We start from the raw sequence: 66,166 nt of genomic DNA on the forward strand, positions 1-66,166 counted from the left end.
ACCAAGGGGCTGTGGCCAATGGGGTCCCCTAAGCTGAGGTCAGTATCCTGGAGGTTTAGCCAGGTGGTCAGTTACTGAAGGAATTAAAAGGAGTTTGTCTGAGTGTTCAGGGCACACATACCTGTAGCCAGGTATCAGAGGCCAGGGATTTTAAGAGAAGGGACCTCCAAGTATAGGGCATTCCAGCCCAAAACAGACCCACGGCAGACCCCACCCACCACCTGAGTCAAGGATAGACAGGACTGAGCCCAGAGGCTGGCTAGACCTGGGGGACACTGGGGTATAAGTGATGCTGCCATGGCCCCGGGAACCCTCGGTGCCCAGGTTCCTAAAGCTGGCTCCACCTGGCAGTGTGTTTGGTTTCACAAGCCCAGGGTTGGCCCAGTGTGTTCTACCTTAGGTGGAACCCCTCATTTCCCGCCCCCCCAGCCTTCAAATCTGACCTCCATGGGGCTGAGACAAGGAGAGGAAGTGTGACCAAAAGGTGGAACCTGAGCTGTTTATATTGTCTTTCATGTTGTGTTCTTGTGAACACATTTCGTTTAATGACTGAAATTGGTCAGTTAACCTTACATTTTAAAAATGCCTAGTGGCAGAGGTGGAGGGGGATGGATGGGCTAATCCCAGGGGGCTCTGGCAAGAATGGGGTTCCCACAGCAGGTGGGCCAAAGGAAAGGCTAAAAGGAGCCACTTAACTGTCTTCATGTTGCTTTTATGGCAGCTACTTTTGCTCCGGCCACTGGGTCTCAGTGTCCTGGTTTGTGAAACGGGATATTGCATCCAATGTGTGGCGAGTGAGAACAGATAACGATAAGAAATGCCTGAAAGTCTCTCCTCTCTGGGGGAGGGCTGGTGAGGTACTGAGACCTGCCCTGACCAGAGGCCCCTGGGCAGAAGTGGACAGTGCCAGGTCAGGCTCAGTGACCCTCGCTCCGGAACTCTCCAGACTCCTTAGACACTGCCTCTTTCACCATTCTGTAGGCTCCTCTTTGCCCTCTGGCCAGCTGGGCTTTCCATCCCCCTTTCTCCCCCTGGGCAGGCCTGGACAGGCTATGGGCCTCCAAGTCATCTGGTCAGTCGGGGAGGAGCCCAGTACAGGTCATGACCAGGCATTCACTCCTTCCCAGCCTGCCCACCTCACTAGACCTGCATGGCCTCCCCTTGCCCCTGATCAAAGTCTTCAGGCTCTCAGGGCCCTTGGGGAAGGTCGACTGGGCCCAGAACCATCTGCCCCTGCCCCAAACTCCTGCCACCTGTGCCTTCACCAGCTTTCTTGTTCTTCCTTTGAGTCCTGACCCTTGGCCAAGTGCTCCACTCACAGAATCTACTCAAAACACCCTCCCTTCCCCTCCAAGGATGAGGAAACTGAGGCTCAGAGAGGCCTCCTAGTTGTCTACTGGCAGGCCAGGTTCCAGAGCCCAGTTGCTCCACCACTCAGTGGCCCTGCCTTCCATAGCCCACCTGGCTCTGTGCTTCTTTATCCACTCACCAAAACTTCCCATGGCCTCAGGGAAACTAGGACTACAGGAGGGGGACTGCAAGAAAAATGAAGAGAGGCTTTCTGGTGGCTGGGTGGCAGACTTGCCAGGCCTGACACTGGTCCTGGGTCCTCTGGAAGAACGGCCCTTATGGGTCCCTGTGTGGAGGAGGTTCCCCAGGGTTCTCTAGGGAGAGAGGAGGGAGAGAACAGGGCTGGGTGGGACCTGAATCCCAGGCTTGAAGGGTCAGAGGCATTTGCTGCTCACGTGACACTGGGGCTCAGGACCTGAGCAGGCAGGTGTGGGCCCAGCTGCTCTTGCTCTGCCCAGGTGTGGTCCCTGGAGAGCAACCCTCAGTGTACCCAGCCTGCCCCCTAGTGGCAGCATGAGGAAGCTCCGGAGGACTTTGAAACCCTTCCAGAAGAGGGGGCCCTACCAGTTGGTGGGCACCTGCCCTCAATCCATTTCTCTCTTCCTGTGCCTCTGCTGGGCTGTCCTCTCCTGCAGCAGCAGCTTTCTTACTGGTCATCATCCTTAGGTTCTATCCTGGGTTGTGAGCTCACAGGGATCTGATAGTTTGAAAAACTGTGAAAGCTGAGAAGAGACACTTGTACCCCCATGTTCATAGCAGCACTATTCACAATAGCCCAAAAAGTAGAAACAACTCAAGTGTTCTCTGACAGATGAATGGGTAAACAAAATTTGATACATCCATACAATGGAATATTATTGAGCCTTAAAAAGAAATTAAATTCTGATACATGCTACAACATGGATGAAACTTGAGGACATTATGCTAAGTGAAATAAGCCAAGCATGAAAAGACAAGTTTACTATATCCGGGCCACTTACATGAGGTCCCTAGAGCAGTCAATGAATGCATGAAAAAGTGGAACAACAAATCAATGTTTCTCTCTCTCTCTCCCTTTCTCTAAAATCAATCAATAAAAATAAGATAAAATATTATTTTTCTTTTTTCTATCAACATTTTAATATGGGGTTGAACATAAGACAGAAAAATAACATTCTGGTCACTTTTTTTAAGAGGCAAGCTTTCCTTGAGACTTTCATACATGACAATGGATGAATAATGTTAACCTCTTAAAAAAAAATTTAATAATCACAGAAAGGCACTTCTCCAAATACATGTCATAGTTAATGACAACTCCAAACCAGCTTGTCACAGTCTAGGGGCTGCTTGTCCTGTTTTCCTTTGGAAACACCTGAGTTCAGTTAAGCCCTGATGCTCTCAGAGGCTGGGGGATGCTAAAGGACTGCCATCGGTTTCACACAGTGGCTTTCATGGAGGCGAGGAGGGGTGCTGTGAAAGGGTCTGCATGCTTGTTTCTCTTCTGGCAGGTGGTGGGCAGCCAGAGGCCACTACCCCTTTTGATAACCTTGCTCACTCTCCATGAAGGGACATGTGGTCCAGTAGGTGGGCTGGGACAAGGCCTCTGTGGCCGCCTGACTCCCCATAATAGAATCCCTTGTCATCCACAGGCCCATAGACTGTGACCAGGTCTCCAGCCTTCAGTGACAGCTTGCCCTTCATCTGGCCCCCTGCTTGCCCATCCTTGGGGTTATAGTCCAGAGCTGCCATCATGGTCACTGGAATGCACAGTGGGGGTCTCCTGGGGTTCCCTTGGGGCAGAGAGAAGGAGTCCTGGGGGTCAGTGAGCCCCCCAAAGTCATCTAGGTGGGCCACAGAGGGCAGGTGTCCTTGCACTGGCAAATGCCACCTCCTATCAGTCCTCTCCATGCCCTCCTCCACCTCAGCCACCAGGTGCCCAGGGATGTTGCCCACTTGACCGTTGCATTCCCCATGGTAGAAGCCTTGGGAGTCCTGAAAGCCCCACACTCTCAGCAACTGCCCTTTCTGGAAGGCCAGCTCCTCCTCTGCAGCCTTGGGGTTGGCAGACATCACCAAGGGCTCATAATCAAAGAGTGCCACAAAGACCCTGACAGAAGTGTCCATGCCCGCCTCCAGCAATGGGAGGTCTCCACCAGACATCTTAATAACTTTGCTGGATGAAGTTGGACAAAGTGCAGAGCTGGGCTCATGGAGCGGTCTCTCTCTCTTGCTCCTCAGAGCCTTACCTCGCCTACTCCGGGTCCTAAGCTCCCTTCTCTGCTCTTGCCTCTCTGTGGCCCATGGACTGAAGCACACTACCTCCTCCTCCTCCTGCAAAATGTCATGGAAGTCAGACACCAGTCGTTGGCTGGTGCCCATTTGGGAAGGTGTGAACACTTGGGCATCGTGCTTTTGTCTAAGAACCTTCTCAAGGGCAGCCTTTTCCTGACAGGCTTCTTTCCTGGGCCCATACTCAGGGGACAGATGGACGACTCCCAGAGCAGGGCTTTGGCTGGTGCCCATGTGCCAGTAGTGGTCTTCTCCCCCCTCAGACTGGCCACTGGGCAGAGGCCGCCTGTGGTTCTGTGAACTCTTCTGAAAGAGGTCTTCTATGCGGACCTCCCAGGCCTCTGTGGGCCCCTGGATTTGGCTGCCAGCCCCTGTAGTTGGACATTCCTCTTCTGAACTCAGATTGGGCATTGGGGAGTGCTTCCCTGGGGGTTCTTCAGGGTATGCTTCTAGGAACTTGGCCAGGGGTTCCCCACATCTTTTGGGGATGTGGGAGCTGGCCTTGGCACTCAGTGGAGCCAGCGCCAGCCTCTGAGGGTAGATGGGGAAGGTGACTCTGCAGGGGGATGGGTCACCACAGGTGTAACTAAAGGGGGAGGTCTCTGTCAATCTGTTACAGTTAAAACTGTCATGAGGGATCTGAGCTGGCACCGAATCCAGTGACTCGCCACAAAGTGAAATGGTTCTCACAGAGACCTTCTGGCACATGAGGGGCAGCTGGAGCTGGGACAATTCCAACAGGGTGCTCCCAGCAGTGGCATCAGTGATCTCTGCAACCTTGAGCCCATCAGCATACACAGCATAGCCAGTGACCTGGACTCCGTTGGAGAACCCGACCGAGTCGATAGTCACTGGGAGCCAGCTGACCACCAGGAGGCCTGGTAAGGTGTGACGCTCTACCAGCACGTCCAGTGGAGGGTCAGGGGGTCCTGCCAAGGGTGTATCAAAGGTGACAGTGGAGGACATAGTTTCCCAGTGCACCTGCATCAAGTCCCATGGCAGCTGCACCTCCACCTGCACCTGGTACCGTGTGCTGGGATGCAGGCTGTGGAAAGTGTAGCTGCTCACACCCGCTGGGGTCAGGGCATGCTTCTGGTCATTGAGGTACACCACATGTGGGTGGCTGCTGCTGCTGTAGACCCAGGTGATCTCGGCCGACGTGGCCGCAACATTCCGAAGGTGTAGTTGCTTGGGGGCCACACAAAGGACCCCTTTAGCCCCTGGAAGGGATCCAGAGAAGCCCTGCTCCTCCACACTCTGCAGTGAGCCCAGCCAGCCATCTTCTGTCTTGGCATCTGAGATCTCTATTGCCACTTCTGTCTTGGACACCATTTGGCATGTCTCCCTGTCCACAGCTCCCTTAGCTTTCCCAGGCAATAAGCTGCAACTAGTGTCTTCCTTTGAAGCTTTGCCCTGTTCAGCTGGGAGTTGAACAGGGTCAGGGTCAGAGTCAGGTGACACTGGGGGCAGGCAGCCAAGGATGTCACTGTCTGGAATGTGCTCCACCAGGTTGGAGGGCACAAGGCCCCGCCGGCCATCCTCAAGCTCCCCTTCATAGAAGCCATCTTCGTCCATGTCCCCAAAGATATATACGTAATCCCCAGCTGTGAGGGGCAGCTCACTCTCGGGGTGCTCATTGGGTCCCTCAAATGGGTTGTAGCTATATCGAACCAGGAAGACTTTGAGCTTGGGGGTGGCAGGGACCTCTGAGTCTCCCACTTCCAGGGTCAAGGACACATTGTCAGGATCCAGATCCTCCACCTCACTGGCTGTGTCCATGTCCAGAGTAAGGCAAGATGGCACGGTGGCCCACATGGATTCCACCTCAGAGGAGGAGTTTGACTGGGGGCTGGTTTTCTTGGCCTGGGCTCTACAGTCCAGAGGTTGGCTGTCCGGGACTGTGTCAGGCACTTGGGGGACACTGGCTGGCTCCACAAGGGCAACTGGGCTCTCTAGCAGAGAGGCTTCCTTCTCCTGTTTGTCTCTGCGAGGCTGTGAACCTTGGTCTTCAGGCCCTGGCTGGAATTTGGTCCTTCTGCTATTCCTGCCTTGGGAATCCAAGGCTTGGGAGGTCTCCCAGGATTCCTGGGGACGGTGACCAGGCTGACACTGCAGCACCCGCATCTCCTCCCGGTTAGCCTGGAGATCACGCAATGCCTTCTGCAGGTCATGCAGCAGCTGTTGCCTGTACTCCCCGCACGTCGCCTGCTGCAGCAGCAGCTGCTTCACCAGCAAGCCGGAGGCGTCGCGCTCCTGGCACGCGCGGCCCAGCTGCTCGCGTACATCGTTATTCTCGGCTGCCACCTTCCGCGTCCAGTCGGCTTGGGCCTGCAGCCGCGCGTTTTCCTTGGCCAGCCAGGCGCCCTCGCGTAGCACCGCCTGCAGCTGTGCCTCGGCCTCCTCGCCGCGCCGCCGCGCCGCCGCCGCCTGCGCCCCCAGCTCCTCGCACTCGCGCCGCCGCGCGCCCAGCTCGCGCTCCAGCGCCTGCACCTGGCACAGCACCTCCTCGCTGGGTGCCCTCTGGCCGCCCGCCTCCGCCAGGGCGCGGCTCGTAGCCTGCTGCAGAGTCAGCTGCCTCTGCAGGCGCAGCACCTCCCGCTGGGACTCTCGCTGCAGCCGGTCCAAGTCGCTGACTTTGAGCCACTGGGCGCTCGCCGCGTCCCCACTGGGGTGCGGGGTGCTGCCGAGGCCGGAGGCGACGCGCGCCTGCAGCAAGTGACACTCGTGCTGCAACTCTTCTATCTGCTTGTCCTTGGCCAGCAGCGCGCTCGCCTGCTCCGACAAGTCCCGGGCGCGCTGAAGGGCGAAGGCCTGGCACAGCTCCAGGCCAACGCGGCTCTCCCCAGGCACAGGCGCGCTCACAGCCCGCAGGTTAGTTTCTTGCAGCTTGCGGGCCCGGTCCTCCAGGCGGCGAGCCAGGCCAGTTAGCTCCGCGTGCTTCACCTTGAGCCGCTTTACCTTCTCCTCCGCCTTGTCTGGGAAACCCGAGCGCCGCAGCCGCATGTTCTCTCGCAGCAGGCCGGAGCAACGGCGCGCCAGCACCTCCAACGCCTCGGACAGTTCCGAGTTCTGCTTCACAAGCTCGTGGTAGTCCAGGCTCAGCGGCGACAGGGTCAGAGCCTCGCAGGGCTGGCTCCCGGAGTCTTTTCTTGTACCGTCGCTAGGTCCCCTGTGCTCCGATGGTGGTGGCAGCGGCGGGGGACTCGGGGAGTCCAGGATGAAAGTGTCTGGAGAAGAGGAGGCCCGCTCCTCGGATTCGGGGGCCTTGGGACGACGCAGGGTGCTGTCGAGCGAGCGGGAACGCGTTGGTGCTAAGGAATCGAGGGAGCCAGCGCGCGCGGGGAGCCGGCTGTCGCGGGAGTTGGAGCCCGCTGCGGGCACCACGTCGAGGGAGCGGGAGCGCACGCGAACGCTGGCGCTCAGGCCGTCGAGGGATTCGAGTCGACAGGCGAACTTTGGGGGATGGTGTGAGTCGCCGGCGGTCTCGGGGTGCGGCTCTTCCGAAGAATGCACAGCCTGGAGATCCGGGGTGTCGGGCAAAACCGGGTGCCAGCGGAAGTGCTCCAGAACGTACTTGAGGAAAAGCTCGCGCTCCACATCGAGCGCCGCCTGCAGGTGGCGGATGCGCGAGGCCTGCTCGCCGTCGGTCTCCCAGCGAAGCTGCGCCAGCACTTCTTGCAGGCGACAGCGACACTGCGCGGCGGGGAGTTCGGGCGCCCCCGCGCGGCCGCAGTAGCCGCGGTTCACCAGCTCCGCGGCCAGCTGGCGCTGCAGCTCCCGCGCCTGGCGAACAACGCCGTCGCGCTCACGGTGCAGCAGCTGCCGCAGCTGCCGCATCTCGGCCTCCTTCCAACGCAGCAGCTGCCGGATCTCGCCCTCGCGCTCCCTCAGCATCTTCTCCTGCAGCTGCCGCAACTCCCGACAGCTCTGTGCCTCCCACTTGGAGCGCAGATGGTCAACCAGCTGCTGCCTCTCCCGCTCCGCTGCCTCCCGCAGCTGGCGCGCCTCGGCCGCGAAGTGCCGCCGCTCCTCCCGCCCGCGCGCTCGCTCCGCCTCCAGCTCGGCCCGCAGCTTCTCCAGCTCCCGCTTCTGCTCCTCCAGCACCGCCGCCGTTGGGCCCGGACTAGCCAGCTTCTTGGGTGTCGCGCGGCTGCCACCGGAAGAGTTAGGCGAGTCCTTGGTCATGGTGGCTGCTGCCCGGCCAGACGCCTGAAGTCGCCTGGCCCAGGCCTCCGCTCGCCAACGGCTGCCGCCCCAGCGGGCCAACCGCCCCGCGCGCCCCTTCCGGCGCCCCCGGGGGTCTCCGCGCGCCCCTTCCGCCTCTGGGCGTGTTCTCTCATCCTTTGCTATGGGTGCACAAGCCCTCGCTCCTCTCCCAGCTGCCTAGGCCGGGGATAGGCTCTCGACACCCCTGCTCAACCCACCCCGCGTCCTTCCCGGGCTATCCAGGGGTCTCTGGCTCCAGGCCTTTCCCTGTTCTTGGCACCATGGCCCTTGAGACAGACCCAGACACTCTCCCAGGCACTGTACAATCCCTTTTAGGCCAACAGGCTGGTGGGAAGTCAGGCTGCTCCTCTGGGCCTGGAGAAACAGGCTCCGTGTGTGTCAAAATCACAGATGGGGCGTGAGCAGACCTCACCTGGCCCTGCCATGGGTTCAGGTAGCTGAAAACCTGCAACAGGATATGCCCAAACTTGGGGGTGGGCCCTGGGCCCCCAGCTAGGGGAGGGTGCATCTGGTGGTGCCTGCAACCCGACTTTGCCGACCCTTTCAAGTCTCCCTATGGTACTAAGCACCTGCATACATTATCTATTTAAACCTCCTATGCCTACAGATGGGAACTTTTATTTTTTTGTAGTGAATTTCATTTACTTATTTTTATTATTATTTTTGTTTAAAATATTACAGATGTCCCTTTTTCTTCCCAATGACCCATTCCACCCCATTCCACACCCCTCCCCCAGATGGGAACTTTTGAGCCCATAACCTAGGCTTGGTGCTAGCTGAGACAGGAGAAGGGCTTCTTCAAGGACCAAAGTCCTTACCTGCAAAATTCTTGTTCCAGAGTCCATGGGGATTCAGACTCTATCGGCTCATTCGTAGAGTTGCAGCTGTGAGGACCCCTCCCCAGTCTCACTCCCCGGGGGAGTCACATTCTGCGTCTGCAGAAGGAAGAGGTTCAGGTGCGGGGAGTGAGAGAATGGGGCTGCCATGGGGGCCAGCTTGCCCTTTGGTGTGGCCCCGGAGTGCTGGGGTCGGCCTGCTTCTACAGAAGGTAAAGCTAGAGGCCCCTATGGGCCCAGCTGGGTCCCCACACCACCTCCCAGGAAACAGCAACACCAGAGAACTTTCCATGGTTCTCCAAGGGTAGTGCAATCAGCTGGTTAGGGCTGAAGGACCTCTGGAGTTAAACAGCTCTTCAGCTTCTTGTGCCACTTCCATGTCTTCATCTATGAAATGGACCAATAATGCAGCAGCTTTCTGGGCTGTGTGACCTCCCAGAGTTCCCTGACCTCTCTGAGCATCCATTTCCTCTGTTTGTGAGGTTTCAATGAAGTGAGAGCACAGAGGCCTGGTTAGCAGCTGACTAATTTTAATCCTAGTCCCCTTTGGCAGGTAGAAAAACCGAAGACTGCAAAGCAGGGATTTGGCTGAGACTGGGCAGGGCTGCCATGGTGGAAGCAGCACAGGTACTCTCTGTGCTCCCTGGACTCACTCTGGATGCCTTGTGGCAGGTGGGAAGCCTTAGAGACCTGGGTTTCTATCTAGGCTCTACCACTTTTTGACTGGGTAACCATGGCTGGTTACTGCACCTCTCCCAGCTTCTACACAATGTGTGTATCGATAGCAGCAGCCTCCCAGAGTTGGAGGACAGCAGGACTCTTTCAGCTGAAAGCTGGGTGTGCAGTAGGAGCAGCACCACAGTTTGGGTAAGTTCTCATCTTCCCACTCAGGGCTTGAACTGGACCCTCACAAGCTCCTTCCAGGAGTCTGAAGAATATTCCTGGCTCAAAGACCTTTGGGCATTTGCATGTGTTGTTCCCCCTGCTTGGGATACCAACCTTGCCTGATACAAAAATAACAATGTCCATGGTAGATCAAAAACCTGCTAGGTGCCATGCTAAGTTCTTGCCATACATTATTTAAATATGATTTTATTGATTTCAGAGAGAGGAAGAGAAAGGGAGAGAGAAATAGAAACATCAATGATGAGAGTCATTGATTGGCTGCCTCCTGCACGCCCTCTACAAGGATTCGAGCCCACAACCCAGGCATGTGCCCTGAGTAGGTACCAAACCATGACCTCCTGGTTCATGGGTCAGTGCTCAACCATTGGGCCACACTGGCCAGGCGCCATATATTATTTAAACCATCCAATTTATAGATGAGGTGTCTCAAGCCCCAATGGATTAAGAGTTCTGCTCAAGATAACCCAGCTGGTTAGTGGATCCCACACAACCCCTAGTTCTATGCACTCACGTACTACTAACCTTGTCTTGTCCTTTGGCCTCAGCTTATCAGTTCCTCCTCCAGGAAGCCGTCCCTGTCTCCCCAGGACTCTAGTGCCCTCATTGCTCTACTGGCACCTCTTCCTTTTGGAGCAGGGGCGTGTCTGATACCCTTGTGTGTCCCTGCCCAGGGTGGGCTTAGAGGAAGAGTAAGTAAAAAGTCCCTCCCCAGAAAGAAGGGGTGGGAACCCAGGGCCAGGCAGGCAGGAAGGGTATGAAGGGCACTGCCTGACCTGCCAACCGACCTGGCAGTAAGGGCTGGGGCCCCAGACTCCAGGGTGCTCATCAGGGCCTTGGGCAGAGGATTCAGGCTGGGCTGGAAGTGAGGGTTTGGCCTCAGTAAAGGTTTTGGTGGGGTTCTGAGCTGCAGAGCACACACACACACACACACACACACACACACACACACACACACACACAGCTTCTCTCAGCTTGGCTACCTATGTAGTTAGGAGCTCAGGAGCCCTACTTAAATCTGCCTCCTCCCTGCCCTTTTTACCCCAGCACCAAGTGGCTCCTGAGATGAAGACTGATGTCTGGTACCTGGCCATTTGCATCCAGGCCATATTGTTGTGGTCACACTGGAGACCTCTTTGCTTCTGGGTCTATGGTGTAGACCTGGCCTTCGCGATACCTAGAGCCTGTCACAACTCAGGCTCTGCGGCTCTGACGCCCACACAACCCCTTTGAGTGAATCTTCCATTCCCCAACAGCTTCTCTTCTGTGACTGATCTTCCCGAGTTGCTCCTGGTGCAGGACAGACAGGTCCTGTCACTTACAAAGTAATTTTCCCAGGTAGCTGGACAGGTGCTCTTGGTCCCATCTCACAGGTGGGAAGAAAAACTGAGGTTCTGAAAAGCAGGTGCTGTATTCATTCAACATGTGGCCCTGTGGGCTCCACCCTTTTTTTTTTTTTTTTTAATCCTCAACTGAGGATACTTTTTCCATTGCTTTACAGAGAGAGTGGAAAGGAGAGAGAGAGACATTGATATGAGAGAAACACATTGATTGGCTGCCTCCTGCACATGCCCTGACTGGGACCGGGGTTCAAGCTGCAACCGAGGTGCATGCCCTTGGTCGGAATCGAACCTGGGACCCTTCAGTCTGCGGGCTGATGCTCTAACCACTGAGCCAAACTGGCTAGGGCACCACCGTTTTTGCTGTACTCATATTTTCAAACCAGGTTCCCTTGAATCACTGATGTGCCTCAGGAGATGCCTTTGGGCCTCAGTGAGTAACAGGAACACAGGGAATCATGGCTCCTGATGGTCTCTTTGAGAGGTGAGTGGATGTGTGCGGGGGGTGGTAGGCAAGATGCAAGGATGGCCTTAGTTTTGAACTGGTGCTGGGCCACTGGACATAGTAGCTGCGGGGAGGGTTTCTGCAGGCAGTCCTCACTACAGCTCTGACAGAGGGGGATCTGGGGGTGGGTGGGAGCAGATGGCTTGCCAGAGCTGTACTGTCACTTCAGGGTGGTGGGTGGGGCTCCACAACCGGATGTCCTGCTGCAGCTTAGAGTAGAGCCTCCAGCAGGTCAGGAGGGCAGGCTGCCACCAAGGAAGAGGACTCTGGGGTGAGTCTCTGGGGACCCCACAGTCACCACCCAGCAGCTCCCCATGCTGGCACCACCTATGGCATGTCACTTGGAATGTGGTTGTGTGGATGAGCAAACCAGGGTTTCCCCAGGGCCGGGCTTCTGCCATCCCTGTACCCATCATGTTATACAGTGATTGTCCCATTCACCTGCCTGTCACCCCCTTCGGCTCTGAGCTGGGAGGATAGAGACTGGCATTATTTCACCATGTCATTGCATTCTCTGGGTCTTGGCTTTCTTGCCGATAGCATGAAAGGGATGGATTACATGGGTGGTTCTCAAACTGGGTTCCTTAGGGCTCCAGGTTCCTGGGAAATACCATAGGACTGTTAGGGTTGGAGAGGATATGCCAGGAGTTGAAGGGGAAACACAGTCTCTACTGCTTCAATAGTGTCCTTTATGAGACTCTGAGAGGACTTTGGTTTAACAGTGTTTTAAAGAGGTATGCTGCTAGAAACAAATTTGAAAACCTCCCGGTTAGAGATCCTTCTGTGAATTATATGCGAACGCATATGCTACCCTAACAGTCTGTGATTCCACTGACCCTGAGAGAAGGCACGTGCCCCCTTCACGTCCTGGTTCACCCCACATCGCCAGCCCTGTATTCCATGCGGCCTCTCCCCACAGCCCCAGCTGATCACCTTTGAGCCATTGGTCATGGGGCCTGGAATCCTGGGGAGTCTGGTTCACATCCTCCTGTGCCAGCCTGGCCTGGCCCCGTTTCAGTTCTGCCCCCCAATCACTGGGTTTTGCAGAGCTCGCCTGACCTTGATGAAGGCCATGGGCTCCATCCTGAGGGCCCACCAAAAGGTTTTAAGTTTCCTAACTTCTGCAGCTGTGGAAGTCCCGGCTTTCCACTCCACCTCCCTTATTTTTGGGTCAGTGTGTTCTCTGTCTGTTCTCTGATGTCGTCTCAGTATCTGGAACAGCACCTGGCACATGGTAAGTGCTCAATAAATACGTGACTGAAGAAGACAGAGGCAACCCGGCTGGCACGGCTCAGTGATCCAGGAGATCATGGTTCAATTCCTGGTCAGGGCACATGCCTGGGTTGTGGGCTTGACCCGCAGTAGGAGGCGTGTAGGAGGCAGCCAATCAATGGCTCTTTCATCACTCTTTTATCTCTCTCTCTCCCTCTCCCTTCCTCTCTCTGGAATCAATAAAGATATATTAAAAAAAAAAAAAAAAAAAGCAGACAGGCTAGATGTGACGACCTCTTGTCCTCATGGAGTTTACAGTCTAACAGGGACACAGAGGTTAAACACAAACATGGCAAAGGAACGTGGTGAACTCAGAGCTTGGGCACATACTGTGAGTGAGGGACATGGTACTGATGTGGAGAAGCAGCCCATCAGTGCCGGTTCCCCGAGAAATGAGGTAGGAGAGTGTATGAGGTCTGCACAGAGCTGAGATCATATTTCAGGCAGAGAGAACTGCAAAGACCTGCAGTCTGGCTTCCTGCACTGGCCCTCTCCCATGCCCACCCCACACAGGGCAGGCCCACACTCCTGTGGCACTGACTCTTCATAATTCTGCCATGGTTCTCCTTTGCCTGAGGAGAAACTGGAACTTGGAGAGGAAGGGTCACTTAGCAGGATCCCAACCAGGTCTTCTCACTCCAGGTCATGGGAAGGACTGGCACCCCCACCACTGCCCCTTCCTGGATGGGGCTGGATACCTGGAGAAGGGCCTTGCTGCTCTCTGCCTCCGCTTCCTGGGCCCTGCAGCCTGCTCTGGATGATCCACATCCTCTTGGGCAGGGAGGGACACTGTGTGCCAGCTTTCAGCTCTCTGGCTGGGGGCCCTGGCCTGCTGGACTGCTTCTGGTCCCGGCAGCCCAGGCCTAGATCCTCAGGCATGTGCCTCTGTGGGTGGCCAGCCTGCCCCCACCTGTACTTTACATGCCTTGTTCCTGAGTCCTTACCACAGCCAGGGAGGCTGGCACTGTCCTCTGCATTTAAGGAAACTGCCCAGGATCACACAAGGACTTGTGCCCAGGCCTGTGTCTGGGCTCTGAACTAGTGCCACATAACCTCACCCACTGGCTCTGGCAGCCAGAGTCTAATTGTCATCCCCAAGCCCTCAAATGACTACTGCTTCCTGAGGACCCTGTTGCTCTTGGCAGCATCACAGTTTTCCAGCTAGCCAGTGTTGCCAGGACAGACCTACCTTCCATCTTCTGCCATCTCCACTTCTCTCCCCTCTGGACCTATTCCAATCACCTTTCCTTCTCAGCAGCCTGAAATACGAGGCCTTGCCTACCTCCCCGCTAACATCAGTGGCAATGTCTATTGTTTATCTGGTCATTTGGCCGTTGCTCTGGGTCAGGGGACAGTCCTTTATCAAATGCTTGTTGAGTGCCTAACCTGGTCAGGGCGAGGTGGGGCCAGGCATTGAACACAGAGAACCTCCAATGGGGTTTGCTGAAGGGAGGAAGGAATGAGGGAGCAAGGAAGCGAGGGTAGAACAGGAGGAGGGGAGGAGGGAGGGAAGGAGCCCTTTAGGTCAGCTGAGTCTCCCGGATCTTCACTTGTCCCTCACAGTCGAACTGCAGACTTGGGCTCCAGCCTCTGACCAGCTGCATGACTGAGAAAAAGAATGACTCCTTGAGCCTCAGTTTCTTCCTCTGTAAATGGGACTAATGATAGTTCTGACCTCAGAGAGCGGTTAGGGTAGTTAATGCTTGTGCATTTGCACTTAGCCCAGCACAGCAAGCTGTCAAGTTCCCCAAGTGAGCGTGGTAAGTTGAGTCCTTAAGAATGACTAGCACTTGCCCGGCTGGTGTGGCTCAGCGGTTGAGCATCAACCTAGGATCCAGGAGATTGCGGTTCGATTCTCGGTCAGGGCACATGCCGGGGTTGCGGGCTCGATCCCCAGTCGAGGGTGTGCAGGAGGCAGCCGATCAATGACTCTTTCTCATCATTGATGTTTCTATCTCTCTCTCCCTCTCTCTTCCTTTCTTTCTGAAATCAGTAAAAAAATATTTTTAAAAAAAGCATGACTAGCACTTGCCAGATGGATAAGGGGGTGTTAGGGAGAGGGAATGACAAAGGCATCACAGGCAAGGGAGCAGCATGATCAGAGGCAGGGGTGTGGTGTGGCTGGAGCACAACTTGTGGAAAGAGAGGGATTCAGGACACGAAGCTTTGGGCCAGGAGAGCGAGGACAGACAGAGTCTCACCAGCATGGACCAGATTGGGGTCTACCTCCTGGAGCCTCCACTCCATTTCCAAGCTGGCTAATACCAGGCAAGCCACTTTCTTAGGGCCTCATTTTCTTCATCTGTGAAATAAAATATCTTAGCATTGTTCTGTGGTACCAACGCACAGTGGTGGGTGCAAATGTCCAGTGCCCAGTGGCAGGCACACAGTCAAACTTATCGAGTGTGAATGCCCATTGCCAATTTCCTGTCTTAACAGAGTCACGCTTTCTTTCCCCTGCAGTCAATGATTGGCTGCCTCCTGCATGCCCCAAAGTGGGGATCAAGCCCACAACCCAGGCATGTGCCCTGACTGGGAATTGAACTGTGATCTCCTGGATGTTCAACCACTGAGCCAAGCTGGCCAGGCAGGGTGAGGCCACTTTTGATGGGAGGGCTCTAGAGGTGGCATACAAAGGTCTAGTCTGGCCCTGGCCAGGTGGCTCTGTTAGTTGGAGCATCACTCCATAAACCAAAAGGTTGTGGTTTCAATTCCTGGTCAGGACACATACCTAAGTTTTGGGTCCAGTCCCTAGTTGGGGTGCGTATGGGACGCAACCAATCAATGTTTCTCTCTCATATCAATGTTTCTCTCCTTCTCCCTTCCTCTCTCTCTCAAATCAATAAACATATCCTCAGGTGAGGATTAAAAAAAAAAGGTCAGGTGTGAATGACCAGGGTTAGCTCAGTGAAGGGTGGAGCTGGTGTGACCAGAAGCCAGAGCAGGAAAGGGGCCCCAAAGACCAGGCAGCTTCCACTGGGAGTTGGTATATTTCCTGTGTGCTTATTTAACAAGGGCACTCTACTGCTCAGGGCCTTGGTTCCCCATCTGCAAAATGGGTGCAAGGGAGCCATCTTGCAGGGCAGTGATAAGAATGCAGGAAGATGCCACAGCAAAGGCTAGTTCTTGGCACTTGACCTCTCCCGATCCTAGCCTCTATTTCCAGTTTAGCATGTTGAGGTCAAGAGTAGCATTGTGCTTCCTCAACTGGCTTGGAATTCTTCAGGGCTGGATCCCTTTCCCTCTGTGGTTCTCCATATGGGCAAGCAGCTCCCAATAAAGCTGTGTTCTTTTCTTTGATCTGGGCCCACTGAGACCCAGGCCCAGTGCACACAATAGGACCATGGAGTCAGTCCCCAGGCCAGACTTCCAAGTCCCCTATGGCAATAGGGAGGTAGCTGGAGTCCCTCATACATTTGCCAGTTGTTAATTGAGCACCCACTGTGTGCTGGCCCCGGGGGGAAGATAAAAGACAGACAGGGTTCTTGACTGCATGAGGCTTGTCATCTCGTCTCTCACCCACTCCCTCCTAGTGTCAAGGCTGGGCTTCCAGGACACCATGTAGGAGTCCAGTTCAATTCCAGGCTATACATTTCCAGTGCCATTTTCTTTTTTCCAGGGAAACCGATTACTGTTAAAATGGAGAAAGGCTCCTTCATAAGGCCTAAGTTTGTTCTGAACCTGTAGCCTCTTTGCCTGCATTGCCACCTGAGGTCCTAACTACCATCATCTCTTTGCCTGAATGACCTTCCAAAGGTTTGCCTCATGCCTTTTTAAGCCTCCTACCTGTTTCCATTTCCATTATCCAGTCAGAATACTCCTTAAACACTTGCATCTAGCTACCTGGTTGCTACCCATATCCATTACCGGGTTTTCTCAGCACACAGAAGAAAAGTCAAATCCCTCCCCTTCCTACAGGGCCCTCCAGTCTGTCATCTGCCTCCCTCACTCCCTCTAATCCTTCTTACTCCACTTTGGTCAGTCACCACCCAGATAGCCTCATGGTCCAGTCTCATTTCCCCTGCTTGAAACGTTCTCCTCCAAGCCTCCCAGCTGCTCCTTCCCATCCTTCAGATCCCACGGTTGGCTGTGGACAGGAGTTGGGCTCTGCTCCTAGCTGGCTGCATGACCTTGGGCAAATCATTGGGCTGCTTCACGCTTCTGATTCCCACAAAATGGGGCTGTTAATGGTAACCAGTGTTAGCTATCATTATTTATACTACTTCTTCAGTGAGGCTTTTCGGACTTCCCAATTAAAAGTAGGTCCTCACAGTCACTTTCGCATCACCCAGTTTTCTTTTCTTCACAGCTCTTAGCAGTGCCTGAAATAATCCTGGTTATTGAATGATCTTATGCAACCAATATTTATTGTGCACCTACTATAGGCCAGGCACTGTTTGTAACTGCCATCGCACTGGACACCCCATAAGGACAAAGTCTCTGCCTGCTTCGTTCCCAGAGGCCTCCCTAGCACAGTGGCCTGCACACAGTAGGCGGTTTGCACATCCGGTGCCCCACCTCCCCCGCCCCTCCCCCGCTCCAGGAAGTGCCGGGGCTCCAGCCGCCCGGCCGGCCGCGGTGCACACTGGGAAAGCAGCAGCACCAGATCCAAGATGGCGGCCAGCAGGAGGCTGATGAAGGTAAAAGCCATTCTCCGGCGCCGGCCGGGCGGGGGGTGGCGTCGCGGGCCCGGGGCCCCCGCAGTGGGCTGGGGCTCTTCAGGGCGCCGCCGCCTGGCCTCCCACCCTGAGTGGCCCCGCCATCCCCCCGGGCCGTGCGCGAGCTGAAGGAGCTAACGGGGCCGCCTAGGCCTCAGCCTGGGCGTGAGCGCCAGGCCGCTCTCCGAGCCGCCGTCGGTCCCTCAGATCGGCCCGGGGTGTCCACTCAGCCCGGAGCCCAGCTGGGTCCCCCGCCTTCCAGACCGGAGCGGCGTTGATGTGGGGGCTCGGCCGGGAGACCCAAACCGGGCGCCTGCGGGTAAGGCCCGAGCGCTGGAGCCCGGGCCGGGAGCCCGCGCCGCGGAGCCGCCCCGCCCTGGGCCTCAGCGCGCCGGGCTCGGAGCCCCGGTTCTTTGGGCCGAAGCTCGGGAGACAGGGAGGCTTAGGCTTGGGAAGGAAGGAGGATGCTGGGCGACGAAAGTTAGGTCAGTTTTTAGTGGGTCGTTTGAAATTGCGCCGGGTTCTAGCAAACTGTCGCCTTGTGACTGCAGAGTCACACAGCGGTTAGTTCCAACTCCAAGAAGGCGTGGGGTCGGCCCCAGTCGCGGCGCGGTTCTCCTTCCCCGTCTCCTTCCCTACCCACCACTTAGTCATCCCGATCTCCTTTCCCTGATGAAGCAAAGTGCCATTTTAGGGGGTTGAGGGTGAGGGTTGGCTTCAGTCGTTAAGACTCAAAACCAGCCAAAGTTTATAAAAATAACTTGGTACGTTGTATCTTGAATGCGGCGGGGTGCTTTCTTGCTCATTGGCTCCTTTGGTGAGAAACACAGATGCTAAACTGGCTTAGTTCTTTCGGCGACAGTGGTTGCCGGCGTCCTCCAGAGCCGACCTCGCCAGGGTTTGTGAGTCGGCTGCCGGGTAATGCTGGGCCGGAAATAAAAAAAGTCCCAGAAGCTGGTTTCCTGAGGGGGGATGTAAAGAGCTAGGGTTCCTCCTGGACAGAGCAGTGTTTGGTAGATCTGGACATTGAACTTGGAGTCACAACCTCTGGACCCTCCCCTCCCTCCCTGAGAACGTTTCCTTTCTTTTGTTCACTAAGGGCTGGAGACGACTTTTAACTTCATAAAACTCGATTGGAAGTGGGCACAAAAGAACAGCCCTCATCTCTTCTGTCAGTGACACCACCATTCACCCAGTCATCCAGATGAGAGGACTCACTTCCCTTCTCAACACCCCAAATGCCTGTCAGCCTTGTGAATTTTACTGTAGAAAGATTTGAGTGTGGGCCTTCCTTCCTAATCTTACTGAAATTGCGTGGATTCATACATACCCTTATCTCTCCCGTGCCATCCTGAGTGCTGTCCTCTGATTCCCCTTCAGGGACACCAGAGTTCCTTTTCTAAAGCAAATATTTAATCCTTTCACTCCTGTTGGAAACCTCTGTGGTCTTACTGTCCTTAGTAGTTAATCCTAACTTCTTACTTGGCATGCAAGACCTTTCTTGGGTTGGCTTAAAGTAGTCTGTTTAGTCTCCCCTCCTGCGTCTTGGCTTCCCACTGCCCTTTCACTTTCACAGTGGCTACTTAAAAAAAAAAATCTTTACTCTGTACAGCTCTGTACTTCACATTCATGATCATGTTTATGATCAACCCCTAATGAAATGCACACTATTCCCATTTCGTAGGTGAGAAAATGGAATGCAGAGAGATTTGTTGCCTTGCTCAAGTTTTTCTAATTAGAGAGAGTGAGCTGTGATCTCAGTTCTGACTGCAAAGCCCCCTGCTTTTACTTACTTTGTTATGTGGTCTCCCTTTGCATACCTGTTTGCTCTACCTGAGAAAAGCTACCTCCTCTTGACTCTCCTCCCTTCCAGGATAGTCCTAGGTTCAACTCCAGTGCCAGCTCCACTGTGGGGTGTGTGTGGTCCCCCTTCAGAATGAGTTGTTTCCTCCTTTGTGTGACTATACACGCTTGTTTCCTTCTTTCCTTCTGCCCTCCTTCCCTTTCTTTCAGAATTTTTATGAGTTCAGTTGAGCCAAAAGTGACAGTTGCCAAGAAGCAAGATCTCAAATGTTCCTACAGTATTTTCTTTATGTTTCTCTTTGAGCATTGTCAGAATCTGATTTGTGTTAGACTTGTCTTTCCTACTGGGTCTGCCTTCCTCAAGCTAGGGATCTTGACCTAATTCATCATGGTATCCTCTAGCCTAGCCCAGTTGCCCCAACTTGGGGTTCTCAGGCTCCTAGGAGTCTCAGAGGGCAGTTACTATGGCTTTTGAATTTTTGTGGGTGTGTTTTTAAACAAGTGGGAGCTTAGAAAAAATATGTAACATTGCCTGAGTACCTATTAGGTGCTAGATCATTTACATAGCTCTTTCTTTTTAGTAACACTTAAATTTTGTATATTGTAATCTTTATTCTAGAAATGAGAAAATTGTGAGGCTTAGATATAGGCTGAGTGTTGCTTAAGGTGGAGTAGCAGACCTGAGTGGGGAGAGATGAGAAATCCCAAATTCCATGCTCCTTGTCATACTTTCTTATTCCAAGGATGCATGGAGGGGTGTGTCATTTCTTGAGTTGTGGATGGAAATTCTTTCAATTTAATAGGGGAAATGATGGTTCATGGTGTTGATCATTGGCTCTGAGAGTCAGTGTTTAAACCTGGTTAGTTAAAAAAAGCAAGGATTGGGGCAGGTTGGTGAATACATGGGGTGGAAATAAAAGGGACGTTCAATGGTGAAAAGTAAGCATGTTGAATAATCAAGTGGATTACATCTTTAAAAACTTTAGATTTCCTCAAAAACTGTTTTCCAGGACACTCAGTCAGTCAGAGATTTCTTTGTAACAATGACTGTCTGCAGATAGTGTAAAATACTTTATTAAAGGTAGAGTGATTTGCATGTATGGAGTGGAGAATCTATTTTAGGCAAAGTGAGTATGATAAAGTATTAATTTTTTAAAAAAATATATCTTTATTGATTTCAGAGAGAGGGAGAGAGAGAGAGAAACATCAGTGATGAGAGAGTTGTCATTGATTGGTTGCCTCCTGCAAGCCTCCGACTGGGGACAATGCCTGGAACATACTCTGACGGAGAATCGAACTGAGATCTCCTGGATTCCAGGTTGATGCTCAACCGCTGAGCCATGCCTGGCTGGGCAGTACTAATTTTTTAAAATAACATTTCCTAAAAGCAGCAATTTTCAACAGGTGTGCTACAAGAATTTTTAAAACATGCAGTTCTTGGCTATTTAGTCAGGGGCACTGACCTTTTTCCCTTAGATTATCAAGTAAAAAAAATGACTGCAGCCAACAACAATAGCTGTCGGTGTGACTGAATCAAAATTATACCTTTTTTTTGGTCAGATTGGCAAAAAATGTATTTTTTTGTTGTGCTGCAGAATTTTAGTAATTAGTTTACGTGTACTATGAGGTGAAAAAGGTTGAAAATGCTGGCCAAAAAGACTAGCCATTCCTTTTTTTGGATTAGCCTTTTTCAGAACCCTTTTTCGGAATTACAATGTTAATAAAACATTAAATATGTGTTAATGTACAAGCAGCTAATTCAACATTGATGGCAACAACCAGATTGTAACTATTGCTTCAATCAGGAGGGAAGTAGCTACAAAAGTGAAACCTAAAGGTGTGGCTAAGGAAATTGATTGCAGTCTGATCATTTCTTTTCAGCCTCTCAGTTGCACACATCTCCCCTAAGGGCCCAGGCCCTCCAGCTGAGTATCTTTCCAGAAGGACTTTCTCTTTGGGAAAATTTATGAATTTAGGAGAGGAGTGACATTTTATTAGTTGTTATTGTGTAACTGCTGAGATGAGTATTTGAGATTTGTGGTATTCTTTTAATGCTGTTTAAATGATGTTTACTCAGTACTCCATATTGGTATACTTTCAATCCATAATTACTTGTGAATGAGTAGGAGGAGTCACTAAATAACAGTTCATTCCTTGGAATTAATTATACTTAGCAATGAACTAGTTTGCTTTTGAGTACAGGTTTATATTCTATGAGGTTGGATAACTAACCCAATAGAGCAATGAGTGTGTCTGGTACTGGTGTGTTGTGTGTGCCAGGAGGTGAAGGGAGTTTTACAAATGATGTTATGCCATTGTAAGTGTCCTGAATCCACTGGGTTTTTGGGAATGGAGAAAAACATTGCACTTTTTATCCTGAATTCGTGCATCCCAGTAAGTTGGGACAATTTCAGCCTCCTTTAACGATATACTTTGTAAATATTTCTCTGTTAAAAGATAATTGGGACATTTTAAAGGAAAAGAGTATACTCGGTTATTGCAACATTTGGTACCTTTTCTTAAGGTTTATACTAGAACAAAAACATTTGTCTCAGGGTGCTCGGACTTTTTTGATCATGTTATGACTCCTAAGGGGCTGTCGACTTCACGTTTTATTTTACCAGTACAATTGAAAATATTCTCATTCCTTTGAGAAATATCACTGAATGTTTGAGATAGTTCTGTTTTCTTTGCTGCAGCAGTAAGGTAGGAAGTCAAACTTAGAGAACCATGAAGACATCCCTCCTGAGCCCAGACTCTATCCAACCATCTTGAGAGTTTTCCTTTGAATGTCACATAGACCTGTAAGCGGTTAAATCTAAGCTCATCCTGTGCCCTGCCCTGCTCTCTTGCTTTAGTTAGGTATTGATCCACCTGTCTACTTAGTCGCCCAAGGAAGAACCTGGGGAGGCTACCTCGCCTCTTTCTCCCCCATCTAGCTACTTGTCAGATTCTGCTGAACTATATGCTTTTATCCCTGCTCCCTACCTGTCTTTTCTCTATTCCCCACTGCCACTCCCTTAGTTCAAGCTGTCCCCATTTGTGGTGGCGACACCCGCATCAGATTCCTCAGTGGTTTCCTCTTATTCCTCACCAGTCTGTCCTCAGTTCTGCATGATCCCTGACCAGCAGTGCATCCAAGAAAAATAAATGCACACGTTTGGGCCCTGCTCTCAGAGATTGGAACCAAGTTGAGTAGGTCAGGACTCTGTATTTAAAAATCTGCATTCTTTACCATATTTCTTCAAGGTCTAGCCTTGACAGTCTTTTCTCCCCAGTTGCCCATGGAATCCCCTAACATGGCATTCTCTGCATACCCTGGGTCTCTTGATGGGTGTACCTGTCTTTTTTCAGCTTCAAGGGACACCACCTCTGGGCTCTATCCCTGAGCTCAGTAAGGGAGAAGGGCATGTACCTAGAACAAAGAAATCCTGGTCTGTCCACTGTATGCTGGATGTATATGCCAGCTGAATAATGGTGTACAGGGAGGGAACGATCCTCTGACATGGAGGAGATGGAACTTGGTCTGGCTTTTCAGAATGAGTATGGTTTTGTAGTTGAAGAGGAGGGCCTGGCAGCCAGTGAGGCTGAATAGTTTTCACCCGTCAGAATGGATGTGGGCCATGACGATGAGAGATACTCTAAGGAACCCCAGGAACAATATACGTATCTCTCAGTACGGCTGTATGCTTCTGACCTTGTACTGTCCCCTCCTTGGGTTTTAGTTAGGCCAGCCTCTGAGGTGCTCGCCAAAAACACTGGGGAACTGGCCTGGTTTTACTGTAGGCTGGCATGTCCAATACACTTGACCCTCCAGAACTAGGAGCCCTCCCTCCCTCTGCCTTGGCAGGGCTAAGTTCTCCAGCCAGCCACTGGAAGAACTGCCTTTCCATGAAGAGGTGTCTTGAAGGGAGATGCTGATGAGTTTAAGGACAGGTGGCAGAGAGATGCCATAGCTTTTCAGTTGAGGGATCGGGTGTGTCCCTTTCTACGACATCCATGAGAAGTAGCAGGCCCCTTACTTGTGTCTGCATGTGTCTCCTCTGGCCAGCCCATCCTGTCTGTTCTTGAGGGCATGGATAATCTTAATCCTCTCCGAATTTAAAAAGCAGGGAGGAAAGGGTCTCTCATTTGGGGCAGAGCTATTGAGAATACAGTTTAGCTGTTAAGAGCTCAGGCTCCGGAGTTTGAGTCATGGGCCTGTAGCATCTTAGCTGAGTGAACCTGGGCAAGTTACTTAACCTCTCTGCACATTAGTTATTTCAAATGAATTAATAAGTGTACTTGGTACATATTAAATGCGAGATACATGTAAATATTATAATTGAGAGTGAGGAAGACATGTTCCAGGGCAGTGAGGAGAGCAGCCTGGCAGGAGGGGAGGATTTGGAGAAATTATAGGAGTGGTGTTGAGGCCAGGTAGTTGCAGGCCTGCCTGGACATGACCTCACCACTGAGGCAGAGCCCATTCTCTTACCTGCAGTGCTCTATCTCTCTCTTTTTTTATATATATATATATCTTTATTGATTTTAGAGATTGGAAAGGAGAGAGAGAGAGAGATAGAAACATCAATGATGAGAGAGTCATTGATCAGCTGCCTCCTGCACGCCCCGGACTGGGGATCGAGCCCGCAACCCGGGCATGTGCCCTGACTGGGAATCGAACCCCGATCGCTTGCATCCTAGGCCGACTCTCAACCGCTGAGCCTTGCCCGCTGGGCTCTCCTACCTCTTGAAGTAACCTGTTCTTAGGGTTAGTGAAAGATTTACTGAGACAGCTGTGTGAATGTCTTTGTTTTAAAACGTTTACTTTTTCTAACAAAATCAAAAGGCTCTGGAATTCAAAATTTGTCTTTCCACTATCTCAGAATTTCTCCCTGTTCTGAATTTGCTCTTCCTGTTCTGAACATACATACAGTGTAGTGACAGTCGCTGTATCCAGAGATGAGCCCAGGTGCTATGGAAGGCAGCAAAAGGTGCTGAGCTGGGAGGCAGGGGTGGTTTGAAGGAAACTCTTGAATAAGTAGTTGCAGTCCCGGAAATAATAGTGTTGTCTTTTGTTTTCTGTTTCAGCCTTGAAGCAGAAAGGGTGAAAGGTTGCTTCTGGTGGCTGTTCCATTTCTCCTGCCACTCTACAGTCTTTTTAGAATTCCAGAGCTTTGAGAGGCCCCTTGACAGACAGGAGGCTGAGACTTATAAGGTGCCACCCACAGGCTAGCAGTGCAGCCAGGTGCAGTTACTGCCCACCTCTCCCTGCTCTCAGGGTCTTGCTCCTGTTTTTCACACTGCTGCTTTGGTTTTCAAGGGGGGACAGGGTGGAGAGTAGGATTCATTTTGGGTCAGGTGGTGGTTTGGATTTTGTTCTATTTTTAACAGTGCCAGGTCTGTGTTGATTATAGTTTTCTGTGCTTCATCATCATGTCAGACTTTGCTTGTACTTCTTACTAGTATAGTTCAGCAGAGAGGTGAAATACTGCTTGGACAAGTCCTAGCCCAGGAGGCACCTTTGCCACCAAGGCAGTCACTAACATCAAAGCCAGTGCTCACGGTGCTGCTCTCTGTCTAAGAGGGGATGCTACCTGACTCTGTCAATGGGATGAGGGAGAGGTTGTATGTAACTCAGAAGTTGAACAGCCTCTGAGCCCTTTCTGAGGTGGTTTGGTTTGTAAATGTCTTCATACTAGTGTACCGGTTAAGAAAAATCAGCACATGTAAGCTAAATTTACAAAAGGATCCACCACGTTTTACACAAGCAGTTGCCATTCTCATTTGTCCTGTTTGAGGCTTTGTCACTGGGTCTGGTGTGGACAGACTTGAAGAGGTTGTATCCCAGCCCTTGAGCTCTCAACCTGGTGAGGGGTGCTGGACTCTGGAGTGTGTAATGTAGGTCAAGAATGCCAGGCACACCCATGTTCAGATGGAGACAGAAATACATTCCAGGAGTGAGGCTGATGGCTGGAAGCTGACTGTGTGTAGAGCTGGCATGAGAGCTCGCTCAGCTGGGACTTGGACCACACTTGCCCAGAGGTGTGTAGGTAGTGCATTCCTTGAAGCCTATGCTAAGTGTTCTCTTCAGTCATGTCCTCTTAGAATGACCTCTTTACAGGTGGCCCACCTCCCTGGAGCAGAGGTAACAGGGACCTGAGTTCAGATCTTGATTTCTGCCTTGGACTGGTTTGTGTCTTCACCTTGAGCCTCAGAGTTCTGATTTCTCCGATGAAACCTTCATAGAGTTATGAGAATAGCTAAGTGTATTAGTTGTGATAATAACTAAGTGTAAGATAGCTAGCATACTGCTGACCCATGGAAGGGGTAATGTGTTGATGTGGGTCCCACCCCCTTTGCTGAGTATTAATTAAAATAGAATTGTGTTTGGGGGCTCTGAAGCCTTATATTTAGATTTACAGTATTGAATTACATTGAAGTCATGATTTAGTGTCATTGCCACTGGTTGCTTTGTACAAGCTTGGAAAGTGCATTTCTGTCAAAATTAGTTACTTTTCTACTGTTACACAAAAACAAGAGTAGCTCTTCCAAATTACTAATGCCCTACCAATTGTGTAGCTGGTATTTTGAGAGTGATCCTATATTTAGGTTTAAGGCAGATTTGAGTTCTTTTCCTTCAGACACCCGGCTCCATCTGCCAGGTTTCGTTTTGCCTGGCCGGGAGGAGCCTAGAAATGTTCCTTATACAACATAAACATTTAATGACTAGCTGTGAAGGGCCAGGGCAAATACTGTATAAGTTCATGCTTTTGTCATTATAAATCTTGGAAAGTACTTTTCCAGGGCAAGCTAAGCCCTCCCAGGATCTTGCTCCAGGAATAGGAGCCCCTGTGCTGCCCATTTCCAGTGTAAGTGCTCACCACCCTAACTGCTTTGTGTGGCTGATATGTTTACAAAGGAGTAATTTCTGGCTCTGGCTGTAGTTTGGCCCTACCCTGTTCAAGGTCTGTGACTTGGGCCTTTCTGAACCTTGGCTTTACCATCTGTAAAATGAAGCTGATACTCCTGATTTGCCTATCTCAGGGTATTGTGAGCTTCCAGTTATACCCTATGTGCTGTTCATTTTAAATGTTGCAGGGTGTTGTCGCAACCAGCCACTTCATTTCACCCTTCTCTTTTCTCAGTATCTTGCTGCAGCTTTTCATGTGGCTGCATTTGGTGCATGCTTCTTGCACCAAAGGCATGCACCTTCCCTAGCATCTATTTATGTTCTTTGTTGGGATTTTGAAGGTGATGACACCTTAAGCTGATGCCCTCCAGAGGTGGCGGCGGTGGTGGTGATGTGCTGTTATCAAGCCCCCACCTTACATTTTGTTTTGTTTTTTCTTTTAAAATTGAGATATGATCGCCCGGCCGGGCATGGCTCAGCGGTTGAGCGTCGACCTGGGATCCAGGCGATCGGGGTTTGATTCCCTGTCAGGGCACATGCCCGGTTGTGGGCTTGATCAATGACTCTCGTGTCGTTGAGGTTTCTGCCTCTCTCTCTCCCCGTCCTTTCCTCTCTCTGAAATCAATAAAGATATATTTTAAAAATAAATAAATAAATAAAATTGAGATATGATCTATTAGGGCATTTCTGAAAGCTTTGTGCTAACTACCATAAACATTTCTAATTTAAAATCCCATGAGTTCTGGTCATAGGCTGTTGATGCCATATTATGTCTATGTCCTGTTATGTAGAATAGAGGATATATGTTGGTGCCTTGACACTGTCTTAGATATTAAGAAATGTGGTGATACAATTATGGAAGGGAATGAAACTACCATTAATTGATTACCTACTGGGGTGTTAAGTGTTAAGCACTATATAACGTTTTTTGTAATTCTCACAAGGGCCTTGTGAAGTAGGTCTCCTACCATTTTTCTTTTTCAGGTAAGATAGTAGACCCGGAGCTTCAGGTTGGTGTGGAGGGTCTGGGAGGTTGAGCCCAGGCCTGTCTGACCCAGAGGCCTCTGCTCTTTCTAGTCCACTGATGATTTGGCAGCTGTTGAAGTAACTACCTGCCAAATCAAAATATGATTTCTATATAATATGTAAAATAAATGTTGAACAGAATGGTTAGGGATTGGAATATTCTGATCCTTTTGCCTGTAGGAATCTTCAGAATAGAGAACAGTAAAATGAGCACTGTAACCATAATCAGCATTCACTTTTTACAGTTGTTTTTATTGATTTTTAGAGAGAGGAAGAAAGAGGGAGAGAGAAACACTAATGTGAGAGCAAGACATTGATTGGCTGCCTCCTGCATGCCCCCTACTGGGGATTGAGCCCACAACCTGGGCCTGGGCCCAGGCTCGGGCCCTGACCAGGAATCAAACCAGCAATCTTTCGGTGCACAGGATGACACTGAACCAACTGAACCACACCAGCCAGGGCAGCATTCACATGTTAAAAGTTAAGAACTTACATAGCTTCTGTGTGGCTGGCTCAGTGAGAGATGTTTGCTCTTTTAGAAGCTTATTTCTGACAGTGAAAATGATACTCAATTAATCAGGGCCTCAGTGTCTTCCTTGCTAAAAGACGGGTTGGATGAGTGCAGTGGTTCTTAAGCAGGGGTGCATCTCATCGTCACCTGAGGATCCCCAGGCAAAGGTGCTCAGCTGAACTCAGGATTTTCTTATTCTGCAGTTCTAGGGTGGGGCCTGGGCATGAGCCCATCTTTCTCTCTCTTCCATCTCCTACCCCCTTTGCCTGTGACCCAACCCCACCTCTCTGGGTGTTGAACAGCTTCCCCAGGGGCTTGGGCACATACCCTGGTGGAGTCCCCAAAGTTAATAATCACTTGAGCCAAACCCGGTTCCCAACTGCTTCCCTAACACTTTCCCTTACGATTTCTTCTATGTCTTTGAGTACATTTCGCACACACGAACGCCTGTTCTCTTCTCTTTAGAAGTTCGACTTTCCCCATCATTCAAGGCCCATCTCAGAGCCTCTCTTCCATGAAGCTGTTGCCTGCTGGGCCTCCCGCGCTCTGACCTGCAGGCTCCTAAAGCAGCGCTTCTCTCTCCCAACCCAGCCTCAACAGCCAAGAAGATGGCGTTCGACTTTACTTCCTGTAGTTCTTTAGGGGCACAACGCACCTTTTCCTTCTTTGCAAATAAAAGTTACAGAATGATAAAGAATATGCTTTTGAAAACTACAAGCACCCACTACCTTGAGACTTGCTGGTGCAGAGCATTGATCTGACATCTGAAGCAGCCCTGACTCGCACAGGTGATTTTTCCTCTGTCTGTCTGAATTTCTTAAAGAGGACCGTGGCCACAGCTAATTAAGAATCATGGCTTCTGAAGGCTTCTCAGTTAGGCCATGTGTGAGGATTACTCTGGGAGATTTTGGACAGTTTTCCAGGCCCCATCATAGACCTCCAAAGAAGAAAAAAAGATTTTGTTAAATACTTTGTCCAAATGTCGATGCAAACATCTGAGTTGTGTGACAGAGTGCTTGCTGTGTACAGCTGTATGCTATCCTCTCACTGGTAGAGCTGAGCCTTCTGTGCAGGACTTGGAGCAGTGCACTCCTGCTGGGGCCAGGGCCATCTCCCTGTTAGTGCCTGCAGAGCTGTTAGGCAGTGGTCTGTTTCTGCTGCCTGCCACACTTTGGCCTGGAGTCTGGCCATCAGGCTCTCTGAGCTGCAATTTGAGGAATGAGCTTTACCCCCTTTGAAGAGTTGAGAAGCACACCCAGGCTCTTCCACATCCTGCAATACACAGACCCCCGTCTGGGCCCAGAAATGGACCTCACTGTGAGAAGCATCACTCTTTCTCCCTCATCACTTACCCTGGCTGGGAAGCCTGCTTACCCCCACCGGGGTAAGGAATGTGTGAGTTGGCTTGTTCTGCTTTCCTTTGAGCTATCTCTTGGTTTGTCAGCATTGCGCCATTGGCCCAGGGCAGCTGACGGGACTGTTGCTTGCTCTGTGCAGAACCGAAACAAACCTTTGTGGGGCATGTTTTGTAAAGTTTCTATCATTCTTAGCTATGGGCTTCCTGACTTTGTTCTTCTAGAGCGGGGCCTCTCTCACACTTTTTCTTTGTCGGGTCCTTTCATCCATCATTTGAAGTTTTAAATTTGAACTCTGAATTTACACTGGTTTCTTTATGTTCCTTCTGCAGTTCTTTATTCTCAGGATCATTTTCAGTTATAGGGGTGCAGCTTTGCTTGAGGGTTCGTCAATCCTCTTGAGTCATCTTGCCTTTTCAAGTTTCATACCTTAAGATGAACCTGTTTTTTTCTCTGAATGACTTGAATCCATCTTCTCTAAGTTGTTCTCAGTGGAGGTATGATTGGCATTTTGGGCTGAACAGTTCTTGTCTGCAAGACTATCTTGTGCAATGCAGGACTTTTAGTTAGCATCCTGGCCCCTGATAGTGCCAATGGTTCTCAGCAGCTGGGCTCTTGAGGACATTGGGAAATCTGGGTGGGGTGGTATCACAATGCCTGGCATCTGATGGGCAGGGCTAGGGATGCTCAAGTGCTGAGTCCTGCTGGATGCTGGCACCACCCTGTTGAGAAACTGTCTTAGGGGGCTGCCCGCCCAACGTTCCCTGGAGATTAGGGGCTTGCTTGCATGTTTGTTTGTTTGTCTTGGTTTCTTTCACTTCTGCCTTATCTTCCTTGTTGGTTAGAATTATGCAAAAGATGTTGCCTCTTCCGTCTTTGGTGAGGTTAACTTGACAGCAAGGTAAGTTTAACGTTTATCTAATAGCTGCGCTTTGGATTCTCTGAGCCTCCTAGCCCAGCCACCATTAGTGCCACCCCTTCTTTGGCCAGTAGGTGTGTGGTCTCCTCTTCCCACAGTGTGGCTTTTGTCTTTGTTTATATATCTCTTGCTATCAAAGCACCAATAGGTGCCCTTCCTGAACCCGTGTGCACGGTGCCCACTTGTTCTTCCTTTTCTCTTCAGCAAGATGTAGTTTTTCTTTTTTTAATCCTCACTTGATATTTTTTCCATTGCTTTTTAGAGAAGGGGGGGGAGAGAGAGAGAGAGAGAAACATTGATGTGAGAGAGACACATCAATTGGTTGCTTCCTGCACCTTGCCCCAACCAGGGTATGCCCTTGACCGGAATCGAACCTGAGACCCTTTAGTCTGAGGGACAACACTCTAACCACTGAGAAAAACCACCTAGGACTTTTTTGTTTTTTCCCTTTATTTTTTTATAAGATGCAGTTTTTCACAGCTATATTACAGTTGACACCCATCTTGGCATGTTGTATTTATCACCCATACTTCATGTTGTTAGTACCTAGATTTCTGAAGCCATAAAATAATTTCATTTTATTTAAAAATATATTTTGTCCCATGGACAGTGAATATTCTCCTGTTGTTTCTTCTTGTTTGATTGTCTAATTTCAAAGTTCTATCTGGAATTTTCCCCCCATCTGCATTTTTGATAGCTTGGTAGGACTCAGCCCATAAGGACATGATATCTTGTGTCTCTAGCCAGGAATCTTAACTCTAGTATCTTGAGCCAAGTACCAGAAAATCAAAATACATAGAGATCCCTTCCCATTCCAGAGCCTTTTTCCTTCCCCAAGCCCCAGCTTCCCATCTGTTCACTAACCTGATCATTAAACAGGTGGCAAAGCATGACCATAAGCTTCTGAAGTTTTCTGATTCCTACCCTCACGGAATTTACATTCTGTTTGGAGAGGAGTTGGCCAAAGTGGTAGTGTGGGTGTGCGGCCTTTTCCCTAAATATACCCAGACTGTATAATTCCCAGGTAAACATTTCTGATGAGTCCCAGGCATTAGTAGGAGGACCAGTTAGCAAGCTGAGTGGTCTGTCAGGTTCCATGCTTTACCTCTTGCAGCCTCAGGAAAAGGGGCCAGGCCACCCCTTCCCCTACTGGAGGGGTCACAGCCATTGCTGCTAGCATTTTCCTTCACTGAAGCTGAACATTTCTTAGAAATGGAACTCAGTCTCTCAGTGGCAGTGGCTCTTGTCTCACTGTAGCTTATTAAAAATCCTTGTTTCAAACTTTACCACCCCACACTTGCTAGACCAGAATTTCCCAGACTGGTGTCCAGACCTAGACATTTGCAGTGGATAGCTAAGGTTGACAAGCAGCAGGACCCTGTGGGAAAGAAATTTGGGCCTGTCATCTGCCACGAAGTGTCAGTGTGTCTCTTGCATATTCATTCGACACCTACTCCATGCTAGGCATACTGCACATCCTCCAACCTAGAACCTGTAGCACTAGCTCAGTTCCCCTTCCTTGGAAATTGTCCCTAGGGTGCCTTGTAAACTGTGGGCTGTGTGATCAGAATACAGGGTGTGGAGATCTTTTGGGCTTGATGTGGGGACTGATTCAGAGCCTCCATGCCATTGTGAGCTGGAGCACCAAACAAGGAGGTGCCTCCCAGGTCTGGAGGGCTTCACGGGTTGGACCACCAAGGAGGAAGCCAGGCCAGTGATTAAGCTGTCCTTCCAGCCCAGCAGAGGAGGCGGGGCACAGCTGGGCAGTGCTCCAGAGTTGCAGAAGAGAAAGCACCCAAAAGATGTGGTGGAGGCTGTTGTGCCATGGATAAGAAGCCAGATTAAGGAACTGGGGGGGCAGCACGTCACTCCAGGTATCTGAGAATAGAGGATGTTGGGCTATAACACCTATTGGATGTTAACTTGAGTTGTTGAGAAAACAGCAGGAAATGTCAGGCTGATGCACAGTTGAAAAACAACTGATAGACAGTTGTAGACTAAACACATCTCAGGCAGGGCCTTGAAGTAGTCAGGGTGGTCATTCTTTCTGGATGAAATGTTGTATGCTGCGTTGACTGTATAATAATAATCCCTTATATTTGCAAGGGGTTCTGTTGCTTACAACATGGTTTCCCCTTCATTGTCTACAGCTCTGGGTCTTGCTATCCCTGTTTTGCAGCTGAGGAAACCGAGGCTCAGTGAAGGTTTTCTGTCCCCCTCCCATCCCAGACTGGATAGTTGTTCTCTTCGCTGTGTGCCCATGCTGAGGTGGAGTCCTGAAATCGCACTTACAGCGTTGGGTAGAAAACTTTGTGGGTATGTGTGTTCTCCTGGTCCCACTTTATTCATCTTTTATCCTCGCCGTCTGACATATAGTCAGTGCTTAATAAATCTTGGTTAGAAGAAGTCAGGTCTGTAGTACCTTTCTTGTGCCCCTGTTGCGTGGTGACAGCCCAAAAAGGAGGTGGTGCTTTCTCAGGAGCACAGTTATTTACCCTGTTGAGTACCATGGGTTCACTAAGGTGGGGGCTTGTCTTGGTCTGGGGCATGGGTAAAGGGGACCACCGTGGCCCTGGGCCTCTTAACCAGACCAGGCATGGTCTAGTCCACACTCTGAAATTTTATCATCGGTGGTGTTGGCACTCGGTTTTTAATTTGAGGGAGTCAGGAGGGATCTTAATATGTGGTGCTTTCCCCTATTTGACACCCCTTTATGCTTTGTCAATCAACAGGAGCTTGAAGAAATCCGCAAATGTGGAATGAAAAACTTCCGTAACATCCAGGTTGATGAAGCTAATTTATTGACTTGGCAAGGGCTTATTGTTCCTGTGAGTATTGAACACTTCACTTCTTATCAGATTATTCTTAAGGTGATATGTGTGCTGTTGGGCTCGTCTCTCTACTCCCAAGGAGACTTTTAATATAGGCAACCAACAGATGCACAGCAGCAGGTAATAAGGTAGGGCCTATAGCCTCGGTTCCTGAGTAGAATCCCAACTTTGCTCTGGTTTTGTAACATTCTGGGGTCCCCGAGCTTTGCAGGTCTGCTGTTATCAACCCGGAAAAGGAGTGGTGTGGTTGTCTGTGCTCCTGTCTTCCCTGGCTTCGCTTAGCCTGACCTCATTTGTCTAGACAGGGCCGCCTTCTCTGACCTCTCTCAGGAGACGGTGGGTGTTCCCAACTAGATCTTCTCTTTGCTTTCCTGCCTGGGCTTGCATCTGTGTCTAACCCTCTGTACACCTGTGTTCCAGGCTTTATTCCTGGTACCCTCCAGTATGTCCCTACCACTTGTCTCAAATCCCTTTGCTTCATGGCCCACCTGTTCCCTTGACCAGGTATCTTTTCTGGAGCTTGTGCCTCCAGTGTCTGCCCCCCACGGTGCCAGCTCCCTGTTTCACTGACTTCTGCCTACGGACATGCTCCGACCTCCTCCTAAGTGCAACTTTCCTGTGACCTTACTACCTTCTGGATTTGGTGTCTGCTCTTTCTCCATCCTTTCATCTCCTCACCCCTCAAGAGACTTGTTCTATACTAACTTCCGTTTGTGATCCCAGCTTCTTCCACTCTCCTGACACTGCTTCACACCAAGCACACAGGCTCCCCTCAGTCCTCACACCTCTGACTCTGCAGCCCTGGAACAGTGTACCCCACTGGCTTCTCAAGCCTTTGGAGCCCACTCTATGTCCCAGCCCCCTTTTCTGTAACCAGTGTGCCATTTGCTTCTGTCCTGCTGCTTCCTCTTAGCCCTTAGACATGGATCTAATTTAGTGTCTCGATTTTCTCTCATTTTGTTTTATTTCTTGGGATCCCTGCTTCTTCAATATCATTGGTTACTAGGTTATTACTGTAAGTGAAGAAGTCCCTTCTCTGCCTCCACTCCTGCCTTCTCCCCAGAGCCTCACCATCTGTCCATAAGGCAGCCTAACTTGACATTGTCTGCCTTCTAGCCTCCCTTTCTTACACTGGGGCCTTCTTCCTATGTGTTTCCTTTCCTTCGTGTTCTTTGCATCCACCCACCTTTTCTCCTCCACTTTCCCCATTTGAGCCACAGGTCCTTTCCCTGTGCCTGACCCTACCCTACATTGTTGTGTAAAATCTTTTCTTATGGGCACGTGGCTACTTTGCCAAAGCCAAACATGAAGCCTGCTTACTATAGATGCTTTCTTCTTGCTGCTGATGTAGGTCATGACTTCTTTTATAGTCCCTGGAACTTGAATGGCAAATATTGGTTTTGCAGTTTATTTTCATAATCATTTGGATAACTAAGGAAACATACTTTGTAGTCTTCCAGTACACATTCAAAATTTTTAAATCTGGGAGATTCCACTCTGGTTTGGAAGATGGAGTCTTTTAGGTTTCTACAGGCTTGGAGGTGTTGGAGCTTAGGGCACTGGGTGTGGCTAGCGGAGAAGCTCCTGACTGGGGAGGGTCAGCTGGTGACTCCAGCCCTTCCCTGCCATAGGGAGCTGGTAGGTGCTAAGTGGAAGGATGGCCAGGACCATCTGACCACCTCGCCCTTTTCTAATTGAGGTTTTGTATCTTACTAGTATAAGAAGTAAACAGGTAGTCTGGATCATTTGAAAACTGATAAGGATGAATGGGACTGCATTAAGCAGTCAGGCTTGGACAGTCTACCCTGTGAGCTCATTGGCCTGAAAGACTGAAGGCTGGCTCCAAGAGTAGATGGTTGTCAGGCAGGCTCTGACCCGAGTGTACACCAAAGCCTCCCTCTGGTGTCATGTTGGCAGAGCCTGTGGAACGGGCTATTATAAGTCTCATTAAGCCCAAGGTGGTGACTGGTTGGTAGAATCCCAGTGTGCTTGAGCCAAGACTCTGGAGAATGTCCAGGCCCAAGCCTCACCGTCCCTTTGGGGAAGCTGTGCCCAGAGACAGTAGGCCATGGCTAGGGCTTCCCTCACCCCTGCATGTTGCCTCTTCCGATTCCTCTCTTACTTTTCCTGTAATCATTGCCCAGGGTCCCTGGATTGGTCTGAGGAGAATTTCAAGTATGCGGTTGGCAACTGATCTCTCCAGGGTCCCCACTAGTACCTCACATCTGGGCCTTGGGTCTCCCTGCTTGGTAGGGGCTGGGTCAACATGGGGAATCTTCTACCTAAACTCACCTGGGGTCTGCCCAGCTGGGGTGAAATCAGGGCCAGGCTGATAAAGGCATGGTATCCTAGAAGAGTGCCTTTATAACAGGAGCTGGTCCTTGGAGAGCTGCTTAGTAAATATACCCTAGCTGTGGTTCAGAGAGAGGGCAGAACCAGACTGTTGGGGCAGGGAAGGTGGGCAGTGAGGCTGGAGAGGCACTTTCTAGAGACACTTCATTGTTACCATGGCAGTTCAGGTTTGCTCCCTTTAAACACGTGTGTTTAGCTCAGCCGATGTTGCTCAGTGGTTGCGAATTGACCCATGAGGCAGGAGATCAAGGTTTGATTCCCGGTCAGGGCACATCCCTAGGTTGTGGGCTCCATCCTCAGTTGGGAGTGTGCAAGAGGTAGCGATCGATGATTCTCTCTCATCAGTGTTTCGACCTCTCCCTTCAAATCAATACAAATATTTAAAATAAAATAAAAAACAAATGTGTTTTTATATAATTTTAAATATATATATATTTATTGATTTCAGAGAGAGGAAGGGAGAAAGAGAGAGAGAGAGAGAGAGAGAGGGAGGGAGAGAAACATTAATGATGAGTCATTGATTGGCTGCCTCCTGCATGTCCCCTACTGGGGGTTGAGCCTGCAACCCAGGCATGTGCCCTAACTGGGAATTGAACCTCAATCTCCTGTATTATAGGTTGATGCTCAACCACTGAGCCATGCCGGCTTGGCTGAGGGTTTAAAACAAGAAAAAAAAATGAGTCTTATAGCCCTGGCTGTTGTGACTCAGTTGGTTGGAGCATTGTCCTGAACACCAAAAGGTTGTGGCTTCTCTCTTCCTCTCCCTTCCTCTATCAAGTCAATAAGCATGTCCTCAGGCAAGGATTAAAATTTTTTTTTATCGTTACCCAAGGATATTTTTTCCATTGCCTCTCAGAGAGGTCGGGGGAGGGGAAGAAACATTGATGTGAAAGAGACACATCAATTGGTTGCCTCCCACAGGTGCCCCGACTGGGGCTGGGGATCGAGCCTGCAACCGAGGTACATGCCCTTGACTGGAATCGAACCGGAGACCCTTTATTCCACGGGCTGACGCTCTAACCACTGGGCCAAACCGGCCAGGGCTGAGGATTAAATTTTTTTTAAAAGTGAGTCATGTAATATTTGTACCTTTTTATCTAGCTTATTTCACTTAGCGTAATTTTTTCAAAGGTCATCAGTGTTGTACCATGTATCAAAACACTATTTTTATGGATGAGTCATATTCCATTATATGTGTATACCATATTTTGTTCATTTGTTCATCTGTTGATAGACACTAGGGTTATTTCCATTTTTTTTTTTTTTTTTTTTAATATATCTTTATTGATTTCAGAGAGAGGAAGGGAGAGGGGGAGAGAGAGTTGAAACATCAATGATGAGAGAGTAGTCACTGATCGGCTGCCTCCTGCACGCCCCCAAGTAGGGATTGAGCCCACAACCCCAGGCATGTGCCCGGACTGGGAATCAAAACATGATCGCCTGGATTCTGGAACCGCTGAGCCACGCCGGCTGGGCTGTTTCCACCTTTTGACTATTGTGAATAATGTTGTTATGAACATCGACATGCAAGGATTTGCTTAAGTTCCAGTTTTCAGTTTTTTGGGGTATATGAGTAGAATTGCTGAATCATGTGGTAACTCTGTGTTCAACTCAGAGGAACCACCAAACTGTTTTCACAGTGGATGCACCATCTTACATTCCCACCAGTAGTGTACACAGATTTCAGTTTTTCCACATCCTCCTTATCACTTATTTTCCCTTTTTAAAAGTTATAGCCATTTTAGTAGATATGAACTGGTGTCTCGTGGTGGTTTTGGTTTGCATTTTCCTCTTGACTAAGAGTCTTGAACATCTTCTCATGTGTCTCTTGGCCATTTGTATATCTTTGGAGAAATGTCTATTCAAGTACTTTGCTCCCCTTTTTTTTCCTTTAAAGACTTTTTTCTAAAGAGTAGATTTAGGTTCACTGCAACATTAAGAGGAAGGTACAGAGATTTCCTATATACCCTCTGCCCCCAGATATGCATAATCTTTATGGACGTTCCTTGGAGGATGGTATGTTTGTTATAATTGAATGTACATCGACACATAGTCACCTAAAGGATTGGGGTCTACATTCTAAGTTTGGACAAATATTTAATGATATATTTGTTATTCTAGTATGATACAGAATATTTTCACTGCCCTAAAATTCTCTGTTTCACCCATTCATCCCTACTTAGCCCTGTTTCTCTCCAACTCCCACCCCCGCCACTCCTTGGCAACTACTAATCTTTTTACTGCCTTAATAGTTTTGCCAATTGCAAAATGCCTAATGGTTAAAATTACACAGTATTTACCCATTTTCAGATTGGCTTCTTTCATTTAGTAATACGCACTTAAGATTTCTCCATGTCTTTTCATGGCTTGATAGCTCTTTTTTAAATTATTATTATTTTAGCACTGAGTAATATTCCATTGTTTGGATGTTCCACAGTTTATTTATTTACCTGTTCACCTACTGAAGGACATTTTTGTTGCTTCCAAGTTTTCGCAATCATGAATAAAGCTGCTATAAATATTTTTAGTTGGATTGATTGATTGTCTTTGAGTTGTAGGAGCTCTTTATTCTCTATATTAAACACTTATCAGACATATGACTTGCAAATATTTTCTCCTGTGGGTTATATTTTCACTCTCTTGATTATGTCCTTTGATGCTCAAAAGTTTTTAATGTTAGTGAAGTCCATTGCCTGTGCTTTCAGTGTCATATTTAAGAAAACATTGCCAAATCCAAGGTTGTGCAGGTTTTCCCTTGTTTTCTTTTAAGAATTGTTACAGCCCGGCTGGCGTGGCACAGCGCAGCGGTTGAGTGTAGGCCTGGGATCCAGGAGCTCTCGGTTCAATTCCTGATCAGGGCATATGCCCTGGTTGTGGACTCGAGCCCCAGTAGGGGGCGTGCGGGAGGCAGCTGATCAGTGACTCTCATCATTGATGTTTCTCTCTCTCCTCTCCCTTTCTCTCTCTGAAATCAGTAAAGATATATATGTTTTTAAAGAAGACTTGTTATAGTTTTAGCTCTTAAACTCAGGTCTTTGATGCATTTTAGTTAATTTTTTTATATGGTGTGAGGGTGATGTGGTAAGGGTGCAGCTTCATTCTTTTCCAGTTTTCATAGCACCATTTGTTGAAGAGACTGCTCTTTCTGATTGAATGATTTTTAGCATCCTTGACAAAGATCAGTTGAGCATGTATGTGAGGGTTTATTTCTGGACTCTGTTCTGTTAATCTATATGTCTGCCCTTATGCCAGTACTACCCAGCCTTGTTTACTGTAGCTTTGTATTGAGTTTGGAAGTCAGGAACTGTGAGTTCTCCATCTCTGATCTTTTTCAAGATTGTTTTGGTTATTCAGGGTCCTTTGAGATCCTATGTGAATTTTAGGGTGGAATTTTGATAGAGATTATATTGAATCTTTAGATCACTTTGGGTAGTATTGTCATCTTTACAACATTAAGGCTTCCAGTTCATGAACCCAAAATGTCTATTTACTTAGGTCTTTAATATCTTTCAGCATTGTTTTATAATTTTTTTTTTTAAGTATATCTTTATTGATTTCAGAGAGAGGAAAGGAGAGGGAGAGAGAGAGATAGAAACATCAGTGATGAGAGAGTCATTGATCAAGCCCACAACCCAAGCATGTGCCCTGACCGGGAATCGAACCCCGATCACCTGGATCCTAGGTCGACGCTCAACCACTGAGCCATGCCCGGCTGGGCGTGTTTTGTAATTTTCAGTGTGCAAGTCTTATCCTCTGTATTACTCCGCTCAGGCTGCCCCCCACATCCCCAAAACAAACAAATAAACAAACAAACAGAAAATGGTGGCTTAAACACCAGAGATTAATTTTCTCACAGTTCTGGATGCTAGAAGTCCCAGATCAAGGTTTGGCAGGGTTGGTTGTTGGTAAGGACTCTCCTCCATAGCTTCTTCCTGAAACCTCACGTGACCTTTCAGTGCATGGCCAGAGAGAGCAAGGGAGCTCTCTGGTGTCTCTTCTTATAAGGACACTAATCCTGTCAGATCTGGGCTCCACCCTATGACATCATTTAACCTTAATTACTTCCTTATTCTAAATATAACCACACTGCCCTGACCGATGTGGCTTAGTGGTTAGAGTGTCAGCCTGTGCACCAAAAGGTCGAAGGTTCCATTGCCAGTTGAGGGCATGTACCTGGGTTGCAGGTTCGATGCCCGGCCCAGGTTGGGGTGAGTACGGGAAGCAACCAATCAATGTGTCTCTTACATCAATGCCCCCCCCCCCCTTTTACTTTCTCTGAAAAGCAATGGGAAAAGGTGAGGATTAAAAAAAAAGAGTGCTGGTGTTGCTAAGGGTATGAAAGTATTCACAGACAATTGAAGAGACAGAAAATTGTTGATTTGGATAAATGAAGAACAGTTAACCGGTGATAGCATTTAGGAGGTAGTGATATGCGTTTGCTTATAGATTAGACAGTACGTTAGACATGTACTGTATATAAGAAAGGTTAAAACAGAATCAGTTGGGGGTTTGGAGAGATTAATTAAATTTACTTATTTTTAATGGGGGAAAAATGATTCGGTTTTCAAACAAATTGCTTCATCAGCCTTCCAGAACGAATTAAGTTTGAGAACCGAGATTCCAGTGTAATTCTTTCTGATCTTGTGGCAACTCAGACCTCCTCTCCTGCCTCAGTGAATCTCCACTCCACCTCAGTGGGTTTCCTATCAACAGGATCCACAAGTTTGACTAAGGTTGTGGAGCTAGGGTGCTTCACTAGGGATCATGGTCCCTGGTAATCCTTGGTCTTGCCAACTTAGTGGTAATGTGTATTCAGCTGCCGGATAACTTGAACCACTTTGCCTTGCTTCCCAGCATCCTTGCTTTCTAGGACCTCCACGTTGTCCCCACAGAACAGATGTCAGTTTTCATCAGAAATGGGTTCCACAGCCACTGTGCGCCGACTGATCCCTGGAGGGTTTCTTCCTCTTGTCTGCCTGGGTGCCTCAGTGGCTCATCCCATAGCAGTAGTTGGGGAGGCAGAGTGACCTTGGATGCAAAGGCCAACTGGGCAGAAAGATACATGATTGAAGGCTGTGAGAAATACCCTGGCCAGTGAAAGACCCAGAAACCTTAGTCAGGTCTCCCCTTCCCTCTGTACCCTACCTGGACACTTTTGAATGCCCTAATTTCCCACAGATTTCTCCCTGGCTTTATTCCTTGGCTTTAGGCAGTCTTTTGTATGTTTCAACTTATCTTTTGCTCTGGGGAGCTGTGGGTTTTCTATACCATACAGTCTTTTTCAGCAGTGTGTGCGCTTTTCCAACCTGTGTGGGTTCTGAGTTAGGCGAAACAGATGAGCACCTTGTGTTAGTCCTGCAGGTAGCCCCCAGGCAGGTTAGGATAGACAGTAATTGTGAATAAGGTCTGCTCTGCTTCCTCTGAAATTAAGGACCAGGGTCCCACACTGAGAACGGAGGCTGCCATCTTCAAGATGTCAGCTTCCCAGCCAGGAAGGGGGTGGGGTAAGGGCAAGTGAAAATGTCAAAGATTTCCTACCGTGTTTTAGTTGCCTTTTTCTTGATTCTACATGCATTTGGTTGCTGTAAACCTTTGACAGTTTTCCAGAGTTCTGACAAAGCTGATCTGACAGTTTCCGCAGTACTTTTTTTTTAGATTGATTTTAGACAGGGAGGAAGAGAGAGGGAGGGATCCCACCAAAACATCAAGGGACCCTGGCCACCATCTCACAAATCAACATCATGATATATTTCTTAAACTTATACAGTAATGTATGTCAATTATGTTAATTGTATGTTTGTGAATGTCACCTCAATTAAATATTTTCCCATTTGTAACAAAACCTAAAAACTTACTGAAGCTAGTAGAATATTTCGATACCTATGAGGCAGTTTTCAGCCCCCCCCCCCCCCCCCATTTTTTTTGGCTCTGGTAATTGGTGTGGTGTTCTTGATAAAAAGCACTTGGCACAGTCCTGGGCACAATATGAAAGTTCCTTCAATGTTAGAGATTATTTTTTTTTTTTTTTGGTTAAGGAAGAATGAAGATTTCCCTCAACTTTAGCCCTGCCTCCAGGAGTGCATTTGAAGCTTTGGTTTCCTTCCTTCATCTTTGTAGCTACATTTATAATTCAGATCTCTCACCTTCCTCTCTGTGTTCTTCCTCATTTGTGTAGCCCATTGCACCGGAAATCCTCACCCACCAGATCCCTTCCTTCCTTCTGTATTGCTCTTCTGGTCTTAAGGTGGAGCCATGTCCCTCCTCCCTCAGGCCCTACAGTGTTTCCTGCTAATTCTTCTGTAGCTTTTTCTCGCTTTCTGTAACTGTCATGGTTGAGGCGAAATAAAGAGAGCCCTGTTTTCTGACACAGGGCCACACATAAAAATAATTTTGCTGCCAACCTTAGGGTACTGGGGTTATACTTTTATGTCATCAGAGGCTACTGAGCTTTCACAACCTATGCACAGGATTTGTGAACAAAAGCCATAAGTCACTATGGCCTAACAGAAGAGGAGAACATCTGCATTGCAGACTGGAAGACAATGGATGGCAGCATGAGCAGTTATGAAAGAATATAGACAGCATGAGTCTAGTTTTAGAACTACATATGAGTAGTATATAGATGTCTAGAATGAAAAGCCTTTGTGTGTACTAATATGCATAGAGAATATACCATGGCCATGCAGCAGGCGCCTAATAGCTGTTATCCTAGGGAATGGAAGGTTTAATACTACCTTTTTGGTGTAAATGGCATATTTTTATGAAAACAATAGAGCTACTTTCATTCTTGAGGGGAAAATGAATTATGCTGTGAGAGGTATGTAAGTTCAGAGGAGAGAAAGTTCCTTGTTTAATTCCAATTAATGGAGATTGTGATTTTAAATTTAGATATAATCCAGAGAGTAGTTTGGTCATGAAAGATTGGTATACCAGTTCTGGAAATACTTATTCCTATTAATGTTTCTTTTCAAAGGGAATAGAATTCCTTAATGTTGGAATATTTGTTGACTGTACTATGAAAAGTCCTACAAAGCAAATTGTTGAAAACAGTACAGAGAAATCATCTTCAGGAAGCAAAGTTAGCAGCCCTGGCCAGGTAGCTCAGTTGGTTAGAGCGTTGTCCCCATATGCCAAGGTTGGGGGTTTGATCTCTGTCAGGGCACATACAAGAAGCAACCAGTAAATGCATAAATAAGTGGAACAACAAATTGTTTCTCTCTCCCCCCAAAAAAATCAATTTTTAATTTTTTTAAAAGAAAGAAAGCAAAGTTACCATAACATGAATCTGCCAGTTGGGCAGATTTTGTGATTCAGGCAACCAGGAAGCTTGTTTTCAGAAAAGATAGCAGATTATAAATACTTGACAGTCTACGAAGGGTAAGGAGATATAGTCTGTATTCATAATACCCATGAACTTGACAAGATCCTAGGGTGGACCATGAAGGTTTGAAAACATAGGAACCAGCCTGGGGCATTCAGAACACAGCAGACTACCTTCTGTTGTCACTCTATAACAAAACAGGGACTTGGGGGGATAAGCAGCCAGCAGGGCACGCCTGGACTAGACATCCTTGTGGTAGCAAAGCTTGGGCTTTGCTAACTTGCTGAGTGAAAAAGGATTAGCCATGGGAAAGGATGCTGCTGAGGGCTCACTACCAATCTGGACAGAAGTGGCACAGAGGCAGAGCTTTGTAGTTTTGAATGTTCGTAAGTTGAAAATGTTTAAGTAAAGATTGGTAGTGAATTAAAAGAAAAAAAAGAAGTGGCACAGAGTCTTTAGTTTGTCTGATGCTTGGAATGAAGAAGGGACAGCGTGTTCAGTAGATTCAAATCAGGAGCCACTTGTATGCGTCGTCAGCCATGACTTCTGCATGTGGTGTCAGTCAGCTGTGCACACACCGTGGGGTGGGGACGCGCCTTGTGGCAGCAGTCCAAGTCAGGGAGTGGGAGGACTATCCTCATTTCTTCTGAGGCTGCAAGAGAGTTGTGTGTTTAGCTGTGGGTTGTTATTTACTTCTGATGTGATTCTTTATATCTTAAAAGTATTGAGATTTGCAAAGGACATATTTGATATAGGACCATTATCCAAAATATACAAAAAAACTTTTAAAAGTCAAAAATAAGAAAGACCCTAATTTTTAAATGGGCAAAAAAGTTGTGAACAGACACCAAAGAAGATATACAGATGGCAGGTAAGCATTTGAAAGAAATTGAACATCGTGTCATTAGGGAATTGTAAATTTAAACGAGATAACACTATACACCTATAAGAAGGGCAAAAACCTAAAACACTGACGGCACCATTGCTGGGAAAATGTGTTAGTGAGCAGCTCTCATTGCTGGTGGGAATGCAATGTGGTATAGCTATTTGGAAGACGGTTTGGCGATTTCTTACAAACTAAACATACTCTTACACTACAATACAGCAGTCACGCTTCTTGGATTTATCCAAAGGAGTTGAAAGCTTATTTCCACATAAAAACCTGCGTGCAGATATTTATAGGAGCTTTTTTTGTAATGGCCAAAACTTGGATGCAACCAAGATGTGTTTCAGTAGATGAATGGGTAATTACACTGTGGTATATACAGACAATGGAGTATTAGTTAGTACTAAAGGGAAATGAGCTATCAAGCCAAGAAAAGACACAGAGGAACTTTAAATGCAAATTACTAAGTGAAAGAAGCCATTCTGAAAAAGCTGCATGCTGTATGATTCCAACTATAGTGTATGATTGTACAAAACCCATATGTACAACACCAGGAGCTAACCCTAATATAAAATATGGAGTCTCTGCCCTGGCCATGTGGCTCAGTTGGTTGGAGTGTCCAGTACACCGAAGGGTCATGGGTTTGATTCCCGGCCCAGTCAGGATGTGTGCAGGAGGGAGACAACTGATCGATGTCCCTCTTTTTCTCTCTCTCCCCCCCCTTCTCTCTCTAAAAAAAATTAAAAATAAATAAAATAAAATATGTGGAGCCTAGGTGATAATGATGTGTCATTGTGGGTTGATCAGTGGTAACAAATATGCCATGCTATTGCAAGATGTTGATAGTGGGGGAAGCTGTGCTTGTGCAAGCCAGGGCAATTTGGCTGTGAAACTAAAATGACTCTTAAACATAAAGTCTATTTAAAGAAAATAATCCAGACCATCAATCTCAGACCTTTTCACAGCTTAGCAGACATCTTGCTCTAGAAACACTGATTGATTGGTGGTAGCCCTAAGGTGGCAAAGCTTTAGTTGCTTTACCACTTGAAATGAATTAATTTTCAAGTAAACGTAACATTCCTGGCTCAGCTGCAGAGTTGTTTACCATGGTGTGTTCATTTTGATCTCTTTCCCTGCAGGACAACCCTCCGTATGATAAGGGGGCCTTCAGAATCGAAATCAACTTTCCAGCAGAATACCCATTCAAACCACCGAAGATCACATTTAAAACAAAGATCTATCACCCCAACATCGACGAAAAGGGACAGGTCTGTCTGCCAGTAATTAGTGCTGAAAACTGGAAGCCAGCAACGAAAACTGACCAAGGTAAGGCATGGTCCTGTGTCCTCTTCTGATGGTGCTCTTCTGGGGGTGCTGCTGTGGGACAGGGGCTTCTCAGTGCCTTCTAATGCCATGTCAAGCACAGTCCAGAGAAATCTTACTTACCAGCTCCAGTGCACACACAAGTGCAGCTGAGGTCCCACCAAGCCTATGGGCATGGCACATCTCAAACTGCTGACCCATGCAGGCATTTGAGGATGCCCTTCCTGTGCTTGCAGCCCAGTAGGGGCACATGTAGATAGACCAGCCCAGTACTTGGTGCCAGTGCAGTGAGGGATGTAGGCATTGTTCCTGGAAGTTTTCATGAGGGATTATGGGGCTGTCTCAGGGAAGGAGAGTGGTATTTAAAGTGGCCTCACAAAGCAGTTAGCATATGTAGTCAGACATGTAGGGAGAAGGGAGGTTGGAGAGGGCCTTCTAGACTAAAAGAAGGATACAAGCCAAAGCTGCCTGGTGGGCAGCAGCAGAAAGCCAGTGGCTCAGAGTGAGTGGTGTGGGGGTGGGGATATAGTCAGACTTGAGGGCTGTGTGCCCAAATGAAAGCACATAGCGGGCCTGGAACTTCCTGGAATTGGATGTGGCCATTTGTGTCCATGTGTCTGGATTTCTGTGTGTAAGCATACATACTCATTTCGGGGGGGGGGTGTGTGTGTGCTTAATTCATTATTGTAGTTGGCCTCTCTCTTGTCCCCTGGAAGTTAATTAGATTTTGTTATGGATTGTGTTTAGTTTTTATTTCCTAATTCCAGAACTTTTTTTGAAGTTCTAATTTTATATTTTGGGTGGCTTTCTTATAAGTTACCAGACAACCACTATAAGGTCTTTTTAGATGAAAGAGAATAGATAAGGCTGGAATTTGCGAGGCTGCAGGTGGTTTTTCAGTGAATGATATAAATAGTTATTTTTCAGTGGAACCCCTGAAAGATGGAGTTGAAAGCCTTTCATGTGGAAAGTTCAGCCTCGGACTCGACACAGCTGAATAGTAGAAAGGAGTGGGTCAGAATGCTGAGTCAGAATAGAAAGATCTCTAGTGGACTTGGCACTTGGTCATGTACAAGTTGATGTTTATAAAAGCTTGACAGAGATTTTTGTTTTTTGTTTTATTTTAGGGACAGAGAGAGAAACATCGATTTGTTGTACCACTTTTTTATGCATTCATTGGTTGATGTAGGTACCCTGGCTGGGTATCGAACAGTGATCTCCTGGATCCTAGGTCAATGCTCAACTGCTGAGCCACCCTGGCCAGGCTTTTTTTTTTAATCCTCACCTGAGAGAGAGAGGGAGAGGCATCAATTGGTTGCCTCCTGTACGCACCCCTACCAGGGATTGAACCTGCAACCTTTTTGGTGTATGGGACAACACTCCAACCAACTGAGCCTCCCAGCCAGGCAAATTGTATACTTTTAAAAGAGTTTATTTTTTGATATATGAATTATATCTCAATTTTTTAAAAGAAAGTAAAGAAGCATTAAAAATTGAGCAAAAATAGCATGAGAAAAGTCAAGAAACAAGGCAAAATTTTATCAGACAGAAAGGTAGAATAAAGTTTTGTTTAGCCACGTGCCTGGTTCTAGTAGATATCTTAGCAGCAGAGCAAGAGCTTAATTTGGTGGTTTAATGAAATTTGTCATATAAAATACAGCCAGTAATAAAGCCAGCATAATACTGATTTTTGTATGTATCAAACAACACAACAACAAAATTATATGGGAGGAAAAAAAAGCCCGGCCGGGCATGGCTCAGCGGTTAAGCGTCGACCTAGGATCCAGGCGATCAGGGTTCAATTCCCGGTCAGGGCACATGCCCGGGTTGCGGGCAGCAGCCGATCAATGACTCTCTTATCATTGATGTTTCTATCTTTCTCTCTCCCTCTCCTTTCCTCTCTCTGAAATCAATAAAGATATATTTAAAAAAAAAAAAAATTATATGGAGCCCTGGTCAGTGTGGCTTAGTGGTTAGAATGTCCTTGCCTTTACCCCACTGCTTCATCTGTGCCCACCATGGTGGGCAGGAACCCTTGGTTGCCCCGTCTCACCATCTGGTGTCACTAATAAGGAGAGGTGGGAGTAGGTGGTGTTTGGATGCCTGGCCAGAAGTACTTTGTGCTTTTCCCCCTCACTCAGGATGGTGCTATTGACTGGTTATGCCTCTGTGCATGACTCAGCCAGCACTAGCATTTGATTCCATTCCTCATAATGCCAGCGTGAAAACATGGGCCCCAGTACAGGAGTCCATGGTATTGGCAGTCCAGAGGAGAGATGCCTTTTTGCTAGGCATGTGGTGCTAGGAATGTGGCAGTGGGAAGGAATGCAGCATTCTGGGAGAACTAGTCCTGATGGGGCCAGGGGTTAAGAGGAATTGTGTGTGAGAGGTGTGGTGGTTGTATGTACCCCATTTCTGAGGAGGCCTGGGGCTCCTGGACCTTCCATACTTCTCCCTCAATCTCCCCATCCCACCCTCGGTTCCCTCATGGTCCTTCTGTCCCAGGGCTAGCCTTCCAGTGCATCTAGGACTTACTGCTCTTTGGGGGAGCATTGTAGAACCCACCCCATCTACTGGTGTGACTTCTGCCTCTGGAATGGACAGTATAATGCCACTGGGGGCTAACCTCCCAATGGTTAGACAGGGTAGTGAAATGAATCTTTCTCAGCTGGTTCAGAAGCTCCTCGGGGTCTTCCAGAGTGGGCTCATTATGCATTTACATGGTGCAGACCTGTCATGCACCATTCATTCTCATACTCACTCATTGAAACTACCCTGAACTCAGCGCAGCTCTGGAACATATCACCCAGTCCCTGCTCTGGAGAAGATTTAGGCATGCACCCATGAGAAAAAGAGAGAGAGAGAGTCAGCCCTGAAGTCTCCAGAGTCTGGGGGAAGGATGGGAGTGACTAGGGGCTGAGACATCCTAAGGGTGTCAATTCAGGAAATTTCCTGGAAGAGGAGGAGGAGGTGGCATTGCTCTGAACAGTTATCCACTGTTGACTGTTGTCCATGACTTCTTCCTCATTACAGAGGAAAGTTAAGTGCTTGTGGTTAGAATTTTGGATAAATTGGAGGCTACTTTGTCTTAGAAGCACGTAGATATAAATCAGTATTAAAGTCAGAGTTGCATATCTTGCCTGGGCCCTTTCTGAGGACTATTGTAACCAGCAATGCCTTCTCCTTTTCTTGGCAGTAATCCAGTCTCTCATAGCACTGGTGAATGACCCCCAGCCTGAGCACCCCCTTCGGGCTGACCTAGCTGAAGAATACTCTAAGGACCGTAAAAAATTCTGTAAGAATGCTGAAGAGTTTACAAAGAAATATGGGGAAAAGCGACCTGTGGACTAAAATCTGCCACGATTGATTCCAGCAAGTGTGAGCAGAGACCCCGAGCAGTGCATTCAGACACCCCGCAAAGCAGGACTCTGTGGAAAATTGACACAGGCCACCACCTGGCGTTTGCTTGTGGCAGTTACTAACTTTCTACAGTTTTCTTAATCAAAAGTGGTCTTAGGTAACCTGTAAAGAAGGATTAAAAATTTAAGATGTTCTAGTTCTGCTTTCTTTGTTTTAAAAATCACTGCTTCAATCTACTCTGAAAGAATGGTGTTTCTTTTCTTGTCCAAATTTATCCAAAATCTTCAATTTACACTTAGACCTTAAGGTTTAAAATAAAAGGTTGTGGTTCCCTTTCTTCCCATGCCCTTTCAACTCCCACTTTCTTGCATTCAGTTTATTTTTCACTCATTCACTTCCTCAGATCCAGGCCCCGTCTCCTCCACAAAGGAGAAGAGACAGCTCTTTCCAGTCTGGTGGCTTCTCTTCCATATTGCACTGCACAGTGTGGGAGTTCATTCAGATTTTCCTGGTTCCAATTTATAATATCCTTTATTAAAGTTTAAAGACAAGCAAACCACCACCACCCCCCAAAAAAAACTGTGAAAAGGGAGGCCCACCTCTTATGTAAAAATCTGGCCAATGTTACCACAATAACATTGATTAAATGGCAACCCTTACGTCTGTGTGTGTGACTGAACTCCAGCCTGGCCCGGCCTGCTTGGGGAGACCCTGCAATATCAGGTCTGTAGCCAACCAGGGGAGGGCCTGTCAGCCAGAGGACACTGCACTTGTGTGAGGAATTTCTCATCGGAGAGGCTCCTGAGGTCAAAGTTTGGCGCTCCTCTCTACAGCCATTTTAGAAGATGTGCTGGTCATTGCAGACAACGCTCAAGCCAGAATGTCCATTTGAAATTCCACGCTCACCTGTCAGCAAGCTCCATCCGAATGTGCCACGGAGCCTATTCTCCACCTCCTCAGTGCAGCAGCCCCACCTCAGCCCTCCCTCAGCACAGTTTGACCCTTTGCGGGGTTGGAATTGGCAGGACTTGGCTATAGCCAGAACCAGTCTGGGGTCAACGACACCCTGCTGACCTCTTCCTTCCAAGCAGCCAGCCAGACCAGCGCAGGAACAAGATGGCCTTCACTCTCCCTCTGGACTCACAGCCTTTGCCGAGTCAAGCTCCACTTGAGGCTCACTCAATAATATCCTTTACATGTGTTTTATATTGTTTTGACTGCCTTTTTTTGTAGAAATAAAAATTGACCTTAGAATTATCCTCAGATGAACTTGTAAGGATTTGAATGTTAATGTCTTTTTCAAAGCAAATGGGACTGTCCCTGAAATAGTAGAGAGTACACTGACAGCCAGAGGAAGCCAGTGGTCCAAATGCCATGTGTCACCAGCTCCGCTTCTGCCACTGGCGGGCTTCCCTTCTTGGCTCTCCAGGGTACTAGATTCTGTGGAGAAATGACTTAAAGAAACTGCTTTGTGTTAATTTTAGTTCTAAAACTTGAGATCTTTCTAGGGCTTATGACCTGTAAGACAGCTTTGTTTTACTTGCGCAGAAATGGGAGTAATGGGGTAGGTTAGGCAGCATAACGTTGTTTAGTTGTCCAGGCTCATGGCCCCTGCAGTGTGTCACTTTCGGCTTCTTTTGTCCTAGATACTCAAGGGGCAGGCTCTGGAGACTCTTGTGTGCCCAGGAGAGCTGGGCCAGCATTTCCACATCTGTCTCATCATTAGCAGGAAGGTGATGATGGACTTTATTGCACTCACACACAGATTTGTAATAAAATGCCAAATTATGTCGAAGCAATCCAAATAAGCCATCGTTGTTGCTTTTCTGAATCCAGAATTATTGCTATTCTTAGAAACCGTCCCATTGCTTCGTGTTTCTACCAGCATAGTTCTACCTGCCTGTCACCCCTCACTTCTCTGTTCACCACAGGAGGTACCTTTGTTAATGCCGGCAGCCCCTCAAAGGACTCAGCCCTGGCATTGGACCCTGGTTTGTCCCTGTCAGGAGAGGCCTGGCCCTGGGAGAGCGAGGCCATGGGTGGTCCCTCCCTAATACCTGGGTGGCTTGCTCCATCCAGCCTGCAGCAGTTTCAGGTGTTCGCTGAGCCCTCAGAACAGGCTTTGAGCATACTGGTGCCCTGGCAGCTCCGCAACCAAACAAGCTGGGTCCTCTGGGGAAGGGGAGGGCTGTCACCACGGCCCGGGCCCACTCAGGAATTCACACCCACCTGAACTGAACCAAAGTGGGCCGGGTCCTCCCCCTCCCTCCCTGCCCCTGCCCATCGTGGCAGAGAATAGACTGAGATGCTGCGATCCCATTCTGCTGCCCTTAATAAAAATGCTCTCCAACACTGGCTTGTTTGCGTGGGTTTTTTCCTTATTGGTGGTGGGCAGTGCCGGGGTCTGCACTCAGAGGTGTGGGAGCGGTAGCTGGGGCCCAGGTCCTAGGGCCTCTGGTTTCTCACAGCTTCTGCTTGCTCCTCTCTTCCCATGACCCAGTCTCCAAAAGAGGCTCACAGAGGCCTTCCCTAAGAGGAGCAGGAAAAGCTGGAGTCCCTATTATTGGGGTCTGCCTTGGGTGTCGGGAAGGGACAGCACCTCGGTGTATTATATGTATCACTTCAGTCAAATCAGCCCCAAAGTAGTGATGATCCACATTTAGCAGAACAAACTGGTTCTCTTGATAAAGGTCGTGGAACTAATGAGGGTGTGCCTGAGGGTGTCCTTAGGCCATTTCCTTGAAGGGTTCCACCCAGAAACCTCTGAGTCCCCAGGACAGTGAGCTGCTGAGGCACTGACTCAGCCCAGGGTTATTTTATTTATTTTTAAAATTTATTTTTTTAGAGAAAGAGGGATGAACATTGATTTACGGATATATTGGTTGCTTATATGTGACCTGACTGGGGATTGAACCCACAACCTTGGCACATTGGGACGATGCTCTAACCAACTGAGCTACCTGGCCATGACATCTAATGCTATTTTTTTTTATCAGCCAACTTCCTTGCCTGTAATGACACCAGCTGAGACCAGGCCTGCCCTGTCAGCCAGGTGTGCAGGTTTCTGGGAGGGAATATTTTATCTGGGGTGTCATTTTAACGGGAAGCAAGGAGTCCTTTCCTTTGATCATCAGCTGGGTTACTCTGCCATGTCTCAGCACTTTATTCTCTGTGAAGCTCAGTACAACCCCATGGGCACCATTATTCTAATTTTACAGAGGAACAAACTAAGCCTCAGTGACAGCCAAGGGCACAAGGCCTGTGTTTTAAGTCTAGCTCCTGTTGAATTCCACCACTGGTCCCTTTGAGCCCAGACACAGCCAGAGTTACCCCCTCCCCAAAGCCAGAGGCCTGCAAGACCCTCTCAACCCTGGAGTTACCGTTTTCTTGCCTTCATTGCTTTCATTTTTGTTTTGTTTTTTTAATATATCTTTATTGATTTCAGAGAGAGGAAGGGGGAGATAGAGAAACATGATGAGTCATTAATCGGCTGCCTCCTGCAAGCCCCCCACTGGGGATGGAGCCTACAACCCGGGCATGTGCCCTGACCCAGAATCGAACCACAATATGTTCAACCGCTAAGCCATGCCTGGCCGGCCTTTTTTTTTTTAAATTGACTTTAGGAAGGGATAGAGTAAGAGAAAAACATTGGTCTAAGAGAGAAACATTGATCAGTTGCTTCTCAAGTGTGTCCAGACCAGAAGTTGAATCCAAAACCTGGGTATCTGCCCTGACTAGGGATCAAACCTGCGACCCTTTGGTGCACGGGGCAACACTCCAATCAACTGAGCCACACTAGCCGGGGCCTTCCTTCAGTTTTAATCAGCTCAAAATATGCTACTACTTTATCACTCCTGTGCCCACAGCAGCCTGACTTCTGTTATCCTCTAGCCCTGAGGATCCTCTGGCAAGGGCCTCAGGGCTTCCTCAGGGCCAAGTCCATAGGCTGGTGGCCTCAGCCCTGTTCTCATCACTTGGCAGCTCCTCTGTCCTCACCCTGCAGGGCAGCCACCTGACCCAGCGGAGAGCAAAGCCAGAGCTGGTCCGAGTTCTTCCTGCCCCATCTGAGAATTAGCTTCTCTCCTTGCTTCCCCCATGTAACATGGAGGAGTGGCAACAACCTGAGGACCAAAGCTAAAGCTGGGACTTCAGTATAGTGCTGGGGCCAGGCAGTACTTGTTAATGGCCAATCCTGGGTGATTGGAAGTGTTTTTGCTTGCAGACTGGGCTCCTGGGGGCACCATGTAGGCCTCATAGGATCACAGCAAAAATGACTACCCAATACCACAGAGGCCATAACCAAGGCCCAGGGATGGAAGTCACTGCCTCTGAAGAGCATTCCCTGACTGGGTTAGGAACCCCCCTTGGCCCCACCCCCCTTCATTGCAGCCTGGATCACACCAACTGTCCCTGTGTAGCAAACAGCTCCTTGTAGACCAGGCTGTGTCCCAGCACCTAGCCCTGGCCTGGCACAGAGCAAGCCTTCTATATGTGACTGATGAATTGGTGGATAACAGTAAACCTCTTACCTAAGTCACCCAGTGCACAGCAGATTTGGAATAAGAAATACCCTTGCCTCCTAGTGGGTGGGCCACCAATGGCCAGCCCCAAAATGGGTCCTGTGCTGCCTGTGGCCCTCTGCCTTATCACCTTCCCTCTACTTAAGAGGTAGACCTTGATCTCCCGATTGTCCTCCCATACTGGCCATACCCCCTCTCATCTCCCCACTGTTAAACATTCATGGTCCCTGGGACTGGTCTGGGCCCTCATCTCTGTTCATGCTTCTCTCCCTTCCTGGGATGACAGTTTCATCTAGCATCTGTGCAGATCCCCAAGTCTCTCTCCTGTCCACCACCTGTCCAGCTGCCTCCTCCTCTCAGAACAGCAGAACCCCCCTTGAGGGAGGTGCCCCTGTGCCTACAGGCTGCCTTCAGGGCCCCCCTACCAGCTCCAGCCAGCATCTTGCAGGAGTGTGGCCAGACCTCATGGGCTGAGACAAAGGGGTGAGGGGGAGGCAACAGGAGGGACTAAACTCACAGATTCCAGTTCACAGTCGTGGATGAAAGGTAGGAGGAAAGGGGCTGTACCTTGAAGAGTAAAGGTCAAGGAAAGGTTAGGATGGAAGACAAGCAGAAAAGAGGGCACTGAAGCCATAATCAAGGATGGGGTTGTAGGTGGGTGGAGGCAGGGAAGAATGAGACCCCCCCTTTACCTCTTCAGAAAGCTGCACATCCCTCAAGGCTGCCTGGGCCAGGAGAGAGTTCTGTTGACACCTGATTTCATGCCTGGCACATACATGAACAGGTAGCTTCAAGGCCCTGCTCTGCCACTCCCACCTCTAGGTTTGTAAAATGGGGACATGCCTTGGCCAGTGTGGCTCAGTTGGTTGGAGCATTGTCCCATACACTGGAAAGGTTGCAGGTTTGACTCCCGGTCAGGGTACATACCTAGATTGCGGGTTTGATCCCCGGGAAGCAACCAATCAATGTTTCTCTCTCACATCGATGTTTCTCTTCATCCCCCTATCCCCCCTTCCCCTTTCTCTAAAATCCATAAAATGGGAACATTAGTGCCTGCACTTAGGCAGTATTACAAGAGACAAGAAGGACCATGTGGTGTTCCATCTGTCTTTCCATCCTCTACAGCGGGTCAGGACTCCCTGTGCTCCCAAGAACTCCCTACCCCTTCCCTTCTGCTCCCTGCATCGCCTGATCAAAGCCACATGGACTCCAGTCACAGGGGATCCACACATCACCAGATCCAGTTGGGAATCCAGGATCCCACTTCCACAGAAGATTGTTCCCCTTGGAAAAATTTAAATGTACTCTTTGAGTTTGCAGAATCTCCTCTGACCTGTCCTCTAGGATGACAAAGGGCTGCTTACTTGGAACAGGTGACTTTTAAACAAAAATTGAGATTATCATATACCTCCCAAAAAGTATCCAGGTGGGACATTCTCCCCCTACACCTCCCAAAAGAATAAAATCTAAGCATGAACAAAATGAGAGTGGAGTTTGCTTTACATATCTTTTCTGGAATAGTGACCTGGTTTGGGCCCCGAAGGAGTTGCTTTTGTCCATAAGTGTGTCTAAGAAGGTTTTCTGGGCACAGTTAATAAATCATTCAAAGTTTACAAGACACATTATTTTATTAATACAGTGATCTCTCCCCACTACACCTAAACAAAGATGCTTGTGTGGAAACCTGAAGAGTACAAAATTCTTCGCAGACCCCAGGCCAAGATGTCACAGGCTGACTAGCCTGCAGCCAAGAGGGCTTGCTGGAGCTCTGGCCACCACTCTGACCTGGGCAAAGAGGGGCCATCATTCTGCCCAGGGAAGTCACAGAACCCACTCTGGGGCTTGGTTGTGGGTTGTGCCAAAGCTCAATCCTTGCCTCCTTCCTGAGCACTAAGGCCTTAGTTCTTGGCTGTCAGGGTCACAGTTGGGAGGACTCCAGGAAGGTTTCTAGAGTGGCTTCACCAGAGACCCCTTCCCCAGGTCTCTTGGAATCTAGGTCATAGAGGGCACAGAGCTGCACGCCATCCTGGGAAAGCTGGTCCTGTAGCGTGGGCTCGGTGAGGACACGCAGCTCATGCAGCCGTTCCCAAGAGCAAGAAAAGGCATCAGGACCCTCACCACAACCTCCCGTGGGAGGCACACTGGGGTAGCCTGGGTGGGCCATCAGCTCGGCTGTCAGAGAGTGGCCCATGGGTGTACCTTCCAGGGCCCGAGCCAGTGCCCCTGACACTCGATGAGCAGACATGTGCCGGCCACAGGTGCTCAGGCCCACGAAGACATCAGTCCACCTGTGGATACCCAGGCATCAGAGCAGGGACTGGTAGGTCAATGACGGGCAGGGCTAGGCCCAGGGCAGATAGATCAAGGGTGGAGACACCACTGGTAGAAGCCTGACTCCCTTTGATGTTGAGAAACGGACTCAGCTGGCCAACTGATCGGCCAGCTGGACCCACTGGGACCTGAGCCAGGCAGGGAACAGGGCACTGCGGTTGGGGGGGGCCTCACCTTAGGCCACTGCGGGAGAAGGGGCCTACAGCAGCCTGGGCGTCACGCGCCACAGCGCACGCAAAGGCGCGCGCGGGAGCCTCGAGCCACGTACAGCCGCCCAATCCGCGCTCCAGCGGCAGCCGCGTGAAGCTCACCCCGTGGGCCTGCAGCGCCTCTGCGAACACTTGGCACACGCCTATGGGCGGGGCACAGTCAGGGAGGTGCGGGTCTCCTCACCTGGGAGCACCTCCCACCCCACCTGGGCACACCGCCCCCTGCCTGGGACCACCAACCTGGGAGCACGTGCACATGCTGGTGCCCGTCCACGTGAGTGGGGTTCCTGCCTAGTAATTCCTGGAAGCGACTCAGCTGGGCCTCCAGCTCTTCCCTCACCTGGAATGAGAGGCCAATAGGCACCTTAAACGTCCGGGAGCAGCTACGGAAGAGAACCCCTCCCTGTGCCTCCCTGTGACAGCTCCAGAACTGGAACCCGGGACGCACGCAGCGCCCGCTCCCGCCCCTGATTGCGTCACGGCACCCTCGGGGAGGAGCCTTGGAGGGGTGGTCCTCCTCCTGCAGCCGCACTTCCGCACCTGGGACAAGGCCACATCTTTAGCTGCCACCGCCTCCCGGAATCCCATCTTGCCCAGGAAGAAGCCTTCGGGGCTGAGCAGCGACGAGGCGCCGCGGCGGGCCGGGCCCACCGGGAGGCCCTCGGACAGGTTGGCGTGGAGTCCCGTGGGGATCTGGTGCCTGAGGGTGGAACGCGAGCGGGAGCGTTGGCGGCCGCGGAGTAGCCGCGCCCCAGTCCCGCCCTGACTCTGTAGGGGGTCACTCCTCACCTGCGGGCCAGTTCCGCAGCGCTCTCCGCCGTCGCGCCGTTGACCAGTAGGGACACGCTGGTCACAGCCCCGGCCAGGAAGGCCTCTACGATGCCCTCATCCCGCCGCGGGCAGTAACCAAAGTCATCCGCAGTAACCACGAGCCGCACGCGCGGCCAAGCCATCTCTGCGTGTGCGGGCGGCTGGGGACCTGAGGCTTGGGAGTGGACCAGCCCAGGCCCCGCCCTTAAACGCAGCCAGAGGCCCCACCCCGACGCGTCTGCGCTTCGCCTTTGTTCTGGCCACCTAGCGGTCCTGCTGTGGCCCTGCAACGACCTCCCACCTCTACCCAGGGGACTCCAACCTCACCAGACCGCCGCTGGATTTATTGCTACGCGAAACTTTCAGTGACTGCAAAAATGATATTTAACATGAAAAATGCAGAAAAGAAAACCTGAAGGAAGAAATCTCTTACCCTTCCCAGAGATGATCTCTGTTAACTTTCTGGGTATAGTGTCCTTCCAGTATTTTCGCTAAGCAAACAGACACCCAATTCTTTTTCTCTCCCACCCCAAGTTTCGAGAAATAATTATCAAATCAATGTTATCTCATTTTTGTAATGTTTAATTTTTTATAATGACTATGAACTTTTTCATGTTTTTATTAGCTCTTTATATTTATTCTCTTTCGTGTTGCCTGTTTGTCTTTTTCTGATTTTTTTTAAGAAAGAGGCTTTGTGTGTGTGTGTGATTTGTAAAAGCGCTGAACAATAAAATGAAAGAAAAATGTAATACCAATGGCTTCATTTGAGAAAGCATTAGCCCCTGCTTCTATCTGTTGAGCTCTGTGCCAGGCTAATTTTACATTCATCGCCTCCTTTTTTTCTCTGTGGTCCAGAAAAGCTTTCCTTACCCATGACTGTATAAATAGTCTCGTTGATAACCAGGGTTTTCATTATGATGTGACTGTCTTCCATTTCCCAATGGGAAATGCAGCATTTGTGTTCAGCCTATGACATTGATGATGTCTTTTCTGTTTACCAATTTGTTTTATAGATGAAGAAACTGAGGTTCAGAGAAGGGCACTTTCTTCCCTAAAGTGGCCCAGGAGTAGTGGAGCTGGGACTACCTCCGAAGCTCTGAGCCTGCTTCTGGGTCTGCTCTGTTCCTTTAGGCCCTGCCTGCCCCTAGGTTGGGGCAGGGAGGAAAGCTGAGCTGGAGAATAACAAATTATACCAATTTCTGTGACCGCAGTGCAAGAATTGGAGGCCTGAAAGAGTTCACTGAGCTCCTGGGATAAGGACTGCTGTGTTCCAATGTGATTATTAAATCGTCGGGCCTCTCCCTGGCCAGTGTGGCTCAGTTGGTTGAGCGTGGTCCAGTGCAGGGAGAGATCCCAATTCCATTCCCCATCAGGCACATGCCCCTGTTGTGGGCTCGATCCCCAGTAGGGGGTGTGCAGGAGACAGCAACCAATGTTTCTCTCCCCATATCTCTCTAAAATCAATAAAAACAGATTTTTAAGAAATCGTCGGGCCTCAATCAACCAGCATTCTCCACTAGGAAGCTGATCCTGAAAAGGCCAAGTGTCCGAAGATTGGAAGGAGGGAATTGACATTTACTGAGCATCTATTCTAGTACTACTAAGTGGTATTAGAAATATTAGATATCATGGGTGAGCGCCTCAGTTCCTACCTCTAAGGAGGCCATCTGGTAGACAAATAAGTAACAAAGTGTGGCAGAATCTGGGACGGAGGTTGCGATCATTCTGTTGGGAAAAGGTGGGTGAGTCTTTTAGGAAGGCTTCTCTGAGATGGGACACCTGGGAGGGGGACTGCATGAGGAGTTTACCAGGCAGAGGGGGAGAAGAGGCAAAGCTATATGGGGATCAAATGGGGTGCCGGGTGTGTTGTATGGAAATTTAATCTCCATACTCCCATGTGGGAGGACATTCAATTCCATTTATAGAGGAGCAGAGGATCAGAGAGGCTGAGTCTACAGGCAGGAAACAGCAGAGGGGGGAATTGAAGCTGGATGTGGGAATGAGAGCCGGGACTCTTTCCACTGCGCTCAGGCGGACTGCAGAAGGAAGAGGGCTCGAGACAGACCCTGGGGTTGTCCACACTGGGCGAGAGGAGGATACTGGAAAGAAGAGCAGGAGGCCCAGGACGACGCAGGGTCCTGAGGGGAGCCGAAGAATGTGCTTGTGTCACCAGAGGAGACTTTGACTTTGTCCCTTAGGCTTCCCTCAGGGCAGATATGGAGGAGGGATCACAGCCTCACTCGCAGCTCCGAACTTGGGAGTGGCAGAGCCGGAGGAAATAGGGGAGGGGCCAATGTGGGCCCCGCCCACAACCTTTGTGTCGGGGGAGCTAGAGAAAGAGCGCCCGTCGACAGCCAATCAAGATGCCGCATGCAAATGAGCAAGCGGGGTGGTCTCCGGGCTACCCAGAGCACAGTCGCGCTGCCCTCCAGCGGGCGCAGATTGTACTGGCTGGCGCCCAGCGAGGCGCCAACTCTGGTGAGCCTGTGGGTTCCTCGGGGGACAGACGCCAGGACGCCCGGGGTCTGGGAGGGGAGAGGGTTGGACATGGTCAGAGACAGGATAAGGACGTCCTCAGGGACTCCACCCCCGACGATTCTGGACGTGGACGTGGAAGCAGACGCCCAGGGGTCTCCGAGCAGGGAAGGGCCAGACGCGTGAGGGACCTGGTGTGGGGGTGGAGAGGGACCTGTGGACCCCTGGGCCACCGACGCAGTGTCCAACAGACGGACGGAGACTCGAACCTATGGAACCCTGAGGAGATTCTGACTCCATCTCCCCGCCCAGCGCGGAGAGGAATCCGCGGCTGCAAGACAAAACCAAGGAGAGAGGAAGGCTGGCAGCGGACCGGTGTACCCACATCATGACCAGCTACCGCCACCACTCGGGATACTTTGCGGACGATGAGGCCGGGCACATCACGCACCGGGCCCGGGTAAGTGCGCCCCGCAGGGCCTGGCTCTAGGGCCCGACCCCATGATGTTCCTCACCAGCTTCGGGATCCCAGATCACAACATCCCTTTCTCATTGGGCCCCTTAATGACGTCCTTATCTCCTTGACCACTGCTCTGACCCTAGTCACCCTCAGTTTCATCCTGTGTCCCCATGACTTCCAGAGGCCTGGGAGGAGCTTAATAGACCCGGCCGGAGTGGGATCATGGAGTCTACTCAGGGCTTAGGACTCAAGTTGCAGAAGTAGCTGTGGGGTGTGCAGGGTTCAGGACCTCAGGGGGTCTGTGCAGCCCAGCAGTGGAACAGGGCTGGCCTGCTCTACAGACAGATGAGGAGCCCAAGTGGGACTCAGAGGGGGTTTGTGATCACCCATTCACACCCTGTGTGAGGGCAGAAGTGGGCCTTCAGATTTCCAGGCCAGGGCTTGTGTACGTGAAATGTACAGGTCAGGGAAGCTCAGAGCAATCCTAAATAGACCCCACTTTGCAGAAGAGGAAACTTGATCTCAAGATGGGCCATTGTGCACATAGTTACACAGCCTGAAGGTGGCAGAATCAGGATCTAAACACAGGGCTACCTGACTCCAAAACACAGTTCCTTCCGCTGCCCACTCTCCACCTAGCTCCTGGTTCTTTAGGAGGACCCCAGGGATCCCTCCTCCTCTGGGGCATTCCTGCCCACTGTGACATGCCTGTCTGCTAGGTGCAGCCACCTAAGAAGCCAGTGTTCCCGGAAATGGGGCAGACCTCCAAGCTGGGCCGCATGCCACACCCGCCAACAATGTGTGGTCCCTCGGGCAGCTCAGGGCCTCGCAGCCATCGAAGAAACTCGAGGGGCCCTCCACCGTTTGGTAGCTTCCTGGATTTTCTTGTCGAGGGCCAGGTGCTGGACAGCCTGCAGAGGGTGGTGGAGGAAGCAACTGAGCGCATGGCTACCATGAAGACAGAGACTGGGGTGCCCCTGGTGGAGGTGCAGGATCCAGTGGAGGTGCCGAGGGGTGGGCGGCGGGTGCGTGCCCGGCCTAGCCTCAGTACTGTGCACCGGCACCATGTCCGGCCCAACCTCTGTGTTGGGCACCCCAACAACTACCCATCCTGCTCCAGCTCCCTGTCCGACTCACATAGCAGTATCACAGCTGGCTGCCAGGACAGCAACCTGGGCTACCCGGGCTTGGGCCCACTGCCACCCATAAGGGACAAATTTCTGCAGGAGAAGAGCCTCAAACGGCTGCTGCAGCTGGAGAACAGAGGGGTGAGATGTGGGGCCATGGCCTGGGGTAGGTAGGATGGAGCTTAGCCCAGAGCCCAGGGTCATGCCTGGCTTGGCTGTTCCTGGACACCTCTGAGAATCCCCCTCTCTCTGTAGAAACGCCTGGGGCAATTCTGCTCCCAGAGAGACTCCCTGCTGTGGGATTCGCTGGCCTCAAGCTTGGGCACAACCGAAGCATCAGAGCCGGGGCTTGGAGAGAGAGAGCTGACCTTCCTCAAGAGAGAGTTCAACAAGGAGATCAAGTCCTTGCTGAGCCAGCCAGAGTCCTTCAACCTGCCTGGCTACTCTTCGCTCCATGAGCCCCATCGGACCCTAGACCTCCTGGCCAAGCACCAACTCTTCCCTGCCCTGCAGAGTGTAGTCAGCCAGGCTGTGGACAAGCTCAGTTGTGCTGTCTGCCAGAATGGCTGCCCTCTCTTCCCATCAGAATGGGAGCCCAATTCAGAAGACACGCCAGGCTCTAAGCTGGCCACACCTGCTGAAGGGGAGGAGTCCTTTGATGATACGGCCCCCACCACAACCTCCAGTGTCAAGATGGGTGGAAGAAAGAACACAAAGTCCAGAACACGGGGCAAGCTGAAGGAAGATGGTTCCTCCATGTCTAATGCCCAAGGGACCACCAGATTTAGGCTCCAGGTGATACCCAGAGAAGAGCCCAAGGTTCCCTCACCCCATCCCAGGCAGGAGGCACCTGACCATGACCCCAAAGAACAGAGACCACCCATGTTTTTTCCTGGGCCCCTGAACTCCAGCCAAAGGGCCAACCCTGGTGGAGCCTACACTTCACCCTGCCCTCCCCCAGGATCAAGGTGGAAGTGTCCAGCCAGACCCACCTCACCCAAGTCACAGCTCCTCTGCATGCCTCCCCCTGCCCTTTTTCCTCCCACCACTTCCCTGTGTCCTCACCACTTGCCTCCTTGGTAAGGAAGTTCTCCCCATCACTCCACTGTGTCCGGAGACAACCTCTTTAAGCGTGGGGCTGGGGGGTTTAGGGACAAGTTTGCAAGGGAGAGGCCCCTTCAGCCACCATTCCTAGCAGCCACTGTCACTGGCAGGTGCCCATGGTTTAGGTCTCTTGCCCAGTACTATGGAAACCACCTGAGCAGGGGACAGGCTGATGGGGACTAGGAACCCTGGCCTAGTTACTGCCAGTGTTGTCAAAGATGAATAAAGGCTATTTTTAATTCTGGGTATTTTTTTAACATTTGCATGTGAATCTCAGGCCCTCCATGTGGGGAGGGTCCTGTTCCTTGTGGACAGCAGCCTGAGGCCAGAGTGGGGCCCTGAATCCTAGGTCTAGTACCTTCTGGTCCTGCTGCCTAGAACAGGGCTTCAGTGTATCTGCGCTGATGACAGGGAGTTGACCAGGAAGGGTATGGGGAAGATGTAGGTGGCTTCACCCTGGTGGGTCTCCAGCACAGCCCCAGACCCTCTCTTATCCATCAAGACCCAGGCATACTTCCCTCCTCTGAACCTTGGCCTGGGCAAGACCTGCTGGAACCTAGATTGTCCAGGCTCCAGTTTGGCTGGCAATGTGACTAGTCACCAGCTTTGTCTTGGGCCTGACTGGTGTGGCTGGTGTGATAAGTGTGATAAGTGTGAGGGTTGGCCCACATGCAGGACCTGTACTCAGCTGTTGAGCAGGACAGCAGAGCAGATGTGTCAAGGCCATACCCTTAGTGTGACAGGCATGGTGTCCATGTGGGTGACATTTAGGGTACTCTGGGTGTGAGGGGAATCCCAGGGCAGCAAGAGTGGCATGACTTGTCTCCCTTTCCCTCCCTGGCTGCTGCACAGAGCCCCAATTACATGAAGAAGATGACACTGCCCTCCATCTCCTCCAAGTCCACGTCCCACCTCTCCACCCCCTGGTTAGAGGAGCTTGTCAACGATTTGATGGATCAGGCTGTCTCCTTGCTTGTCTGCAAGTACAAGTTTGAGAGGAACCTCAACAAGCGGCTGGGCCTTATCTCCTTCCCCATCACCGAGACCCTCCTGGACCTCTTGCTGGGCTTCAAGAAAGTGAAAGGCTCCCATATCTGCCTGTCCTCAGAGGTCAACTGGAACTGCCTGCTGCAAAAGCTGGAGGAGGCCCAATGGGCCCGGCAGATATCTCTGCAGGCCTCCAAGCATGGCATCCCCCAGCACAGCACCTCCCAGCACACTGTCTCCCACCAGGACACCAGCAACCAAGATACCTCCCAGCACAGCACAGAGGCCCCCTCCATGTCGTCCACGCCAGCCATTGTCACGGATCAGAAGGTGGCCGAGGAGCCCTCCCTCCACTCTGAATTGCCAGGTCCCGAGCTTCCCACCCCTCAGGAGAAAAGTACAGCTGAGGAGCAAGAGCCCGTGAACGTGTTGGAGCCCACGCTCTCCACATGCTACAGCACTGACGGCTCTCACCAGTCTGAGCAAGCAGTGGACGTGGGGGAGAGCCAGAGCAGTGAGGATGCGGAGGAAGATGACAAGGACCAGAGTGAGGACAAGGACTACGAAAGTTTGGGGGGATGATCGTGAGACCCACGGCACCCCGAGCCTCAAGTGTAGGCAGAGATCAGCCACTCCTTAGATGGCCCTGGAGATTCTCCAAGGCCCCCCTAAGCTGAACCAAGCTCCGGATCCCCTACTCTTTCTCCTGCCCCAGGGAAATGCTGCCCCCCAGCCAGCCCCTGCCCTGAGCAGAGGCTGGAATGGGCTAAATGCCCACAAGAAGCTCTGCTTGGCTTCTCGAGAGAGCCAACAGGAAAAATAAAGCTTCTGTTGATGGAGCACAGCTTTCTTGTCTGGAGGTTTCAGCCTCCCGTTCACGCATCTGCTCACCTGTCCTTGGACAGCACCTCCAGCGGGCCAGGCCTGGCCGCAGCTGGCTTTCATGACAGCTGGCAGTGCTCTGACCCTGTGACCGCACGTGCTCTGTTGAACACACATCCCTGTTCGTGGGTTTCTGTACTCCAGTCTGCAGCTTCCTGGCTCTTCAGGCCTCGCTGGGTCATTGGTGCTCCTACATCACAACTCCTGTGCATCACGGCTTCTGCTTCCAGAGGGCTGCTCCTCTGCCAGGGCAGCTCCCTCCTCCCTGTGACATGCCACACCCTCACATTCTGACTGAGGAACCACCCTTTCCTGCTGTTCCACAGCCACCTGTCTTCGTAATTTGTATTTCCTACCTTCAACTCCTGAATCTGGGGGTTCTATGCCAAGCCACATGGGGGCTGCTATTTGGTTAAGCTGTGGACTGACTGCCCAAGTTGGCCACATGACTACCCTTATTTTAGTGGTGCTGGGCAGAGCTACTTTCTCCAGAAGGGTCTGTAGGCCCAGCAGATCTCATCTCCAAGGTTCTCCTGGGGCTTCTGGCTTTCCTGTGCCACCAGTTCAGCACCCTCCTTCCCTCTGCCTTCTTAGGGCAGCCTGTTTGTGCCCCTGTTCAGGCATCTTTGCCCAGGGACCAGCGCAACCTCTCCCCTCACCACCCTTTTTCCATGGTTGAGAGAACACGTGAAGATGCTCCACGCTGCCTCACCATGCAGGAGGTGTCTCACGCCTCCCCCTGGAGCCCACCTGGGTGCAGAGAGGCCTGGCCTGCTCAACCCAGCCTGACCATGGTCAGTGGTCCCCGGGTAAGGACACAGCAACTGTAGAGCTTCCTCTGGAGCTGGGAGGGAGGACCTTCCGCACAACAACCCACATCTTACAACTTCGGGAGAAGAGCTTACTCCACTGCCAGTCAGAGGGACCAGAGTCCTAAGGTCGGGGGGTGGGTCAAGGACCCATTTTTCCACAGAGCTCTTTTGGTAGGATCTTTTAGGGAACACGTTCAGCCCATAAGACCTATTCCCTGAGGCCACCCACTACCACCACCACCATAGTGTGGGGCCACAACCTCCAGTCCAAGCTAGGCCAGTAAGGTTCTTTCCCAGGAGACTGCAATGGGGATGCAGTGAGAGGCTCTGGTTCAGTTTGCACTGATGGCTGAAGACAAGCATGGATGGTGAAGTGTAGCCATCTTCCACCCCTCTCCAGAGAGGCAAGAAATCCTGATGGCAGGAGGGAGCCAAGAAGGGGAGCCCTAAGATTCTGAGAGCAGCTGCTGTGATATCCACCAACTTCCCAGGTCCCACTGCTAAGTCCTCAAGGGAGAATTGAACATATCGCTACCTCAGCCTCAGAGGTACATGTCCAGGGACTGTCCTGGGGTGGGAGCAGACCCTTCTCTTTGGGAACCACTGGCACATGGTACTAGAGACACCTGACCTTAGCTCCTGTTCCAGGTGTCTGTTGCTGTGTAAGAAACCACTCTGAGACTTAAGTGGCTCCAAACCATTTGTCATGATGCTGGGTTTTATTTTATATTTTTTATCCTTACCCAAGGATATGTGGTGGGGGGTTTTAAAAACTGATTTGAGAGAGAGAGAGAAGCATCAATCTGAGAAAGAAACATAGATCGGTTGCCTCCCATATATGCCCTGACTGGGGATCGAACCCACAACTTAGGCATGTGCCCTGACTGGGAATGGAACCTGAAGCCTTCTGGTGTACAGGACAATGCTCCAACCGACTGAGCCACCTGGCCAGGGCTATTTTTTTTATAATTCACTTCTAGAGTGGGGTAATTATTATAAACTTGCTCAGTAGAAGAACAAGACTTCAACCTTGGCTGGTTTTCTCAGTGGTTAGAGTGTTGGCCCGCAGACTGAAGGGTCTTGGGTTCGATCCCTGGCCCTGGTCGGGGAGTGTGTGGGAGGCAACCAATCGATTTGTCTCTATCACATCAATGTTTCTCTCCCATCCACTCTCTCTGAAAAGCAATGGGAAAAATATCCTCAGGTAAGGATTAAAAAACAAGAGATTGCAAAACACTCAAGAAGCTTGACTATTCAGACATATACTGAACCCTGAGCCCACCCAACACAAAAGAAATACACTGTTTTGAAACAAGCAATTTTTTTATAAAACTGGCCATACACTAGGTTGATCATTTAGCATATAACTGAATTATAAAATATCTCTCTTAAAATGCTTTTTATTCCAACTAGGGGTTTGCTTCATTAATAAGCCTAGAAATACAGTCTATTGCAGCCATAGACACCCACAAATATGACATTGGGGAATGAAAAATCTTGTATATTTGAGGGTTGTGTTACTGGGACCATGACCTTCATTCCAGTGACCCCGAAGAAGTTGCTTGTACTAACTCAGGGAATGTCATTCAATTTCCAGAGAGAAACAGGAAAAGGGAGCAAAAAGAATGATGAACAGTTTCCTTTTTGACAGCTGTCTCCTTCTGCAAGTGCCTGGAATGATCTGATTTATACTTTTTAATGCCTAAGTCACTTTCCTGTGTGGAGAATGTCTTGGAGGGGCCAGAGTATCAGAAGCAGGGAAATCAGGATGTGGTGGTAGATATCTGGAGGGGAAGTGGGGTGGCTTGGATTAGGGTGCTGATGAGGGATGCAGGAGAGTTGCCTCACAATCTGTTTTGGAGCCAGTGTTGGATTAGATATGAGTGCCGTAAGAGAGGAATCAAAGATGAATCCCAAGTTTTGGGTTTGAGCAACTGGTGACTGGAGGTGCCATTACTGGGATGTGGAAACCTGGCAGGGGGTAGGGGGTAGTTTGAGAGAGGAGACCTGGAATTCTGCTTTGGACATATTAAGTTTGAGGTGTTGGTTGGTATGGGCAACAGGACACATCCATTGCTTCCCAGATTGTACTTTAACCCCTCCACCCTGGACTGGAGGCCCCTCAAGTGTAGGATCTGTCAAATCCAAGGCAGACTTTTAGCAATTTAGACACTCTTAAGTGCTAGAAAGATGGAGGTGCACTATCCCATAAATAATTTGAAGTAAAAACAATGTTAAGCACGAAATCCCCAAAATAACATGTTGCTGTAATTAAAGTGGCTCTACTCTGAATTTTCTGAATGCAAAATTCTGGATGAGTTAATTAAACATGAACTTTTCTCCCTGCTTTGCTGGTGCCCAAGTGCATGGGTATTCAGCCTATTGGTTAATGTAGCCCAGAGCCAGTTCCCAGGTGGCTTCAGCACAGGGCCTGGAGTGAAGTCAATGTCAGAATGTTTCACTAATGGGTAGATAAGCAGGGGTGTAAGTTTCCCACTCTTTGAAGAC

The 66,166-nt window shown here is 49.8% G+C and overlaps 4 protein-coding genes across 8 annotated transcripts; 2 read left to right on the top strand and 2 right to left on the bottom strand.

Annotated features, from left to right (window-relative positions):
- Positions 1 to 2,880: 2,880 nt before the first annotated feature.
- On the bottom strand, positions 2,881 to 7,803 carry LOC107530453 (RIMS-binding protein 3B-like). The gene has a single exon (XM_087828582.1). It carries the CDS (start codon positions 7,801 to 7,803, stop codon positions 2,881 to 2,883), a length of 4,923 nt encoding a protein of 1,640 aa, XP_087684708.1.
- A 9,494-nt stretch (positions 7,804 to 17,297) lies between these two features.
- Positions 17,298 to 49,198, top strand: UBE2L3 (ubiquitin conjugating enzyme E2 L3). 5 transcript variants are annotated; one of them, XM_087828583.1, is made up of 4 exons: positions 17,298 to 17,341; positions 32,601 to 32,696; positions 44,398 to 44,584; positions 47,778 to 49,198. In XM_087828583.1, exons 1-4 carry the CDS (start codon positions 17,315 to 17,317, stop codon positions 47,930 to 47,932), a joined length of 465 nt encoding a protein of 154 aa, XP_087684709.1. In that variant the 5' UTR covers positions 17,298 to 17,314; the 3' UTR covers positions 47,933 to 49,198. The 5 variants fall into 5 exon arrangements, with proteins under 5 accessions (XP_087684709.1, XP_087684710.1, XP_016059810.1 ...); XM_087828584.1 differs by lacking the exon at positions 17,298 to 17,341 and adding an exon at positions 28,052 to 28,266 and having other exon boundaries at positions 32,599 to 32,696; XM_016204324.2 differs by lacking the exon at positions 17,298 to 17,341 and adding an exon at positions 28,361 to 28,382.
- A 4,872-nt stretch (positions 49,199 to 54,070) lies between these two features.
- On the bottom strand, positions 54,071 to 55,997 carry YDJC (YdjC chitooligosaccharide deacetylase homolog). Its single transcript, XM_016204321.2, has 5 exons — positions 55,791 to 55,997; positions 55,542 to 55,701; positions 55,242 to 55,341; positions 54,967 to 55,144; positions 54,071 to 54,749 (listed from the first exon to the last, which is right to left on the bottom strand). Exons 1-5 carry the CDS (start codon positions 55,952 to 55,954, stop codon positions 54,380 to 54,382), a joined length of 972 nt encoding a protein of 323 aa, XP_016059807.2. The 5' UTR covers positions 55,955 to 55,997; the 3' UTR covers positions 54,071 to 54,379.
- Positions 55,998 to 58,254: 2,257 nt separating this feature from the next.
- Positions 58,255 to 63,993, top strand: CCDC116 (coiled-coil domain containing 116). The gene is made up of 4 exons (XM_087828817.1): positions 58,255 to 58,746; positions 59,466 to 60,014; positions 60,129 to 60,692; positions 61,830 to 63,993. Exons 1-4 carry the CDS (start codon positions 58,675 to 58,677, stop codon positions 62,544 to 62,546), a joined length of 1,902 nt encoding a protein of 633 aa, XP_087684943.1. The 5' UTR covers positions 58,255 to 58,674; the 3' UTR covers positions 62,547 to 63,993.
- The last annotated feature ends 2,173 nt before the right edge of the window (positions 63,994 to 66,166 follow it).

The sequence above is a fragment of the Miniopterus natalensis genome, chromosome 20 (genome assembly GCF_054644295.1).
Source record: "Miniopterus natalensis isolate mMinNat1 chromosome 20, mMinNat1.hap1, whole genome shotgun sequence".
NCBI classification, from domain to species: Eukaryota; Metazoa; Chordata; class Mammalia; order Chiroptera; family Miniopteridae; genus Miniopterus; species Miniopterus natalensis.

Coding starts and splice junctions, on each gene's coding strand:
- UBE2L3 (XM_016204322.2), top strand. CDS start 28,813: ATGAGCTTTACCCCCTTTGAAGAGTTGAGAAGCACACCCAGGCTCTTC. Junction 28,990..32,600: donor CCCACCGGGGTAAGGAATGT/GTGAGTTGGCTT, acceptor GTCAATCAACAG/GAGCTTGAAGAAATCCGCAA. Junction 32,697..44,397: donor GGCAAGGGCTTATTGTTCCT/GTGAGTATTGAA, acceptor CTTTCCCTGCAG/GACAACCCTCCGTATGATAA.
- LOC107530453 (XM_087828582.1), bottom strand. CDS start 7,803: ATGACCAAGGACTCGCCTAACTCTTCCGGTGGCAGCCGCGCGACACCC.
- YDJC (XM_016204321.2), bottom strand. CDS start 55,954: ATGGCTTGGCCGCGCGTGCGGCTCGTGGTTACTGCGGATGACTTTGGT. Junction 55,145..55,241: donor GCATGTGCACGTGCTCCCAG/GTTGGTGGTCCC, acceptor CCCCGCCCATAG/GCGTGTGCCAAGTGTTCGCA. Junction 54,750..54,966: donor TTCTCCCGCAGTGGCCTAAG/GTGAGGCCCCCC, acceptor GGGTATCCACAG/GTGGACTGATGTCTTCGTGG.
- CCDC116 (XM_087828817.1), top strand. CDS start 58,675: ATGACCAGCTACCGCCACCACTCGGGATACTTTGCGGACGATGAGGCC. Junction 60,015..60,128: donor TGCAGCTGGAGAACAGAGGG/GTGAGATGTGGG, acceptor CTCTCTCTGTAG/AAACGCCTGGGGCAATTCTG. Junction 60,693..61,829: donor TACCCAGAGAAGAGCCCAAG/GTTCCCTCACCC, acceptor GCTGCTGCACAG/AGCCCCAATTACATGAAGAA.